This window comes from Amblyomma maculatum, chromosome 1, assembly GCF_055883805.1.
Source record: "Amblyomma maculatum isolate TAMU_Amacu chromosome 1, ASM5588380v1, whole genome shotgun sequence".
Classification (NCBI taxonomy): Eukaryota; Metazoa; Arthropoda; class Arachnida; order Ixodida; family Ixodidae; genus Amblyomma; species Amblyomma maculatum.
Window position 1 is genome coordinate 473667351 of NC_139344.1, and position 70271 is coordinate 473737621.

Here is a 70271-nt window from a genome sequence, read left to right on the forward strand (position 1 = left end):
AAATACGAGGTTTGCAACGCATGCGGGCGCCTAGGGCACCGCGAAGATGTCTGTCCAGATCCGAATAACGCTAAGTGCAGAGGATGCGGAGAAGAGCGCCCGGATCAGGGACACACCTGCGAAATAAAATGTCAGCTGTGCGGTAAAGACCATCCGCTTGGCGACAAGAAGTGCAGAGAACTCTACAGGACTCCCTACCAGACCAAAAAACATCAATGGGAGCAGAAAATTGCCGAACAGCAGCAGCAGCAGCACAACGAGCAGCACCAATATCCCAACACCACACCTGAGTGCGGCCGCAGAGGACGCTCGAAATTCAGAAGAGACCACCGTGACCAACGCGGATATTCTCAAGACAGGGACGGAGGCTTCCGGGCGCAGAGCGGGGACTTCCCGCAGTTGGAGGACGCCAACCGACGTCACCGTTCAAGCTCCCGCAGCAGCAGGGAGCGGTCCGGATCCAAGTCCAGGTCGGGGTCCAAATCCAGAGTCACGGCTAACTCCAGGGACTCAAGGAACCCGTCGGCCACCCAAAAGCGAAGCCCGAGCGGGGACAGTAAAACCGTGAGTTTCAGCAGTGGGGTTCCCCAGGCTAAAGATGAGGAAAACAAAGAAAAAGATAAAGAAATAGAAAAGTTAAGAAAGGAAGTTGAGGAACTGAGGGAGATAAATTAAGAAACTCACCCAGGAGCATTACCAATTCAAATCACAGCCAAATTCCGGGGCTCCCCCGCCTCCACAGGCTCTCCCCGCAAAACAAGTAGCCAAACCGACACCTCCACCTGCGACGTCAAAGGTGCTAACACCACCCGCGGCGTCAGACACGGAGGAGGACGCAATGATCCCTGAACAGTGCAGGCCACCTCCCCCGCAGAAACGAAGAGGCGGGGAAACGGATCCGCTGGCGGCAATAGAGCGTAGACTAGACGCCAAATACGGGGCGAGACTCGAGCGGCTCGAGACAGGCATGACCAATATCATAGGCGCCCTAAACCGAATTCAGGAACAATCTAAACCAACAAACGCGGCTCTTGCTGCTATGGCAGAAAGGCAAACAGTGAGAGAAGGGATACTTGACCAATTCCAACATGGGCAAAACGCAACCAAAGATTAATTCGACGGTATGGCAGTGGAACTGCCGAGGATTCCCGCGCAAGCGAGCGTTAGTGCAACAACATCTCGAGCAAATAGTTGAAAAACCTCTAGCCGTAGCCCTACAGGAAACTGGCAAAGGAGTAATTAAATTATCAGGATATCAAGCGTTTGCTAGTGGCCGGGGAGAAAAATCCCGTGTCACTACATTAAAAGGAACGTAGCAGTGATCGAACATGAAATTAGTTCTCGCGACATTGAGGCGGTTTTCGTTGAAATCATCACGGGCAGGAAGAAGGAACCCAGTATTTTCGTCCTAAACATATATAGCTCTCCTCAGCAGCGCAAAGTTAGGTTCGACATTATTTCGCAAAGCAATGAAGGCAGCCGGAGCTAACGCCCTGCTAATTGTAGGAGACTTCAACGCCTGCCACCAAGAGTGGGGATATAATAGGCAAGATCCGAAGGGCAGGCAGTTATGGGAAGATTTTCACGAATTAAACCTCACCCTGCAGACAGACTCTGGCTGCCCGACGAGGGTGGGAAACAGTGTGAGCAAAGACACAACCCCAGACTTAACATTCACCAAAAACATAGAGGAGCTTAGGTGGAAGAACACAGAGCTCAACTTTGGAAGCGATCATTACGTCCTCGAAATAACGCTTAAACGGGGAGTCAAAGACGAGAAAATATCATCAGCGCAATCGAATGGGAGAAATTCAGATAAATTAGGGAATCTGCAAACATGGACGAAAATATTGAAAATATCGACGATTGGGCAGAAACCCTCATGCACCACGTTAAATCCGCTACCATTATCCTAGAGGGGGACGATGCACCGAAAACAGTCGACAGGAAACTCCTACACATGTGGGAAGCAAAAAAAGGTATGGAAAGACGCCTCCGGTGTCAGAGATGGAACCGAAACCTAAGGCGAAAAATAGCCAGGCACAATAAGAAAATTGAGGATTATGCAATTAAACTCTGCGAGCAAAACTGGTGTAACAGGTGCGATGAAATGGAGGGCAGCATGAGCCTTTCAAAGACGTGGAGCCTGCTACGATATCTTCTTAATCCCGACAGTTCGAAAACACAGTCAAACACAACAATAGCAAAGGCAAGACACGCGTTCGAGGGGACTGACGCGGAACTAATAACTAAACTCGTAGACACATATGTCGGCGATGCAACATCCCTCCCTCTTAGGCAACACGCGGGCCCACCGAAGGAGGCCCTCGACGCGCCCATCTCAGAAGCGGAAGTTAGAGCCGAAATCCTTAGCTTAAAGACGCGATCAGCTCCCGGCCCCGATGGAATAACAAATAAAATGCTACGAAACCTAGACGACGCTTCCATAACGGCACTCACCAACTACATGCAAGAAGTATGGAGTAGCGGTCGTCTTCCCCAGCAGTGGAAAACTGCAAACGTTGTGCTAATTCCAAAACCTGGCAAGCCCCCGAAATTCGAAAACCTCAGACCTATTTTCTAACCTCATGCATTGGAAAGCTTATGGAACGCGTAATCCAAACAAGGCTAACTAATTTCATGGAGAAAAACGACCTGTGGCCGCATGAGATGGTCGGGTTCCGACCGGGCCTGTGCACACAGGATGTAATGCTCCGATTACAACATGACATAATTGACTCGAAATCCAGAGACGCGAAGGTAATTCTAGCACTAGATCTAACAAAAGCATTTGACAACGTAAAACACCAGGCAATTCTCGCGGGACTAAAGGAATTAGGAGTCGGCGAGAGAACATATAATTACGTAATGGATTTCCTGACAAACAGGACGTTGAAACTAAAGTTTCAGGACCTAGAATCCCCCACTGTCCACCTGGGAAGTAAAGGAACTCCGCAAGGCTCGGTGCTCTCCCCCTTCCTTTTTAACGTGGTGATGAGAGGCCTTCCTGCCGCTCTTAAAGTCATAAAAGACCTGAAGTTCAGCATTTACGCGGACGACATTAATCTCTAGATGAACAACGGCAGCGATGGCAGCATAGAGGAACGCCTACAGGCGGCGGCGGACACCATTGTGTCCTACGCGGCCGAAAGGGGTCTTTCGTGCTCTCCGCAAAAATCCGAACTTTTCATATATAATCCAAAATCAATGAGGTGCAAGGGCGACTTTAACGTAGAAATAAAGGTCGACGGCAAAACCGTACCAAGAGTCCAGCAAATCAGAATCCTCGGACTTTTTATTCAAGAGGACGGGTATAATGACGGAACGATAAAAAAAACTCACTACCTACGCGACGCAAGTAACAGGAATATTTAGGAGGATTGCATTCAAAGGCAGAGGCCTCAAAGAGAGAAGCCTCTTGAGACTGATGCAGGCGTACATAATAAGTCGAATATGCTATGCCACACCGTTCCTCAACATCAGGACCAATGAAAAAGATAAGATAGACGCACTCATCAGGCGTTGCGTCAAGAGGGCGCTGGGTCTACCCATCTCCTCTTCTACGGAACGCCTGATAGAAATGGGAGTGCATAATAGCTGGACGGAACTTGCTGAAGCGGTGAGAATCGCCCAACATGAAAGATTAAGTAGGTCGAGCACGGGTCGAACCATCTTAGAATAGGTGGGTCGAAAAATAGATAGGGGCACAGCCGACAAGGTTGCCCTACCACCACAATGTCGCGAGAACATCATTGTCCGTCCTCTCCCCGGCAACATGCACCCAGAATACCACAAGGAGAGACGGGAGAAGAGAGCAGAAGCACTGGTTAAAAGTGCAAAAGAATTCAGAGTAAAAGAAGTTGCCTACGTAGACGCTGCAAGCGGACTATCAGGGGCGGCAGTCGCCGCGGTAGTCGATGGTAGCGGCGCACCAGTCGTATCCGCCACCATCCGAAGTAGAAACATAGATACGGCTGAAGAGGTCGCAATAGCGCTCGCTTGCGTCGGAACGAAGGCTAGATTGATCTTTAGCGACAGTAAAACTGCTCTCTGGAATATCGGAAAAGGCAGGGTCTCACAAGAAGCCGCCCGAATTCTAAAAGCTGCAACTAAAATTGATCGCAAAATCACCCTAATTTGGGTCCCAGCACATACGTCCGTCCCCGGCAACGAGGAGGCCCATGATTTAGCCCGAGATCTCTACTTCCGGGCAAACGCGGAGCCGCCCGACTGCCAGGCGATGGACGAACGTTTGCAAACCTATAAAGAAATAATCGAAAATTATAGATTAGGAAGACGTCTGATGCCGCCACCGGATCCTAGCTTAAATAATAAAGAGGCCATAGCCTGGCGGCGATTACAAGCCGGAAATTTCCCGAACCCTGTCTGGTTGTTTCACACCCAGATAGAGGAGAGAAAAAACGATAAATGTAAAGCCTGCGAAGGGAGGGGGACCCTCGACCATATAATTTGGGAATGCCCTAAGTCTCCGGGCGCTAGGGACAACATTAAAAGTAGAGAAGCCTGGGTAACCCTGCTGCGAAGCGACGTCCCCGCTGACCAGCAGAAAGCCGTCCGCCTGGCGGCTGAGGCCGCGAATAACCAATGTATATTCGCCAGTCCTTAGTCGCGGAGGTTCCAGCCCCCGTTCCTCAGGCCTGCGTGCCAGGAGCGGGGAGTAGGGGGCCTTCTAAATCGGTGGAAATTAAAGTTTTAATCAATCAATCAATCAATCTTGTCTATGGGGGTATTCACGTGACGTCCTATCTGACGTCAGTATGCAGCTGATGCCATCTTTGCGTCCCCTTCTGACTAGTATGGTCGGCGGCTTAGGTTAGCTGGTGTGCATCCGTTTGCTGTGCTACTCTACCTTATACCAGCACCACTTTAATCAAAACTCATTCGGCATCATGACTGACAGTTCGAATTATCTGTAGTCTGCGTGATGCCGACAGAGACCTGTAAAAAAAAACTTCGGCACCGTCTTGTTAGCAGTCGATGTGCGCCACTGCACAGTAAGCGTCGACCGGCGACCGCGCATAAATATGTGCGACATTCACGAGTTCCTTGCGCTATACGGAAGAGCTTCGTCACAAGAAACCAACAGAAAGGCTACACACCACTCGAAGAACACAATTACGTTACGGCTGGTTAAAGAGCCGCAATTCAAGCAGACGAACTCGCGCGCCGTACTATGCTTATCCCAGCTAAACCGCTGAGTCCTAGCTGAAATTTAACACAGAAAGAGCAGTTTGTAGTCAGTAGTTTTTGTACGGAACTTTTTGGTGTCATCATCATCATCAGCCTGATTATACCCACTGCAGGGCAAAGGCCTCTCCCATATTTCTCCACTTAACCCGGTTCTGTGCTAGCTGCATCCACTTGACCCCTGCGAACTTCTTAAAGGGACACTAAAGACAGCCAAAGATGGTATGAAAATCTAATGAACTACATTTGGTGACACTGTCGCCGCATATCCAGCAGCAAAAAATCGAATAATTGCTGAGATATTGCGATAAGTAGTTGAGGTTTTTTTCTTGTTCCCGCCGGTCGAATTCAAACTGTGGCCTCCAACTACGTAGTTGGCGTTGAGTGACGCACGCTATGACGTAAGCGGAGACTCCGCGATAGCTAGCGAGCCGGCGCGGCCCGTGGCGTCGCATCCCTCAAGGGCCAACTTGGCAACAGCGTACTCGCAATGATGGCCTCAGCCGAAATATATAACACGAGCTCCTTAACGCTACCGCGTTAAAACGATGAAGAGAGTAATTTACCGAGCGATGGGCACATAAAGGAAGAAAAAAAAAAACATAGAGCGCTTGTAATGCACAATACTTTACATGTTTCTCAAGCTCTTGCGCTCCTTCTTGCACTGTGTATAAACAAATTGAGCCCTCGGTCATCGCAACGCTTCCTGACATGTTTACATACAAATAAGATTTAGTTACCAGCAAAATAGTGTCCTCGCTGCTGCGCTTGTCAGTTTTGAAGCTTCGTCGCACTTTTTTCCTTCAAGGTTTGTGCTACAGCTCCGTGTTCAGCGAAAATTACCTCCACGGTAGCAGAACAGGACCGAAGTGCCGGCGCCACTACATTTGCCAGCGCTGTGAAATTCCACATGTTAAAATGGATCCAGTGCACAATATAGTGCGCATAGGCATCCAGAACATTAGTTGCAAGACGTGAGAGCAGGCAGCATGCGCCGATGATGAAGAAGTAATTTTTAAACCGGCAGCAGAAACACTTTATTGTAAATGGGGCCCGCGTGCAAGAGGAAGAGAAGAAGAAGCTCGTTGTGGCGCCCTTTGCTCCTTGACGATCGGCTAAGTATTGGGTTGCTAGTCCCGGTTTTGTCTTTCTCCTGTGCTTCTTTTGTTCTCTGTTGACTAACGCACGCGGTGACATTGTCAATTTAAGGTAATGTCGACGCAGTCCCCCGGCCAAGGGCGCTCCCCTTGGTCGGCTTCCCTCCTGACCGATGATCTGCCCTTGGAAGCTTTTCAGAGCTCCGGTGTCCGTAACATCCCTGTGGCACTCGTACCTAAGGATGGGGGCACCATTAAAATGAACAACCCAGGAGCTGTTCGAGCTGCCCTGCAGGAAATCACTTCCTTCTACGAAGGAATAGCCGAGGTGCGCCAATTTGGTCGCGGCGGGATTCTTTGCCGTTCGCAAGAACTATCATGCATAAAGGACCTGCTAAAATGCTCCTCTTTCGCCTCTCATCAGGTAAGCAGTTTTATCCCTTCACACCTGGCTTGCACAAGAGGTTTAGTCCGAGGTGTAGATTCCTCATTAAGTCCACAAGAAACCCTTGACCTTCTTTCCGCGGCAGGCGTTGTTGCGGTCTATCGCTGTAGCCGGGAGCTAAATAATGTTCGTGTGCCGACAGAATCGGTTATTGCTACATTTGCAGGCACAGTCTGTCCATCGGAGATTAAAGCGTGGCCTTTAATATTCAGAGTTGATCACCTACCATCAAAGCCTCTGCAGTGCAACAACTGTTGGCGTTATGGCCATACTGCAGGCGGTTGCAAATCCACTTTGCGGTGTTGCAAATGCGGTGAAGCACATAAAACACACTTATGCTCAGATCAAATTCTCAAATGTTGTCTTTGCGGCGAACTTCACTCAGCAAATTCTTTGGAATGTCCCTCTAGAGCGCATGAAATGAAAATTCTGGAGATTATTGACCGTAAACGTTGCTCGAGGCGTGAGGCAATTCAGGAAATTAAAGACAGAGCTCATGGGTATGCAGGTGTGTCGGCCCGTTCAGGAGCTCCATTAGATTCCACGATGTCTAAAACCATAATAACTGCTATGGAAGCAACCATGACCAAAATGGTGGATAGGATTGTGACAATAGTCACAGAATGCATATCCAATGTTCTAGCAGCTAATAATACTCAGACTGTGCAACCTGCTATGGTTTCTTCTACGGCACCTGGACATTCACTATCAGTGCAGCACTCATTAGCTGCAATGTCTTGTTCGCAAAATGAGTCTCTTTCCGCATTACCTATGCTTAATTCCAACAAGTCGGACGAGGCTCACGATGCAGATATGGATGAGACAGATACGCGAATTCTAAAACGCAGTGGATCCCCGTTGTCAAACCCGTCATCACCTCGCCCACAAGCAAAATCAAAAAAGCAACAGCTAGGATCTAAACCAAAGGAAAACATTTTGGGGCAGGCTGTTGCTGCTGCCCGGATTACATAAACATAGGAAAGTTAAAAGTTCTTCAGTGGAATTGTAGATCTCTTCTTTCAGCTACTACAGATTTAGTTTATCTTTCTTTAAAACATAATCCAGAAATAATTGTTTTACAAGAAACTTGGCTTACAACTGAAAAACATTTTCACTTACAAAATTATCTATCATTTCGACAAGATCGCCAGTCAAGAGGTGGTGGGTTACTAATTCTAGTTTCTTCAAAATTTTGTCATAGGGCTAAGATTTCCTTTCAATATTCTAGTTTAGATTCAGAATTATTGGCTCTAGATTTTGAAATTCCAGGGTTCAGTCCGTTTACATTAGCGAATATTTATTTCCCTCATGGTGTTCACGACACCAGATCTCTAGACCACCTACTAGTTAATTGTCAAAATTCGGTTATTTTGGCTGGAGATTTTAATTCGCACCATGTATCGTGGGGTTACAAGACGGATCCCTGCGGCAAGCGTCTGTGGGATTGGCTTTCAGACAATAACCTTCACTGCATGAATTCTGGCTTACCAACTTTTGTACGTGCTCACAGTCAATCTGTGATAGATTTAACTTTTTCAAACACTAGTGTTTCTATACTAAATTGGTCGACAATTGATGGTGGCACCTCTAGCGACCATATACCTATTGTTTTTGAGGTTAACTGCCGCTTAACTCTGCCGACATCTCAGTTGAGATCATACGTAAATTATAACCAGTTTCACTCATTTTTGATTTCGTCTCTTGAGTCTGTGGTTGAGTCTACGGAAGAGTTAAAATCGCAAACATTATGCCAGGCTATTGCATCCTGTCGTAAGAAGTGTGAATTTTTAGTACGTACATCTAAAGGCAATGCATCACCAAAATGGTGGAATGCAGATTGTTCGCGCGATTATAGAAGAAGAAAGGCTGCATGGAAGAAGCTCCTTCACAACCAGTGCCCCAAAAATTGGCATGATTATAAATTTTTTGCAGCTGCATTTAAACGCACAGTCGCACAAGCGAAAGATAATTATGATAATGAGTATTTCAATTACCTTTCACAATCTAATAACAGACGTGCACTTTTCAGGTTTTTAAAATCGCGGAAAAAGATTCCTGTCTCAGAAAATTTACCCTCATGTGTTTCGACTCCTCAAGAAGCTCTTAGAACAGTAGAAAACATCGCTAAAGGTTTAGAAAAGCGTTTTTTGTCAACACTTCCCAAATACCCTACGTTAGTAGGCCCAGTATATACGGTTAAGGATGTTCCTAAAATTACTTTTTCTCAGCTTTCTTCGATTATAATGACGTTGCCAACTGCTGCGCCTGGCCCTGACGGAGTAACGTCAAAAATGTTAAAAATCCTCTTTGAAGTGTCTCCAAATTCCTTGTTAGAATTGGTAAATTATTCAATTATTCATTCTTGGATACCTGGTGACTGGAAACTAGCCAAAGTGATTCCTTTACGGAAACACAATGGCGGTGGCTATACTTTGGAAAATATCAGACCAATATCTTTAACATCAAACTTGGTAAAATTAATTGAAAAGGTCGTACTCAAACGTGTTACCGAGTTTGTCGAACAAAAACATATTCTTAGTCCCTGTCAAATCGGATTTCGAGCAAAATTTTCAATATGGAATGCACATACCGACCTTGAGAGTCGAATTCTTCTTGCGCGGCGCAAAAAAATGCATGCTGCATTGGTGACTCTAGATATAGAGAAGGCTTATGATAGTGTAGAGCCCCGAATTTTATTGCACAGATTAGAATCGCTATGCTTTCCACAATACTTAATTGATTGGATATCTACATTCCTACAAAACAGACAATTTTACTGTTCATTGAATGGAGTTCATTCTAGCAAATATCAACAAACCAGAGGTGTCCCTCAAGGGGCAGTTCTCTCGCCCGTGCTCTTTAACATTTTAATGAGTTCAATTCCCACTCATCAGGAGATCCGCACGTATGTCTATGCGGATGACATCGCATTCTTTACGGCTGCACCTGACATTCAATCCCTCAACAGGCGCCTGCAATCGTACCTAAGCTTCCTTCAAAATTGGTTAGATGACTTAAAATTTAAATTAAATGTTAAAAAGTGCGCGTTCCTTGTTTTCCAAATTCAGGATCCGGTAACTCTTGCTCTAACATTTAAGCAGGAAATGATTCCTCAAGTTGTCTTTGAAATATCTAGGGGTGATTTACGATGACCATCTGGCATGGAGGGATCACATTGAACATGTTGCAGCGAAGGGGGCACGTGCTGTGGGTATGTTGCGCAGGTTAAGCAGTCCAAGGTCTGGGATGCGGCGAGACGCACTATTAATGATTTATGTTATGTATGTCCGCCCAATTATAGAATTTGGATCTGTGTTATTTTCTGGTTCACCTGCTTACAAAATTCGTCCGCTTGTTCTTTTAGAGCGGGAAGCGCTTAGATTATGCCTTGGGCTCCCCAAATTCGTGGCTAATAATGTACTATACCTTGAAGCCCGAATACCACCGTTAATAACTAGATTACAATTCTTGACTGTCCAGACGTATCTGAAAATATATGAATCACAATTCCACCGCTCCATATCAATTTTTTGTTGCGAGCCAGACTCCTTTTTTGGAGTCGTATGGCCTCGGTTTCATACCCCGCAGGTAATTCTAGTGCAAAATCTGTTACAACCTTTGCACGTAGTCCTTTCTAACATCTTTCCAACAAAAGTAAGTGCATCGTCGGTTCAAATTATCTTTGATGACATTTTCCCAAATAATGCGAAACACTTAGCACCTCACATTTTAAATGGATTATTAGAAGATCATTTACAAAGTCTTCCAGTTAGCATAACAATAGCAACGGATGCTTCTCAATTTAATGAAAAAGCCGGCGTTGGAATATACTGTCCGCTTTTAGACTGGGCTTTTTCAGTCCGTCTTCCGGATTTTACTCCAATTTTCCAGGCGGAGTTGCTGGCGGTGGTGCTTGCTCTGCGCAAACTAGACACAACATACTCAACAGTGGCTGTAATTACAGACTCTTATTCTTTGTGCTTGTCGCTTTCTTCGAATATGGATTCGCAAATTTTAAACACCTTTCTTTCATTGCTCCCCTCACATTTGAGGCTCATACATATAGTGTGGGTACCAGGACACAGCAATGTGACAGCCAATGAGATTGCAGACAGACTAGCCAAAGATTCTCTGAACGGCCCTGTATTGCCCATCCTCCCGGCAACAGCGTACATAACAGCAGCAAGATTTCGGCGGCGTGCCTTATTAAGCACGCAGTCTGGATCTATTTTATCCTCGGATGACTACCTGCACCTCAAGTATTCGTGGAATAGGAAATCATGTCAATCAAGGCAGACTGAGGTCTCTCTAACAAGGCTACGCTGTCGTATTCCGCCCCTAAATTTCTATATGCACAGGTCTGGTTTGGCGCTTTCTCCTGTCTGCGCATTCTGCGGGGAACCGGAAACAATAGACCATTTCTTGATATTTTGCCGCCGTTTTACCATGATGAGAAAACGGTACTTAGAGAAGCCGTTACAACAGCTGGGTCTTAATTTGAGCAGCCAAATTTTATTATCGTTCGGTGCCACCATGCTTGGGTACAGCCACAGGTATGTTTTCAACGCCATTCAAAACTTCTTAATAGAAACAAAACGTCTACCTGACTAATATGCTTTGAAGTTTTATTCTGTACATATAAATCTTACTATTCTCTTACTGCGTGCGTTAGTATTTACTATTATATATTTTGGTTTATCATATCTACATTTCCTTTTCTATTCCCTAGCATTTATTATTTTTTTTTTCCGATGTAGTTATACATCTCAAAATCTAATATCTCTGCACCCCAATTCTTGGCCGATCCCCCTATGTGGGTATGTGCCATCACATTAGAGGAGAACAACAACAACAACATAAAAATTAAAAATATTTCCAAGGTTCTTGTGGCGCGGCGTAGCCAGCGGTTAGCGCCGAACATTACGGAGCAAGCAGTAGCGAGTTCTAATCTTACCGCTTCTGGACATATTTTTTTTTTTTTTACAAATTGAATTTTTTTTAACCTTTTGTAATGTATTTCTGGTGCTTCGTTATTTTTAGTTTTTACTTTTTACCCGAGGCCCTTTTTTTTGCCGGGCGACGAGCGCAATATGCAAGTATGCCCCTTTTGTTTACGACGCCTGCAAATAGCACGTTGAAGGTCTTGTTTACGCAGTATATGTTGGTCAGATGTGCCATGATTTAGTGAACAATTCAATGATAATGCGTTTTTCCTTCGGTACTTAGCATATGTATGCTTTTCGTGGCGTACGTAGCTGCAGTCAAGCGTTCAGGTCGCAGTCGAAGCGGCAACGGCGGCGATATGTTGGCGCAGAAGTGTGAACGAAGGAGTGTGTCGGCGGTGGCGGATTTCGCTCGCTCGTGCCTCCGAATGCTCAAATTGGAACCATCAAGGCGCATCTGCTGCTCCAAGCTCGTAATTCAGGCGCTGCAGGTTCAAACAATCCGAGTGCGCACGAAATGCCCGAGCCGAAACATAACCAAAACTGTTATTCTTCTTTACTACCTTATAACAGCTCTGTTTTCAGTAAGAGTGGGAACTGGCATTCTATCGATGCAAACCCACTTCCTTTCTCTCTTTAGTGTCCCTTTAATTTCATCCGCCCACCTAACTTTCTGCCGCCCCCTGCTATGCTTTCCTTCCCTTGGAATCCAGTTTGTTACCCACCTGTTATTTTTGGTGTACTTGCCTCATTCGATCAGAAATCGGATGTTTTTATCGTCTGTGGCGGTAACGAAGCAAACGAAACTGCTGCAACAGCAATGGCCCCAGTGGTGCCCCTTCGTTGCGTTGCAGACTCGAAATGACTTTTTGCAGCAGAACTCTTCAATACCGTGCTGTTTTTTGCCAAACTAAGTTTGGCTTATTATTTCTAAATTTTATAAAGCTCTTTAAACATGCTAAAGTATATTTTTGTATTTGCCTTGCAACGTTTACGTTGTCTTTTCGCCGTCGTTTACATATGATAAAAGCGTGTTATCATGTTTGAGGAAAAAACGTAGTACCGCATTCAAGCATACAACGTAATTCGCATTTGTCAGCCTCCGGGATCCCTAGCGCGTCACGTGATTTGTAGTTGCGAGCCTCAGCCGTTTGGCTGTGGTGGCGATACCTGTATTTCTGTTATTCTTCTTTACTACCTTATAACAGCTCTGTTTTCAGTAAGAGTGGGAACTGGCATTCTATCGATGCAAACCCACTTCCTTTCTCTCTTTAGTGTCCCTTTAATTTCATCCGCCCACCTAACTTTCTGCCGCCCCCTGCTATGCTTTCCTTCCCTTGGAATCCAGTTTGTTACCCACCTGTTATTTTTGGTGTACTTGCCTCATTCGATCAGAAATCGGATGTTTTTATCGTCTGTGGCGGTAACGAAGCAAACGAAACTGCTGCAACAGCAATGGCCCCAGTGGTGCCCCTTCGTTGCGTTGCAGACTCGAAATGACTTTTTGCAGCAGAACTCTTCAATACCGTGCTGTTTTTTGCCAAACTAAGTTTGGCTTATTATTTCTAAATTTTATAAAGCTCTTTAAACATGCTGCAAAACAACTCTGCCCGCTTACGTTCTTTCAGCGAATATTGCTTCGCAGACGACACAGACGATGCGACTATACGACTTCTGATCAAATGAGTCGGGTACGCCAAACAGTTTGTCGAGCCCTCCGAAGGCTTGGATTGTCACAAAACACAAGGTGTTCACGGCGCACTGCCTGGCTGGACACGATGATGCATGTTGTCATGTTGGTGTGCTGCTCTTTTAGCTGAAATATGGCTTGCGAGTGCGGGAAGGGCAGCCATGCCCAGATCATGGCAACAGCTCGCTGCCAGAGAACATCCGAAAGGTTTCAGCACAGCAAATTTTCGACATATATTTCGCATTTTTCGTGATACTACTTGCGCGGTTGAGCCGTGCCAGCCATACGTGAAGTCGCATCTCGGCGAGTTCTTTCGTTCGGGCGGAGTCGTTCATCTGTACTTTCGGAACGTTAAAATGCCGAGGTCGTTCGCGCAGCTCTTCAGCTTGCATTGCTTGCACTGTGCATGGTTACAATTGTTTACGATAACTCAATGAACCATAGCTGCAGATGCGAGTACTCGTGGAACCGCACGGCAGTACTTGATGTTCCCCCTGTTCATTCGGTGGACACAAAAATGGCTGACTGCGCCTCAGTTACCCATAATGCACCACTTGCATGAAGCGATGCATACTGGGTAATCCGCCATGATGTCGCTGTCAGCAGACGGTGGTACGGTGGCTAACGACGGGCAGCGCAGCCAGGCTGAATTGACAGTGCCTTGTCATTTTCGACGTTCCGCTGAGCAAACACAGCTGTTCGTGTGCTCCCCTACGTGCGTCGAAGACGCCGGCAGATTCCTGAGGAACGTACGCGTCGATGTGTCCGAAAAATCAGGCGTGCTATGAAGAAATACAAAGCAGTGAGGCGCGGACCTGTTCAAGCTACGCGCGGAAGGCTGCTTGCACTATGCATCGGACCTGGTCGCCCGTCGACACTGCCGACATTCACCATTTCTAGTTCTGGTGAGTAGCTTGATACTTGCCTGGATTGGTGTCGATCTTGCGCGTGTCGGCCTGTGCCAGCCATTCGCGTCGGCGTCGCTAGAGGAATCATTTGCCTTCTCACCCTCGTGCAGAAATTTGAAATCGTGAAGAACCCGCAGTCGGCCTGTCCGATCGCGCCAGCATCGTCTGCGCGCACTACGCGACCATGCAAGCGAGGCTGTGTGACAGTGCCGTGCTGCGTCGTCTGCTCCCAATGACATCATGGCGGATTACCCAGCACGCATCGCTTCATGCAAGCTATATAAATTCTGTATTTGTCAATGCTCGATGTCACGCGATGCACCTTTATCAGTTTCTTTGGTCTGTCTCTAAAATTCTAGCCACTCGCGTGTGTTCCTGCAATGTTCCGGGTTGTGCTAGTAACTGTTTGCGATGTTATCTAGATGGTTCTAAACCGCCCTTAAAGTAAGCATTAACATGTTCGACAGGCATTCTTTGTTCGACGACCGCCGAGCACGACTGTATCGCTTAGTCCTTTTGCGGGCGCAAGTCAGCCCAATAAAGTTTCCTCTGTGCACTCGCTGACTCATTTGTGTCGACCTTGTCACCATGTGACAATATTTCAAAATTGATGTTATGATCCCTTCAAGCAGTGTGGCATGGGCCTTCCAGCTTCTCTGCAAGCCAGAACTTTTTGAAGGGCAAGGATCACGAGGGACACTCCTCAGGGCAAGGTTACATGGTTTTGTGAGCAATAAATCAATCTGTCCATAAAAAGTACTATTTCATGACTAGCCAGAACGTGAACCATAAGTAATCCTTTATTGGAAAAGTGCACGTGCACATATGTGCACACACAGACAAGTGCACGTTTGAAAAAAGCAAACAGAATAGATTGTACAGTATCCTGTTTGGAGATTTTTACATGCCAGAAGCACCGTGATAAGCCACCCCAACAAACTCAGGTAGCAAGACCTTATTTACACAGTCCTCTGGTTGATATCCATAAGCAAGTGAAACTTGAAGCAATGCCTCAAACCTGTAAGAAAGAACACAGCCTGATCTAGAAAGCTCAAGGGAGAACAACACATAGGACTTATACCCTTGTTACATGGGCAGAGTTACGCGGTTACCGAACTTAACGGTGGTTGTTTTATATTGCGGTTCACCGTTGTTACACTACTTCAGATTCCTCGGTTATGGCAGCTCACGCCCCCTTGGGTGGCAAATACGAACTTACGCAACAATTTGGGGGGAACGAAACTCCGTACGCAAATATGTGCGTTATTTAGAAGATATTTGCTATAAAACATTATTTCGGTGAAAAGTATGTTTTGTCACGAAATTATTGCTTGGAAATTTCGTAATGCGAGCTGCTTCTGGTCTGCGCAAAGATGGACAGCACGCAAGCAGTCTTTCAACACTGCTCTTAACAGTGCTCCATTACAATCCAATCCAATCCAAAGTGCTGTCGTGCTGTCATGCCCGCAGTATGCAGCATTGTAGCAGGTGCTGAGTTGTGCAGTTGTGTGGTTTTCAACCTTTCATTGCCTCTCGAATGAATTCTGCTCAGAGGTTCTCATCCACTTTGAGTGTAGCAGTGACCGACTCAGTTAGTGCTTCATGTGCGGCGATGGCTCTAAGCAAGCAGTCGAAGACAGTGACGATGATGGAGCGTTCTGGGCTTCTTTCATAGCACAGCAGGTATTGCTGCAACAGCGTCGAATCCAAGAGCGTAACATATTCAGTGAAGCTCACGAGTTGAACACCGTGCAAAGAGCAGAAGGACAGTGCAAACACCTTATGGTGATTGTTGCACGTCTGTGTTCGCGTGACAGGCGCCTGTGGTCATACCCGCGAGGTCCATCGAGGTGGGAGACAACGCAGACTCACTTTTCGGATGAAGATTTCAAGAGGAACTTCAGAATGAGTCGAACAGCCTTCCGTTATGTTGCGAGTGCCTGCGAGTGTATGAGACACATTGATACTGAGATGCGCAAAGCCATTCCTCTGGAAAAAAGGATAGCCATCGCGATATACCGCTTGGCATCAACTGCGAAAGATGCCAAGATGCGGTGGCCAACCTCTTCGGCGTCAGTCGTTCCTCCGTGAACATAATGTTCCAACACTTATGCGAAGTTGTTCGCATCTTTGAGCAGCGTTTCGTGAGCTTCCCAACACGTCACATATTAGCAGAACATATGAGGCAGTTTGCAGCGCTTATTGGGTTCCCCCAAGGTGTGGGAGCTCTCGATGGTTGTCATATAGCATGTGCCCACCCAAAGAGCATGTGACTACTACAGTATAAAGGTTGGCACAGTACAATACCATTAGCTGCGGTGGACCACTGCTATAACTTCATGTATGTAAATGTGGGTTCTCCCGGGAGAAACCATGACGCTGATGTCTTCCAAGTCTAAACTGGTGAATATTTTGTCAAGCGATTTGTTTAAGCTTGAAACCAAAACATTCAATGGAGTGACAGTTGGCCCTGTACTACTTGCTGACCAAACGTTCCCCCTTCAAAAAAAAATGTGAAGCCGTTTCACTACCCGGTGCTGCAAGTTCCCCTTTGCAAAATTGTAACTATCATTTGTCTAGTGCAAAGCGAGTAGTTGAAAAGATTTGGCCGCCTAAAACCACGATTCAGGATTTTACACAAAGGCTTGGAAAACGACATTTTTAATGTGAAGCGCATTACACGTGCTTGCTGTGCCCCGCAGAATATCTACGAACTGAGCGATCGATGTGATACTGTCTGGATTGACACTGCACGCACTGTGGATGCAAGCAGGCCTCAACCACAGTGCACAAGTAACTGCTCTGAACCAGGTGGCACAGAAGTACAAAATGCTTTAGCAGCTTTTCTTGCTGGCAACTAAGAATAGCACAAGGATTTCCTCTGCCTTCCTTGGTGTGCTTACCTCAATGGATACTTTGGAACCCATGGTGCTGTGCTCTCAAATTCCTGATCTATGACGCTTGGAATAGGTGAACCAACTGGAAGTACAGTGTACTAAGTTCTCAATTGAACATTGACACATGCTGTTGACATCTTTTCTGCTGCGGCAGTGACTCACGCCGTGTATAAAGAACAGATGCAGAGCTGTGCAATACTTGTTTGTGTGGCTACGTTTGCATTCTTTCTGTGTAGTGCATGCTTGAACATTGCTCATATTAATACAATACTTTGTGTCTCTCTGTTAAAAGAACCTGGAAGGCAAAGCACAGTTTTGTAGTAATCAAAAGCAGCACTGACATAAAAGCAGTTTTCACATTTGCATTAAAGGTTTTTCTTACCAAGGCATTGCCTTTCAGTGATGACTAGAAATTAAGTAATAGAAGTGCTGCTCCAATTGTGCCAAACACTGCATGTTCAAGGCAAACTCTCCCCAAGAAAGTATAAATGGTTTGTGTGCCACTTGTTCTTGCTGAGCGGCACGGTCAGAGTAAATCTGCAGTTGCACTGAAGCGAGAGCTCGTTAATGTTGTCAAGTGTTCGTACAAGCATTTACAAGCATGTTGAGCCGCGGAAGCCGAACCATTAGCCAAGAAGACAAAGCTTCGTAATGATGTCAGCATTCAAAATTTTCCAAGATTTCAGTCTGCAAACTAAAATGACCAAAAAGATGCTTCTTGATGCCACACTAAATAAATGCCAAGCAAGTTTTTTAGCTGTTATATTAAAACAGCGCTAGAAACACTGACAGATAGAAATGCAAGCACAAGCAATGTCCAACCAACTCGCCCAACAAGCCACTTTGTTTTTCAGCTCCTTTAGTCCTTGTTTGTAAGCGCCTCCAGATGCTTTCTTGGATCTTATTTAGTGTCCTATTTTGGTTGAGCTCACACCCCTGAGACTCAGCTAGGTGTAATCCAACTGGCCGAACACACCGCCCAAGTCCAAGGACTTCAGGCCATTGTGTAGGTGGATAGGTTGACGCCTATACTGTGTCTGTTGGAGATTGTTTTACCACCACCATCTAGACCACGCCAGTTTCGGAAAGAGCTATAGGTAGTCGACATTGTGGAGCCCCTGCACTTCTGCGTCTCTTATAACCGGAGTTTTTATAGGACATTGAGCACTTTAAAAGCAAACCAAATGTGAAGATACGAGACTAGTAGGATATTTGATGTACACTTTTCATCAGTCAGATAGGCTTGGGGGGGAGGGGGGTTAATTATGTGTTAGTGCAAGCAAAGTATGACATTTCTCAATATGCTTCGAAGGTTGCATTTCTTTCCTTTTTTACTTTCATGAATAATATATAAAATTGGTACACATGACCTGCTTCTAGATATTCTTTAAAAGTATTAAGTGGTAAGGCAACTTGTTTCAGTGCCTCCTTAAAAATGGCAACTTGTTTGCCTGAGGCCCCCGTCTAAGATCAAATGATGCTTCCGTCACAAACAGCTGATACTCATCTCCGGTTGTTAAAAGAAATACTGCAATTCTACTTCCACCTTTTATTTGGCTTCACAAATTGATGCTGCATTAGCTGCAGCAGCGTGCATTTCAAGTGGTGTTTTTTGAAGAAAAATGCTGCTACATTAGTTGCAGCATAGAGGCCTGCATTTTATTGGATTCTTTTTGTAGTTTTAAGCCTTCTTTCAGCAGCTTCCTTGTTTTTTTGGCCACTTTTTCAACAGTTGCAGCCTCACATTTATGTAAATTTAGCAGCTGCTGCATAATGCAGGTGCCGGGCCGTTTTCTGGAAGCAGTACTGTGAGCTGCAACACCACCAGGTGCTTTTGTTGCACTGCTTGTGTTGAAGGAAGTGCTGGCTGAAAAGCTAGAGTTTGTGCTGCTGTTGCTACTTGATAGAAGAGGGCTGCTGCAGCTGCTCATTCCTCCCACATTGTCTCTGTTGGCCTCCATGGGAGTGTCATATTCCCAAGTGAGCAGCAGTTCCGCCCCTTCATTACAGTCTTTGACTACCTCAACCTGCACATTTGAAACCTTCTCTGTCACTTATACATACATATGCAAGCACTTTCAATAAGATAAATATGAATGGTCTAGCAATGTAATGCACTGAGGGTGGCTGCCACTTGGTTCTCAACATTACTGTTTCTTCAAACGTTGGCCATTAAGTTATCACCAATAAATACTGTGGTCGAATACCACACGCATAGACTGTTTGGTAAACAGCATTCTCGTTTAGCACAACTCAAGCCGACCCCATAAAAAGGAAGTGAAGCTATCAGCAATAAATACAGAGGTCCAATACCATACGCATAGACTGTTTGGTGTACAGCATTCTTGTTTGGTAGTACATGAGCAGACCCCACAAAAAAGAAGTGATGCAATGTATATAGTCTTGCAATATATGCTGAATATCCCAACACAATTTGATTAGAGCAGTAAAATACACTACAGATAAATTTATTAATGAAAAATACCTGGAAACTTTCTTCAACCAACTCGTCATTTGTTGGCAAGGTTCCCAAGAATTCATGTAGGCTCCAATAATGCTCCCACTCTATCCCTTTTGATCCTGTGGTGGTGCCTTGCCGCCTAAGCTGCCTAAGGAAAAAAAGAGCTGTCACTGTAGACACAACCTGCAGAACAGCCGATCGGTGCAATGTTTACAAAATATGTGAAAGCTTGTTTAGAGTACCATGCAAGGCAATATGTAGAAACGGAAGCAAAATATGATGCTATGTGATCAGAATATAAGCTGTCTATATTGGCAGTGACACCCAGCATTGTATGCATTTTAATGGCTCAACTGGGTGCTTATGGCACTCGACTAACCAATGCAGTACCTCGGTTTAATACCGGCCCAAGCAGCCGCGTTCCCATGAATACAAAACGCAGAATGCGCCAGTGTGTTGTGCGATGTCAGTGCATGCTAAAACACCGAACGTGTTAAGGTAATCAGGAGCCTTTCACAGCACTTTTCCTTGCAACTCACACGTTGTTTCGGGATTTTCAACTCCCCTTTTCACATTTAATTCGCTTTGATTGCATGCGATACCTGCCTGGATAACAACAGGGTACAGTTTGGCATAACTATTCAGCATTGTTAATATTTAAAAAAATGGCTTTGAGCAACCACCAAAATGTGTGAAAGATATACTGTACTTACCGATACTTTTTATTCAAATTGTCCACCTTCAGGCGAACTTGCTTCACCGTGAACGGCTGTACACCTGACGGAAGCAGGGCGTTCAGCTCTGCCGTGATCATGGAGTATATCTTCGCATTCCGTGTCGTCCCTCGAAGGTGGCGCAGACCAGCACGTGCGTTTCTCACATGCGGACGCCAACACGGGCCCGGACGCTGCCGATACGCTGCCTCCGTCCACAGACGCCGCCATCTTCTCGGTTAATGACGTAAACTGAGGTTGCCAAGCTCAATTCACAATAACCGCGGTTTGGTCCGCCGAGTAACATGCACTAACCATGGTTTCACGTAACTGCGGTTAACTCTGCCCGTGTAACAAGGGTGTTACAAAACAGTCCGGTCACAGTAATGTGCCAGTGGAGATGCTGCAAGGGCAACACACATACTATGAAGCTACTTCATAGGTGGTGTTCAGCCAACTTGCGTGGGAATGAGTGTCAAGAGAAGAAGGCCAGTGATAACTCCCATAGCTTCTCTACTGAATGTTTCGAAGTGGTCCTAATGTTGTAGAGTAATATGTTGCAACTGAGCACAGTAAACAAGCCAAGGCTGTAACACAAGGCGTACTAACGTATGGGCTTTGCACACCTTTGTTTTCTGGGCAATGCGGTAAAATGGACACAATATACTAGCGGCCTTCTGCTGCGCAGAATAAACCCATGGCACTGCAAACCCAGAGTCATCTAACACCTATACTCCATTTCATACATCAGGTACAACGCAGCAAAAGCTTCGCAAGTAGTTCGCAAGAAAAAAAAAAAGGAGGCACATCACTATGTGCTCGTTTTCTGGCCGAGTGGTTCCTGCGGAAACAGGCTCTATTCCATGCATACACGTTTGCAATAACTTGCTTCGCATGCCTAGACATCTTTGCAGTGCGAATCTTATAGAAACAATGTCCACCAAAGAACCATTTTCTCAAAAAGAGATGCTCAGCGCGGAGGGCACAGCCAGTGCCATCTAGTGGCACAGCTGGCAAGGTTGCGGGGCAGCGAAAACGCGACACGAACGAAAACGACATAAAAACATTTAAATTCATTGAATCTGTTCCTTTCTCCCTAACAAAGATGCTCTTTATGAAGTTGATAGGAAATGTAAGATGTATTAAGCTTGCAGACAAAATAACTTATTTCCTCTCGTAAAGAGCAGGCACTATTTTCCATCGCAGATGCGGAAAGCGCGAACAAGAGCTGTAGCTTTGGCAGTGTTGCACTTGATGTATGAAACGGAGTATAGCACCCGCACACGAGGTAGCAGTGACGGGTTGGCCATCCAATGACAGCTGTAGCAGTGTTCAGAAGTGCAAGATGCCGGGCTAGTTGGTACTGCACAATGATAAGATATCCAGGGAAATCGCAGAAATGTTCGAAATCCACAGCGCAAAGGAGCAATGTGAGTGCACCCTCCCTGTGCTTGTTGCAAAAAGAATTGGAATTTCTCAGAGGCAGGGTAAATATTTAATCTTTTTCATGAATGCCCCTCTCCGCTACGTTTGTTAATCACCTTGTGCCACGATTTTAGTCCCGTGTTTTTTTTACAGTTATATTTTAATGCTTTTACTTGCCTTTTTGGCTATGTATATAATCTGTTTTTACCAGTTTTACTTTCCGTCCCGGCCTCTTACACCGTGGTTTTTATCGCTTCTAGTCTTTTCGGCCTTTCATATCGTTTTTACTCTTGGACGTTACTACACTGTTTCGGCGATTGTGCAGGATCGCATTTGGCCACACCCACCTCTTTGTACTTTATATATGTGTCCTGCTTCGGAATAAAATTTCAGTTGTTAGTCAGCGCTTGTGTTCGTTTTCTTTCCTTCGTGTTTCGTCCCGTTCCTTGCGCTGTTTTATTTCATTTCATTTTGTATCAGTGTATGCAAAAAGCAGCTTCTACACCTTTGGCTTGTGTTTTTCATTGAAAGTGCCGGTCCTTTGTTCTTTGCAGAGATGTTGTGTGGAGTTCTTGACGGCTAAGATCAACGTAAAACAGCCAGTGGTAGTCTTTTTTCGATGGAGGCAAAATAGAAGGCGCCCACATACTCCGTGATGTCACTGAAACGCTGTCCTTGTCTCTTCTCCAAGGATCGCCTGGTGCTTGCACTCACCAGTTACATTGGAAAAATTATGAACCAACTAGCCCCGACTGAAGTTTTATTAAAAAAAAACCTGGTGGTCAAAACTATCCCAAGCCCTTCACTACAGCATCCTTTGTAGCCTCAGTTGCTTTGGGCCATCAAAACCTACAAACCAAACCATTACATCATCAGCATAGAGATAAAATATATCTGGAATGCCATTCCAAAGAAAGAAGCATCATGTTAAAAAATATTGGCATAGCATGGATCATTGAAGGTACACCCCTCTTTGCGCTGAAGTGGCAAATATGTTCTTGACCAGTGGGCATGGTTTAGATTGGTTCATGAGGTTTAAACATCCAAAAGTATAACTCTCGCTACATGAGATGCTATAGGGGAGAGCTCTGAAAATTTCGACCACCTGGGGTTCTAACGTACGACATCGTAAAGCACACAGGCACCCACCCTGCTTTTCAAAAACTTCTATCGAAAAGCGGCTGCCGCAGCTGGGATTTGGTCCCGCATCTTTGGGTATAGTCGAGTGCCCTAACCACTGTGCCACCGCACACCAATGGGCATAATGAAACCACCTTCCAAGTGCAAACTGTGTACTCAAGTTGGGAGATGAAGCCCATGTGCAATGGCCAGGATCCCCGATTGGCTGACGTTGTCATAGGCCTTGTGTGGATGTCCATTGTTAGAAGTGTGTGGATTCTGTGGAATGTGCCTGCTAGTAGCACCATACTTGAAAAGTGGTCCAATTCATCTTTAGTACTCCAGTGAGGGCGAAAGCATATATTGCCAGGTTGCAGAATTTCATTCGGCCTCTGGCTTGTGGCGTGAGTGATGAAATATGCAATCCTTGTTGTGCCTCTTAGTCTGCATATCCAATGCGTGCCCGCTCGCACACTGTGAGCTGAAGGGCTGTCAAGGGGACGCAGATCCACTCCTCTCATTCTCTCACCCAAATGAGGTTTCCTGCACCCCTTTTCCTTGCCCCTTTTCCTTTTGCACACAAAGTCTGGATGGATGGCAAAATCACATTTTGGAAAAGTAAACATACAAAAACTGCACAGGAGTACCACATGGCCCAATGCCTTAGCTAACAGAGGTGTGCTGACAGTGATAAACCAGTAATAATGCCGGTGCTGCCAGTTTAGTCCTCGAACCATGCTCGGGAACAAGTGCACATATGGCTAATAAAGCGTCATGACCACAACAACTCTCAAGGTGGCAATGCTGTACAGAACGGCAATTTACACCCTGGCGTACCAATTTTATAGGGCCCAGAACAATTTTAGAAGCTGCTGCTTGCAACACCTTGTCCAGCTAGATGAGCCCACTGCTGCATATGCACATTTTCTGCACAGCTTCCAAATGTGCAGGTGTCAGAAAGGAAACTCACAGTCAAAAATATTCCTGGGAACTGCAAACAGAAGTGTGCAAATTCAAAGAGAGGAGCGAGAAGTACAAATGCATGGCCCTCGCCCATCCTAAAAACATAACTGCTGCATGATGATAAGGCTCTCCCCATTTCCTGTGCCTATACTTTCCAATATCCACTCCAAGAATGGCAAGTGGCATTTTGTGCATAAGTTCAGCACAAAATGCCTCGGTTAGATAGAACACTAGGCACAGTATGTGGCATCGCAAAAGTAGTTTGTTTTTTGCAGAGTGATCATGTGTTCACGTGCTTTATGGGATACACAGACTCGAGAATGGGTGGCAGAGTCGGGCAGCAACAAAGCATTCCTGTTAAGCCCGAATTCAGCTTTCAAGTTAATAACCAGCTATATTTTTAGGCTTGGCATATCTGAAATTTTTAAGCCGTTACAATGGGACAGCACGTCTCTCTCAACATGCTCTCCACAGCTTTAGAGCGCTGGATGTGCGATGCAGTCTTGCACCAGTGTGGCTGAGCATTGCACTTCTTAACAGGAACCAAGTCCGTTGCCACAGGCCTGCAGAGGAACGTAGCTCGCGCCTTCTTACGGTGACTGCCCACCTTGGCTGGAAAGGGCGGGACTCCGCCCCAGCTAGTGTCAGACATCAGTCTGTACGCCCTGGGTGTGGGACTGCAGCTGCTCGCTGGACGTCTCATCGTCAGGGAGAAAGACAAACAAGCAGAGGTATACCGCAAGACCAGAATAAGGCTTATCTCTCAATTCTGGCTACATTGGATGGCTACTATGTGAGATGGCAAAAGTCATGAAATGCTGCGAATGAATGAAGTTAACAAACAAGGCCAAATATTATATAAATGCGGCATCTCAGTATGTGAGACTATTGAAACAACATGATAGCACAGTTATAACAAGAGGGTAAGACATTTAAATGGAAGAAAATTGCAGTGTTTGCCATAAGCAAAATGGAGAACTCCCACCATGCCTGGTTACAGTGCCCTGTTGTCTATGCCCTTTTCAACAAGCTATGCCATTTAAAAAAAGAAAGTGCTTGCAAAGTTTATAAAAACTGAACTCTGTGTAGATAGCATAGAACTGCGGCCTGTCATCAGCTCTAAGAGTAAGGTCACCATGCCTCTGGTGACGCACCAAAGGCAACGTGGCATGGGGGCTGGCTATTTTAGTACTCTGCGCCATGAAAAAGTGTGTTACAACAGAGCATCAGTTGAAGGTCTGCACGAAGTAATGAGCACTTTGTCTTGGCTCATTCGCAGGATGGCAAGCGTGGCACGCGAGACAGCTGCCCAGACCTGGCTCAGTGCTGTGCACAAACAGGTGTGCATTTTCTGCAAGAGAGCTTCCCTGCAACAATGCTTCCCCACAGCTCATTCTCGTCAAGCAGCCAAAACACACACTAAACTGGTCTCCTGTGCCGACAGTTTGAGTCCACATACAGACTGCACATGGCTACCGAGGATGTGGTGTAAAAAACAAAGGATACATGGACTGGCTCAGGTGCTGCAACTGTAAAAGACAACGGAAGTACTGTTCACACAAGGCCCTGCTCTTGGCACTGACTCTTGCAATAATAGCTCACGGGATTGCATTTCTCAACCCGGGCCATTAAGATAGAATTGTCTCAGACATGCATAAATACAAAGAAAGAACAGAGCTCCTACTTACTGCATCTTTTTTTTTTTTCAACGCGAGCATGAATATTCTGACCACACATAAATACAGGAGGCCGTTTTGTTGTTGTTTTGAAAAGTGTTATTTTCACTTCCATCGATCAACAAAAACACTGGAGGTGAATGCCAGTTTGGCAGCAAGCGTGCCACTGCATTCCCACTGCCACATCAAAACGCTAACCAGCACCAAGCAGGGCTTCTAAACGCGTGGCTCTGCAGAGACAGACGGCAGCCAGTACTGACAGTAACAGAAAGCTAGCTAGTTTACACAACACTGTATCTCGATGTGAAAAATTAATGGAGACACGCACTCGGTTACTGTACAAAGCATGCTTGCTTCTGAACTGGCAAGTTGCCACGACTTTCAGTCTGCAATGTTAAACTGCTGCTTGTGCAGAAGTAGTCATTTGCACTGCAAAAACTGGAAGATTCAGCAGTTACGTGTACAACTATTTTACCTTGAGTAAAAAAGTAAAAAAGATGGAATAAAACCTTCAACGCTGCATTTTTCATATACGCACTGGGACATTTCGCAGACATTGTTTGCAGAGATTTGCCATGGTGTAAAGCAAACGTATGCCCATGGACACGTGAAAACTAGCCTGTAACCTAATATGCAACTTACAGCTACAGCACCGTGGCTATCGAGAATCATGACACCGAAAAACCACCTCTGGCATGTCCAACGTGCTGATTTACTGACGCATTATACCCCGGTCACATGGCACTTCTCCAAGGTCTTTATGCCAAAGGAGATTTATTGCTCTAAAGGAGCAGAACCAAAAAGGAGCAGCAGTGCCCTACATGGCAAGTGCAAAGGAGATAGACAAATCAGGTAATCTACGTGAGCGACTTCTGTTGACTGGCAAAGTCATCTTAAATATATAAAACAGTTCAACTAAAGCGTGGCAATACAAAATAAATGGTACATTAACGAGCAAACACTGCCAAATGAAAAATTTGTGCATAACAAAAAAGCAACAAACAAAAAACACTGCACAAGGAGCAAAGCAAAGCATGTGTATGTCAAAGTGGCTGCTGAAAACATTCGAAGTCTTCTTAACACTATAGATTATTTTTAAAGTTCACTGGAACAAAAATTAGCCCGTGCATTGAATTAAGCTTAAATTTCATATTCAAAATTATATCTGCTTCAATATATATATATATATATTTTTTTAGCTCACTCGCTGGCACTCATGTTTGGGCTGCACCAGTTTACACAGCATAAAGGCCGTTGATGACCACCTTTCCCGCTACGGGCCTTTTTCGCAGTCTCAAGGCTTTGCCATGTAGCTGCATATAAACCGCCTTTGGAGCAAGGAACCTTAACCCCCAAGGCCTAACTAGTGCCCTTGTGATGGGTATTACTGACTACTGACCATTCACATAATGAACATGAGCAACCTCACCAGACACCGCACATGATCATGATGTGAGACGTTCTAACAGCTAATAGAATGTCCAAGAATAGTGAATGCATGTTTGCATAGCGACTAACATTTTAGGTAAACTGCGCCATTTGTCACATTGTTCAATGTTCGCAAATGCAGATGTGATGAGAACCTCCGTGATAGCGGTGCCACCTAGCTTTCAGAAAGAACCCTTTTAGCAATAAACCGTTAGGCCGAGGAACTGCCAGATCACAAAAGGAAATGAACAGCCAGTCAAACTGTAATCCAACCAATTTGTTACAGGCATGATAAGACAAAGTGAAAGTCATGCCCCTAGTTTATATGCGCAGATGTGCAGTAACACCGGTGAGTTCACTCCAAAGAGAGAGGCTCCAGTTCAGACCACACCTACTTGCTGACTCTTTTACTGTGCGATGGGACCTTCTTATGCTGTGTCATTGCAAGGTTTCTTCAGCATTTTTTGCTGCATCCAACCTCTTGCATTTTCACCAAATGGGTGAGAGCAAAAAAAGACACTTTAAAAATGATACAAACACTGAATATACAGGCCCTGTTTGGTGCCAGCCCACAGACACGCTGTGCTATATGCATTTGTGCCGCCTCCTACATTTATTTCCGTGAAGACATTGGCAAGCATTCTCTTCAGCTGTAGCATGGCTATCACTGAGTATGCTAATCTGTTGACCTGGCTGACCTCGAGCTATATTCACTGTTGCTCCCACTGTCCCAGTGCCTTTCAATAAAACCCAGTCTTGATTCTCTGTGATGAAATGCTAAATATTTAGCTTTTATATTCGGCACAGCCAATCAAGCCTAAATGTGCTAAAAAATACAAATAAGAAAATAGACATTCACTGACACCACTATGTCTAATGCCTAGAGTGGCTGCTCACCTCAAGCAACTGCGAGATTAGTTTGCATTAACAAACTTTCAAAACTGCGGTTTCAATCATTGCTCAGAAGAAAACAAAAGTCTTTATTTACTAAGCTACTGGTTAGAAACACAGTTGGAGTTCCTCTTCTGTACCGCTACAGATCTAAATGGTCTTCCCATTTTTACATTTACAACCTATAACTGTTCAACAATCAGTCATGCAAATGTTATTTTTTTCTATATATATTCGGGGTGTGTGAACATTCTAAACTTGAAATACGAATCGAACATGTCTGTTATTCCAATCGCATTAAAGAAACTGACATTCAGAATATGTCAAGCGTTCGAAAATCATCGACTACACCTAAAATTTTATAATGCACCGCAGTTTCACCACTATGCTTGGACAGTGCGGTGAAGCATCCTCAAACTGTAATGGGGCATTTTTGGAAAAAAAGAGCTTTTGGGAAGACGGCCTTCTCGACAGTGAGTGCAAAGTGAAGCCCTGGATGAAACCACTGCTCTCACTTCGGTTTTATCTCAAACAACCATCATACAGTGTTAATCAGAAAAAATTACAGTGCTGCAAATAGTTTTTCAGGCTTATTTGACAATTCAAGCTTTTGACTAATCGACACATATTTTGGTTCCTTGAAGGTCAAATTAATGAGAGGTTACTTTATTGAGCTACGATATGACAGCTGCATAAAGGAGGCTAAAACAACCTTCTTTGCTGCTTCCACGCTGCTAGCCGTAAGCAAGGGCGCGGCGACAGAGAGCGAAAGCAGGGATCGAGTCATGTGTCTACCTTTTAGAGAGGCGACAGCATGCGCCCCTGAACTTGAAGCGTCGTAGCAGACACGACAACAGAATAAAAATAAAAGCCTGCAAACCTGCAGCAGCTGATATCAAGACAACCCTTGAACCTGTAATCACACGTGCAGGCCACATGATGGCTTAGTACGATACAGCAGCGCACGAAACGACCGTGCCCCCCAGCAAAGAAGGTGCCGGGGATGGGCGCGGTCACTCCATACTCTTCAATATATATGTACCAAAACAGCATGGGCCGATAAAACAAACTTGTAGAAATATTTGACATATCGCGCAGCCAGTCCAAGCACACCAGCTTCACGCTCAGGCGCGAAGTTTTGAATGCATGATAGAGAACGTCAGTGACACTGTGAGCAGAGGAGAGAGGGGGGCAAAGCGCAAAAACGTACTGGTACGTTCATGACAGCGAAAGGGTTAAACGGCTCTTGGGACACTTCCACTGCAGGACGAGCACGACTCAAGTGCCACACAAACAGCGGTGCAACGAGGCTCTGAGGCATGTTTCAGTCATCTGTTTTTCTTGTAGTTTAAGTATTTTTTACGTTCAAGCAGAACAGTTTCATAGAGAATTGAAGCAGCAGCTGCGAAAAATGTAAAAAACCATGCATGCATGCAAAACATTTGCCCGCTCTGCATGCCCATGGTGCTTCTCCCTCCTATCCGCCAAAAACTGCTGAGCAGACCAAGGGCCACTGCAGGGCATTTGGGACATTCGGTGCATGTGCTGACAATTTTGACAGCCACAAAGCCTGTTACATGTAGTAGAAACAGAAAATGAAACGAGGCAGACAACAATGTACCTTTTCTTTCACGTGCACAGTCTGCCTACAATGTTTCCCGGCTGGTATTTGCAGTGCCTTGAGAAAAGTGGTCATGTTTCTACTATGAACTGAGCTGTGCAAAACATCCATCACATGCATAAGCAGTACTTATTCTACTTCATCATTTCAGTATCGCAAGAGCCTTTCTGTTTAAAGTGGTTGAGGAGCAGGCAGACTCACATTCTCAATAAGCTTGGTCAGGTTGTCCTTTGCCAACTGCCGTCCTTCCTCAGACTCCGGGCTTGATTACACAGAGGAAAGAAAAGACCATTCAAGCATCATTCTGCAGCCTGTGACCAAGGCAGAAAACAAGCGAAAAACAGTGGGCCATTCAGTGGATATACTCCGGCACATTTAACAAAATCCCCATTCTCCAGAAAATGCATGGCTCTGGCAGAGAGTAGTTGGCAGGCTGTGCAGTGACTGATTGGTTGTCAGGTTGTGTGATGCCATGACACGGCTCCAGTGGCAGGCACAGCAAACTCGGGAGATGGGAAGGATTCCTGGATCCCAAGTTAGACATGCTGTGCATAAGTTATGCAAGCAGTTCAGACAGCGAGGTTCGAGTGGGAATTTATACCTATGTGACAAAATATGGTACTTTTTGAATGTATACTAATGAGTATATGTGGGATAATTAAGGCACAAACTAAACAATTACTGATTAAGAAAGCAACGATCTGCTAGGAAAACCATTAACAACGTCACATCATACCCTTAAAGGCAGAGCTTAAGTGTCCTTCCAACATTCTTTTTTCTTTTTTTCCCTCAACTAGAAAAAAAAAATTCAAGTGCACAAAAGAAATCTTTTTACTGCTTTGACACCTGCGCCAGGTCACTGGCAAACACCTCTACACCTAGGCAATGCAACAGCCATCTTCAATTCTTCAGTGCAATATTTACAAAATACTTCCAGCATATTCAGAGGCTAGCAAAGATAATTAACACCTATAAATCCTCCTTACGGCTGCAAAACACTGCCTCTGTTCCACATCAACATGTAGTCAAGAATTCGACGAAAGTTCGTCTGTTCTTTTTACTCTACAACTTGAACATGTCATGCCAGCTGGCATGCACTATGCTTCACTTGTGACCAGAGAACAGGTGTGCAGCCATTGTGCAGAGGCAGTGATGGAACAACATGCTCATCACGGAGGGGTTCAGCTACAATGATTCTTCTTGCAGTCAATATGACATGCAATGGAGATCACTTACACAACTCACCTGGCCACAATTATTACATTACACACTATGCTCACTCAATGGAAGCATACAGTCCTGCTTCAGGGTCCCTAATAGTAGTCCCATATTGTGCGCATACCAAAATTGTCCAGTGGTTGCCCCCAAACTTGAAAATTATATTTCTAGAAAAGCACCATCACTGTTGAGTGTCCCAACTTCCTCATAGGTGCTAGTAAGCATAACAAACAACCTTATCTTCATCATCAGCCAGACTATACCAACCGCAGAGCGAAGGCTTCTCCCATGTTCTTCTAATTAAACCGATCCTGTGCTAGCTGCATTCACTTGACCTCTGTGAACTTCTTAACCTCATCCGCCCCCCTAATTTTCTGCCACCCGCTAATAACGCTTTCCTTGCTTTGGAATCCAATTTGTTACCGTAAGCGACCATCGATCATACTCTTTTCGCACTACATGCCCTGCCGATGTCCATTTCTTCGTCTTGGTTTCCTTAAGTGTATCGGTAGTTGGCTTAATTTGTAATAGTTGAGACGGCAACCAGGGCCCAGCACGAGTGCCACCAAAGAGATTTATACGGCGCGTGCCAAATAAACTTTGCTTTTCCCCCTCCATGCTCGTTGTGTGATGCTGACTTGACGATACATGGTGTCAGAAGTGACAAAGACGCCACTGACATGGAAGGACTGAAAGCCCTGGAGCCGCTCGTTATTAGGAAACGTTTCCGAGAACTGGAGATGTTTTAAGCAGCACCTGGAAACCTTAATGATGGCGACAGAACCGACAGTGGCCAGAAGCGATGCACAGAAGACGGCATTGTTCTTGCACGTGGCCGGTGAACAAGCCATCAGCGTATACAACACGTTCAGACTTGAAGGCCAGCCTACCTTCGAAACGGTGCTGAGCAGGTTCCATGACTACTGTTTGCCGAAGAGGTTGGTTGGTTGGTTTGTGGGGTTTAACATCCCAAAGCAACTCAGGCTATGAGAGACGCTGTAGTGGAGGACTCCGGAAATTTCGACCACCTGGGGTTCTTTAACGTGCACTGACATCGCACAGTACACGGGCGCCTTGCTTTTCGCCTGTTTGCCGAAGAGAAATGAGACCTATGAGCGTTCAATCTTGTGAAAAACCAGTTGCCTCCCCCTTCAACACGACCGATCGCCACCACCCCAACGAGCTTCGTGGCAGCACTGGCTGGAAGAAGAGGTAAATATCTCCCCTTGGGAGAAGGAGACCCAGCGATGGGTGTGCCACCAAGACGTCTACGGGAATTTCTGCAAGCTTCTGTATCCAGCCGGCAACGCGAGCGGTCGTCTCCCGCCGCCTCTCCCGGCAAACGGCGGAGAATAGCTGGCACAGAGTATGCGGCCCACACGGGAGAACTCGTTGTGCAGGACCACCCATCTTTTGGTTCCCAACAGCGAGGTTACTGGTAAATACCATATACTCTCACCACCTCCCGCAGCAGATGCCGTGGTATGGCTTTGTCCGATGAATGCGCTGCACACGGAAGATCCCGGCTGCCATATTCACGGCGCGTACAAATGTTTGCCGCCGAAGGCGCACCCTTATTCCTCAGCCGATGAGTCAGAAGTCTTTCTTACGTAGCCTTGCCTTTCCAAGAAAAACCTTGTTGATGTATAGCTAGCCGGCATGCTCTGTATTATTGGCAAGTGCAATAAATAGCATTCAAGTATTAACGAAGTGTCGTGGCCGTCCTTGTCCCTTTGTTCATCCCGCGGGTCGCTAACGAGAACACTGCACCCGCAGAGTGGCGGCGGGGTGGAATACCGTCTCCCTCATACCCTCACAATTTTTCGCATGCAAGAATAGGCTGAGGGTGAGTCGTTCGAGCAGTTTTACCGGAATCTGCTGCTGAAAGCCCAAACATGAGAATTCGGCAGTCTGGCTGATTCTATGACTCGAGATTATATCGTATATGGGACTGCAAATAAGAGACTCCAACAAAGGCTGTTGTGCGAACAGGACTTAACCCTAGAGAAAGCGGTCAACATGAGTACGAGAGACGAGTTATCAACCAAGCAGAGTAAGCTGTGGAACGAACAAGAGCAAACGATTCACTCTGTGAACCAAGGGTCCAGGAAACAGAGGACGCAGCCAAGAGCGGTGACCAGACAACGCTGCAACAAGTGTGCCTATGTTCACAAGAGACCAGTTTGCCCTGCAGCAGGTAGAGTGCTGCAAATGCAAAAAAAAAAGGTCATTTTGCAGCGTGTTGCACACGATCAACCATCCACTAAGTTCATGAGGAGAAAACAACTGAGGAAGAATTTGAGATTCTGGAGGTAGGCAGCCACAGCGCAGAAGCCAAGTCTGAGTGGCTCGCAGCAGCGAAGGTGGGAGGTATCGATGTTGAGTTAAATATTGATACGGGGGCACAAGCAAGCCTTTTGCCATCGTCGTGTTGGAAACAAATGGGGCATAAAGTGCCGCTTCGGAAGAGCTCGACAATTTGGCCAGCTACAGTGAAGGGGTAAAGCGCACATTGGCAAAACGCAGTTGTCAGTAGCCTGCAATGGAATGGAGCAGATTATCGAGTTCTTCATCGTCAAGAAATCCCGTACTCCGATCCTGGGTCTTAATGCCTGTGAGCTCTTTGGATTTCTCAACTGCGTTTCTGCAGTCACCTGCGACGACGTGGTGTCGGAGTATCCAGAGGTATTCCGCGGCCTAGGATGTGTCCAACGTATCATATGGTCCTGAAGGATGGAGCCGCCCCTACAGTACAAGCAGCTTATCGGGTGCCACAGGCACTGCTACAACCGCTAGAGCAGGAATTGTAGTGCTTGTATGAGGCCAACATAATCAAGAAGGTGCAGCAGCCAACAGACTGGGTGTGTCCCTTGGTCATTGCTTTTAAGAATGGTCAACTTCGGATTTGCCTGAACCCCAGGGCTATAAATAAGTGGATGAAATGAGAGCATTATCAGCTGCCTAAACATGAGGATATTGAGGCTGAGCTAGCCACTGCTCAATGGCTCTCTACTCTAGATGCCGACTCAGGTTTCCATCAGATCCCATTGGAGCCGGAAACTGCAAGAATATGTACTTTTGCCACCCCTTTCGGAAGGTACCAGTACCTGCGACTACCGTTCGGCATTGCCTCGGCCCCAGAGATATTTCAGAAGACAATGTGTCAGATCCTAAAGGGACTCCCTGGGGTCTATGTTGACGTTCTTGTGTGGGCCAGGACACGAGAAGAGCACGACAAAAAGTTGCAGGCAGTGCTGGAGAGGGCCAAAGCAAGGGCCACTTTCAACCTGAGCAAGTGTGAGCTAGGCCAAAAGCAATTAGAGTTCCTGGGCGATCAGCAGCAAAGGCATTTCTCCATCACTGGCTCAGAGCACTGATGACTTTCCTCCACCGGCTACTAAGACTGATGTGCAGAAAAGATTAGGTTTTATTAACTATTTCTGAAATATTTGCCTAACCTATCTGCTGCTACAACCCTAATGCAGGATGTCATTAAGGAAGACGCAATCTTTGAGTGGACTAATGCACATCAGGCTGAGTGGGAGGCGCTAAAAGCTCGCTTGTGCTCAAGTCCTGTGCTTGCACTGTTTGACTCAGCAAAACCTGTGAAGGCGTCAAGTGATGCCTCCCAGTATGGGCTTGGGCAGCACTTTTACAACAGCATCCTGAAGGGTGGCAGCCGATTGCCTATGCCTCCAGAGTTCTCTCTGGAGCTGAAACGCGATACTTGCAAATTGAAAAAGAGGCTTTAGCAGTCACATTATTTCCCCATTTTGTTTATGCTTGATATGTTCAAGCAGGAACTGATCACAAGCCTCTCATTGCAACTGAGCGGAAAAGTGTGGGGGATATGCCACCCTGTTTGCAGCGTTTTTCTTAAGACTGATGAGATATGACTTTCGTCAACAGAATGTCCCTGGAAAGCAGTTGGTGGTGCCGGATTTACTATTTAAGAGCCCTAACCATGAGCAAGGCCGGCAGTGCCGAGCTGGTGGACATAGAGGTACATGCAGTTGAGATCCAGCCCTCCCTTGTCAGCGACGCCACCAGATCACAGCTGGTTCGTGAAACTGCTGAGGACCCTGAACTGGCAAAAGTGACATGTTGCCTCCAAGAAGATCTTCCATTGCCTGGCCCTTACAAGCCATTTGATGGTGAGCTGACAGAGGTCGCTGGTGTACTGTTGAAAGGAACAAAAGTGGTCATTCCCCGTACTATGCGAAAAAGAATGCTAGATAGAATCCGTGATGGTCACCTCGGCATTAACAAATGCAAGGCCAGGGCTAGATGACCAGCAGCCAAAGGAACCCCTGCTCATGCGAGAAGTGCCACACCTGCCTTGGGCAAGGGTGGGAGTTGATCTATTTGAGTATGATGGCAATTCCTAAGTGATAGCATACGATGCATTCTCTAATTTTCCTGAAGCGGAGTGACTTTGAGATACCACTGCACAAACTCTCATAGCAGCTTTGGGTAGCATGTTTGCCAGGCACGGCATGCCCCTGGAAGTCAGCAGTGACAACGACCTACAATTAACATCAAAGGAATTACGATAATTTGCTGAAAATTATGACTTGCAACATGTAACCTCAAGCCCCTATTTTCCCAACTCTAATGGCCTAGCAGAGAAAGGAGTGCAATTTGTGAAATGCATTCTCAAGAAAACATCTGATTCTAATGAAGATTTTTGGCTTGGCTTGTTGAGTTAAAGGGGTCATGCAATGCCTAAAATGAGGTAAAGTAAATCGGTCGAGAGATAGGTACTCCCCCACAAGTCAATTCACCGCAAAAATTTTTCAGCTAGCTTCATTAACACCGGAGATATCGGCAATTAAAAATGATGTTCCTCCTCTCTCCCCTCAACTCAACACTCGGAGACACCAGAAAAAACGAAGAAAACAGCTCGGGAACTCCACCCCGCCCAAGAAGCGTCAACGTTCAGTTCTAAAACTTCTGGTTGCCACACCTGTTTTCCCGAACGTTGCCCATGCATTCCCGTCCGTCTGCGTTTGCATAGCTTTCAACCTTGTCTGGTGTCTTCCTTGGCAGCCGGATTCTTGTTTCTTGGCCTCTCGGAATTGTGTGCGACAGCAGCCCGAACGATTCGAGTCATTCGCGAGCGCATATCTGCAGTTGGGCAGGCTGCTGTCCACACACACCGGCGGCCGCCGCGGAGGAGCCCTTTCCTTCATATCCCTGTCCCATTCAGCGCAAATTAGCGTGCACTCCTGCCGAGAACGACTTTCTACAAGACCCCTTTCTTCTCTCGTGCTGCCAGGGTCAGTCTCCGGTGTCAATAACTTTGGTACAGTCTTCTGCGGTTTAACCAACAGCGGCCAGTGACTCCTCACGGAATTGACGGGATAGTATCGACTCCGCATGGGTGCTGGCAGATGATCGAGCGTGCGAGTTGCCCGCGTGAAAACATGCCGCCATCGTTTCGAGTCAGGAGCACTGTTCGGCGAGAGGCATCTCTTGTGCATAACCATAGCCTCCTAGGCTATGGCATAACGAATGAAATGTATACGCATATCACCGACGAGAGCACGGACTGATGATCGCTACAGTGTTTGGATATCGGATGACAGGTGAGCATGAATTATTCGTCCGCGAATTTTAAAAGTTGAGATTAATAAAAAGGGTATTGTAGTTTGTTTGTTTTTTAAGTCCTTTGCACATCGTTTAGGAAGTGCAAACATGCACACGCGTTTTATCTCGTGTACGCATCGTGCTAGCCAAAATCGACGACGCAAACCATCACCAAAGCAGCTTGCCACATGCAGTTCGGTAGCGCAGGTTGTCACCGATTTCCGCAGCTACACCAGCTACACGCAAGAATCGTGCACAGGAGCATGCAGGCAATTCCAGAACGCCGTCCGCCTTGGCTTCGATGCAAAAGAAACAAGGCCTAGTGACGATCAGGGAGCAGCGCACAATCGAAGTGCCGTCAGCCGCAGCGCCCACGGACATTGGAATCTCTGGCAACCTGGCGGTGTCCGGTACTGCACTTAAGCGGTGCGAATTCGTTTACTTTCAGGATGCAGCTGAGGGCAGACCTTTCTTGACGCACGTTTCATTTAATAATCCACACACCGTACAAATGGTCGATGCTGCAAAATGAGACGGGACTACACCGGACTACATCAGGAGTCGGTACAGGAAAGTTTATGCTGCCTATTTAATCGGTATGGTGTTGAATCGGACCAGCTCGTCTCTTTTCACATTCCTGCACCGACGCGCACTTTCCGCCGGACGCACATCGTTTAGGCATGCGAGCAGCTATACACTAGAGACGCAGCGAAACGGGTGATTCCAAAACGCCGTCCGCTGTGACTTCGATGCAAAAGAAACAAGGCCTAGCGACGAGCAGGAAGCAGCGCACGGCCGGAGTGTGTCGGCCGCAGCGCCCGCCCGCAGACGGCGGCTCTGCACTAATCGGCAGCATCCAGTACTGCATTTAAGCGATGCCAATTTATGTATTTCGCGATGAAGCTGAGGACAGACCTTTTTTGATGCCCATTCTATTTAATTACCAACACGCCGCACAAATGGTCAATGCTGCAAAAATGAGACGGGACACGGGACTACAGTACGCTGCTGCGCCGTCGGTTGGTACATGAATGTTGATGCTGCCTGTTTAATCAGTACGGTGTTGAATCGAACCAGCTGGTGCTCTTTTCACACTCCTGCACTGAAGTGCACTTTCAGTCGAACGCCACCAGCTTTTCGGTTAACATCGCGAACCGAAGCGCCAAGCTCGTGTTCACGCATGCAGTGCATGCATGCAGCACTCAAGCAGATGACTTTCGCAGCTACCGGAAGTGTGTCCGTGACATAGTGGCCATTACGGCTGCAGCCAATGGCAGCCTGTCGTGACCTGTCACTCTTGGAACTTGTGACAAAGGTAATCACGGTAGAATAGTTCCAAATCTCACCGCCACACGAGAACCGAGCAGCCTGCGAACTTCAAAAAACGCAGTTTTTAAAAATTAATAATAAATCACTGCCTTTGTTGCAAGAAGTTTTACTTTAGGGGAACGCTCAGAAGCATTCGTTCTACACATTCAGAACGTTTATCAGTGACCTTTTTAGCCATTTCCTACCCCCTTTAAAGGTCTGCATCCTTGGAAGACGGCCAATGTCCACATAAGCTGCTCATGAGATGGCGCCTTAGGTCCAGACTCCCAGACTTCGCACTGTATATCAGAGCTGTGCACGGGCTCGGGCCGGCCCAAAGGCCCGTACCCGGCCACTCGAAAGCCCTTTCGCTCAGGCCGGGCCTGGGCCAAGGTATATTTGTCTCGGGCGGGCCGGGCACCCTGATCACGAACAACTGCAACATTTGTGAATTGCAAGTACGGCCATAGTGCGATAAGCGTCTAGAATGCACAGCAATTTCCCGCATCGTCCCCATGCGAATTCAGAGTTCTTCCCCGGCATCGACTCGCCTTCCTTCTTGCCGCGAACGGATTTTTGATAGGTGTCAGTGACCAAGCTGTCAGTAACTTGTGGGCTATTTAGTTTCGTGTTTTGCATCTCCACTTTGGTAACACCGGCGCTGATGTTTAGGTGTCCGCTTCAAAATTAGCGCTATGCTGTTGCCTATCTCACATCTCTATTGTGACATATTCCTGCCTCGGCAAGGACTCGTTTGAAGCGCGACATAGCTCAAAGCATCTGCGGTGCAAGAGTTTCTTCTTGTTTATCTTGCTGCAAAAATTTCATGTGAAAGGCCCACAATGAGGCAGGCGAGTTCACTGAGTACTTGGCCACAAAATCAACCCCTTGTTTAGGTTTAGAGCTGGCGCATTTTTGGAAAACCAAACAGGCTGCTTACCGAAAACTTGCTTTCCTACCGAAGAACATGCTAGTCTTTCCAGCCACAAGTTGTAACACCGAAAGAAACTTCAGCGCTACCAGGATCATTACCCAAGAGCACCGCAAATGCCTAAATTCAATGGATAACTGGTTGTTTTTGCGCAATAAGTTAATTATGCCTACGTCCTGTACCCCTATATATTCAGCATATTTGTCATTTCAAACGCGAGAACTCAACATTTTAAGCTTGTGGATAAACCTATCAACCTGAAATTATTTTTCTTGTTCACTGCTTCAACTGCAATCATAGCTTGACGGGCCGGGTCGGGCTTGGGCCTTAAATTTAAGCACTGGGCCGGGCCAGGCTCAGTTTCTACTTGAGTCGGGCCGGGTCATGTAGGGTAGGGCTAGGATATGTAGCGTCAGGCCCGGGTCGGGCTCGGGCTAAAAATGTCGGCCCGTGCAAACCTTTGCCGTATATCCCTGCCCAGCCAGTCAAACACAAGCAGAACTGCCGCAGAGGAAGGCATCTGCGGCCACTGCAAACTGCTGACATGGTGCGACTGAGGGAGCATGGAAGATGGCACAGGAGGGGCCGGGTGAAAGAAGTGGCTCCACGATCATCGCTGGTCATAACCGAAGACGGGCCCAAGCTACGATGCAACAAGGTGCACCTCCTCCAGATAAGAGGTACCTTTGTAGAGAGAGATGGCACTGAGGAGTCTGGCCTCGGTGCATCTGAACCAGAACCTGCGGCGGATGCCAAAGTTTCTCATCCTGTTGGGCATCAGGCCACCTCGCCTGTTATGCGATCTTCTCTAGCGACTACTCCAGCAAGACAGCAGAGTGGTAGAGAATGTGTAACCAGGAGGTCCACGAGAACCGTTTGACCTAGGGCGCACCTGACTTATGATGAACATTTTCATCAGTTAACTAAGTAGCTATTTTTGTGTTCTTTGTGTTGAGAGTAGCCTTAAAAGAAGGATGATGTATTGGTAGTTCGTTTACTTCGTAGTAGCCGTAGTACTTCGTAGACGGCCACCAGGGTGCGACATGAGCGTCACTAAAGAGATGTATATGGCGAGTGCCAAATAAACTTTGCTTTTCACCCTCCACGCTCATTGTGTCTGGCTGACCTGACTATACAACTAGATTGTCATTAACTCGAGTTAATCCTCTGGCCCACTCTGCATGCTTCCTATCTCTTAAAGGGGCACAGTGACGTGCGTAAGGCCGTTAATTCCAGCCAACCTCTAAGTTCTTTGCACCGTGCTGATGTCAGTGAAAAAAGAATTACAAAAATAGGCGCACGGAAACAAGAGTTATTCGGTTTATAAAATTCTAAATACAAGAGAAAAAAAACAGTGCGTCTGAGCTGGTGCGAGAGGGAGCCCCTCTCTCATTTCGCTCGCCCAGCGCTCAATTTGGGTGGAACCTATGAGAAACTCAGCTTTCTGCTAACATATCGAAAGCTATCCACCGTAGTTGCCTGTCCAACCCAACCCGCAGCCGCACTTTTTGACAGCGTCGTAGAAGCAAAGTCACAGTGTCGTTACCGCGGTAACGACGCTGCGAAGCTTAGCTGTGAGGACCGGCTTCTTCGTCTGCTCAAAGCTAGCCTAGCCCACCAAACGCTGCTCCCAACCATCTTTGCCATCTAAGTGTATGTAGTGCCCACATAGCGTTCAATGCTAACAATAAATGTTTTCCAATCTAAATGCGGGGATGTCAACAAGGTGGACCGGACGGTCAGCAAATGTGCGTCGCCGTTTTGGTGTTCCGCCAGCGTCCATCGCTGCTACTGTCATGGATCACTCGAGCGGTACTTGTGTGAAAGTTCGAGAATGAGTGCGAAAGGCAAAGACTGGGAAATGCCGTACACGAGCTAAGGCAAAGCCTACCCTGTACCTGTATACAGGGTAGGGAAGCGAGCGTGCTTCATGAGCGATTTCGACACAACTAGTGCCATCTATGGAGCGTCGGCAGAAACGATCAACCACATGATTTTGGTCTGTCCAGCAATTTTGCCAACCTCCAAGATCCGAACGTTGTCAGCTGCCTTGGGATTTGAGAAGCCTGTAAGAGTTACCTTTGTGCTCGTGACCGTAGAGCCTGGACAACGAATGGCAGACATCTTTCTTTCTTTTTTCTTTTTTTTTTTTAATTTTTGGCTTCGCCGCGCCAGAAGGCAGCGGCGACCCGCTACGAAGGGCAAAGCCACCATATCATCATCACAACCAGCAGACGCTCCATCGCGCTTGTTGACAACACCGCATTTACTAGAGTTTACAGTCCCCATCTTTACAAGCACTCCATGAACACACGTGGAGTTAAAACACCTTTTATTTGTTTTCTGCAGAGTAATATGAAGAACATTCGAATGCAAAATCTAAAGTGTGTGCCCAACCAATCAGCGAAACATCGCCCAAGCAAGAAGGAAACGTCATACCTGTTAACGAACTCCGCCGTCGTGTGTCACTCACATCAGTGCCAAAACGCTGATTATTGAAGTGGATTAAAATATTAGGCACTACGATTTCGCCATTATGATTGGGCTTTGGGGCCTCAAGAAGGTGTAAAGAACTATAGAGGCCGGCTGGAATTAGTGGTCAGGCAAACGCTGCGGCGCCCCTTTAATGTTACACCTGCCCCTTTTCATTCCATAGCCCTCTGCATTGCTTTCAACTTAAGCAGAGCCCTTTTCATTAACCTCCATGTTTCAGCCCCATAGGTAAGTACAGGTAAGATGCAACTATTATATACTTTCCTCTTGAGCAGTACCAGTAAGCTGCTAGTCATAATGTGCGAGTACCTTCCAAATGTGCTACATCCCAATCTTATTCTCCTAGTTATTTCCTTTTCATGGTCCGGAGCTGCAGTTACTACCTGTCCAAAGTAAACATATTCGCCTACCACTTCCAGTGCTTCGTTACCTATTGTAAACTGCTGTTCCTTCTCGAGGCTGTTGAACATTACCTTAGTCTTCTGCATATTGATTTTCAAGCCTACCTTCCTGCTTTTCCTGTTAGGCAATCAATCATTCTTTGCAGTTCATTCCCTCGGCTTAAGCATGTAAATTTGGACAGGTGTCATGTGATGACTTCAATGTCCTCAAAAGAAATGGCGGAATTTGTCAACAGACTCCTTATGGCAGGTGCGTGGCATGCTTGAAAGTTCTCTCCTTACTAGCTGTGATAGACGCCGCGCCAATGCACGCCCGGCTCATCGGGGTTAAGTGAAAGGTGATGACATTCAGTCTAAAATGTTCAGACAAAAAAAAAAGATGTCCCATATCCCAAGATCATCGACCTGGTGCAGATGCTGAGTGGGCCAAAAGATGCCGATGGCCAGCAAGGTTAAGCTGAGACTTGCCTTGCATAACAAGTCTGTGAAAAACTAATGGCGAGGAGCAGAACGGCAATTCATTGCCCTACGACTCAACCAGCGGCAATGGGGCAGGAAACCTGAGCGAGTCCTAAGGCTGGAACAATAGCGCGACATTTATGGCACAGTGAGTGGTTGCAGTAGTGTGCGGTTTGACTTTGAGGCAACAAAAAGGGAAGCGAGGTGACCAAGTAAGACCCCCAAATGAGGCTGAAAAAAAGTCTGTTGAAACAGCAGTGGGTCAAGGGAGCCGCTAGGCTTATGTAGTTTTGTCCAGGCTGCTGTCACCTGTCTATCTCTTATGCCCAAGACTCCGGACCTCCGGCCTTCTTGAGACCCCTGAATTGTCTTTAGCTTTCACGATAAAGACGACACTGCCCTTCCTGTACGCAACCTCCATAAAGTCAAGCACTTGAGTGACTTTCTACGGCCACAACCGACCTAAGATGGTGAGCAGACCATCCTTCCTTCAGGCGGCCACAGCTTACGAATAAATGCATCTTTCTAAACAGTCAGTTGTGGTGCTGATTGGTCTGCTGCTCATCCCGGCATGATCACTAGTTGATCACCAGGTACTAAATTGTGACCCTGCGCTACAGCTGTCCCAATCCAAGGGTCAGCATTCATCCACACTTGCACGCCTTACTGCCCTCATAACCCTGCAAGTAACATCTGACAGCACTCATTCATCAGGGCCCCGCTCACCCGCACAGTTCCTGCTGGGCATTGAGCTCAAAGTGCAGTCGGGCCAGTCGCTCCTGCTGTTCACGCACATGCTCCATCTTCTCAAAGGTGCAGTCCTTGCCTGCGCATACAGGAACCACATGAGGCAAACATTATTTACAACTTGCCACACTCAACTCGTTTTTCAGAATAAGCTAATAAACGTTTTCAATCTTCGTGATTATCCTTTCTTGTGTGAACCTATAAAATAGAGAAGCTAAATCGCATAAGCAATATATCACACTTCGCCCACATGGTGGTATTTCAAAGCACATATCCATGCTGTTAGAATCCCCACTGGATATTACTACCCATGAGGACAAAGTATGGACGCCAATGGTTGCATTTCCACTTCTATTACTGCTTAATAAACTAACTGATGCAAATACATATATATAGAACATTGAATACGCTAATCTCCTTGACATATTTCTTTGCAAAGCTTCCCTTTCGTAGTATGTATTCATTATGCAGGCCATGTGTAAAACTGATTTTTGTAGAATAAGTGTTCTACAAGCGTGGTTTGGTTGCTATTATTGTTTTCATGTGTTTTTTATAAGCGAACTGTTTTTCGTGCATACATGCATGTCAGCTTTAAGCATCAACTTCTTGTACTTCTTTTTATTTGCTATTGTGATAGAAGTGTCTCACATGTCACTACTCACTTGCTGTAAAGGGGGCTGGAACATTGTGAAGCTTTCTATGCTTTTATTCCCCTCCCCCCCCCTTTTCCATCAACATATGACGATGGAAATAAAACATTATTATTATCATTACAGTAACTAATTAGAGCTCCAAAGTGTGAAGCCCAAGTGTAACCACTTGGGTTTCATTACTATGCCAATTAAAACCCGAGTGCCAAATGCTCTCACGTCCCACTTCCATAATATTGAAGCTACTAGAGCTAGCAGACTCGTGCTCAGCACACCAGGCTACAGTCAAAACACGATTTAATCCTTTCACTGTCACAAATGTACCACTACGTTTTCGCACTCCCCCCCACAGTGTCACCGACGTACTGGTAAGTTCTCTATCGTGCCTTTAAAACTTCGCGCCTGAGCGCGAAGCTGGCGCACTTGGACAGGCTGCGCCATCTGTCAAATCTTTCTACAAGTTCGTATTTTCGACCCGCATTGTGTTGGCACGTATATACTGAAGAGTATGGAGCGACCGTGCCCATCCCCGCCACCTCCTTTACTGGGGGGCGCGGTCGCCCTGTGCGCACTACTCTATCGCACTAAGCGATCATGAGGCGCGCGCGTTTCGTAGCGCAGGTGTGCGGTTACGGGTTCAAGGGTTGTTCTGCCATTTGTCGCAGGTTTGCAGGTTTTTATTTTTATTCTGTTGGCGCATCTCCTACGACGCACGCGTCACTTTCAGGGGCTCGCGCCGTTGCCTCTGCTATAGGTCGACACATGACTCGATCGCTGCTTTTGCTCTCTCTTGCCGCGCTCTTGCTTGCGGCTAGCAGCAGCAAAGGAGGTTGTTTTAGCCTCTTTCCATTTCCCTCTGTCATCCTGATTTCACAACGTGCCAATTGTCTCCGTTGTGCAGATCACCGAAAGTGCGCCCTCCGTGCCCTCCGTGCACACGGCGATTACTTTCGGATGGCTGACAATGCGGAGCCTTCGACTGCGGACTGAAGCGATGGCTCTTTAGATTATAATACGAGTCAAGCTCGGATTCGGTTTCTCAAGAAGTATCAAGCAGTTTTTTTCTTATATTGTTGACGGTCAGTGAGAGTATCAGTGACCGTGGTCGGACATTTCTGTCGACGATTGTAGCCGAAGTTTTTGAAGCCTCAGCCACACATCAAAAATTGAGCTCCCGCCATCACCTGCAGACCAATGGGTTGACTGAGCAGTTCCACCTCATGCTTTCTCACATGCTGTCTATGTACGTCGACCACGACCACCAAAACTGGGATGTAATACTTCATTTTGTTATGTTCGCCTACAATACGGCTGTACAGCGGACCACAGGTTACACCCCTTTTTTTTGCTAGTTTATGGCCGTTCTCCTGTTACCCTTCTTGATGCCACTTTCCTTTCTACACATGCCAGTTCCTCATCCTTTCTTCCTGACCAGTTCATTTCCCAAGTGGCCAGATCTCGCCGGCTTGCTTGCATCAACACTGAAGGTAGCCAGGAAGACCGCGAGTGCCGCTATGATGCAACCCACCGCCGTTCCGTCCTGGTGACGAGGCGTTACTTTGAACACCATTACGCACTCCTAGCCTTTGTGACAAGTTTCAGCATCGTTACATTGGTCGTTACTCAGTTCTTGCAAAAATCTCCCTGGTCAACTATCGCGTCTCCCCTGTTTACCCTCCTCCAAACAGTCGTTACTGTAGCACTGAAGTTGTCCACGTTTCACGTATGAAGCCTTTTATTCGGCGCAATGCTGCGGACTAATTGCGGCCAGGCTGGCCGCTTCAACTGCGTGGCCGAAATAGTGTGAGCACTGTGTGGCACTTCATCTTTCACACAGGTGAACATGCTGCTTCATCTTCATCCTGCTCTCTCTTGTAGATACCCATCGTCATCGCGGAGAGTGGTTCTCTACAGAGTGCGACCAGGGCTTCAGGTCTCCAATAAAACCTGATCCACCAAGACCGACCTTCGCGTTACCTTAGAATATTATCCACATTTATTTAATTTATAATCAGGCTGATTATGATGATGATGTTAATTAACAACACCTACAAAACACTGAAATTCACATAGTACAGGCCAGCCGTGAATCTCGCTCTCCACCTGCGTGCACGTAACACTCCCGAGCATGCCTCTGCCAGCAAATTACTACCGCACGAGTTATCACACCACAGCTCCTTTCGGATGGTGTCCTTCTCCGCCCGGTACAGGTCCACTGACACTTTTTCCTCGGAAGTCTTCTTCCATTCCTCCGTCTCGACCAGCTGTACCTGAATCCGGATCTTCTGCTGTGCTGCTCAGTCCAGCTCCGACGCTTTTGTGGCCAACGATACTGTCGGGAGCCGGTACCTCTGCCGTAGAGTTCGTGTCTGGTGCGTCCATCTCGTCGTTCAGCTGGCGAAAATTATGTGTATGAGTGTCTGACGGGCCACGTTAGACTCGGAGAGACGGAACAGGCAGTTCTCGAATGCCGCCTTCGCCACTGCTTCCCGGGCTGTGAATGACGACCATCCAATGTCGCCCTGGATGGCTTCGATACGGACGTGTTTGGGTGTCCCGAGTGCCATTGGGCCGGCCTCCCTCTGGCGCCTCTCCAAGAATCCTCTCGTACCCGCCGAGAGACAGAGCACTGCATTGGCGTAGGTCAGGCCCGGGACCGCCACCATCTTCCAGAGTGCCCTTGTGACTTCGCAACGGTTACAGGTCCACAAGGCCCGTTGACCTAACATGCCTCTCGTGCAAGCGGCCTTTGCCCTGAGGAACCTCTCATGTGCCGTTAAATAATCTGCTCCCGCACTCAATCTGCCAAGGTACTTGGTCACGTTGGTTTGTGACACTGTGTTGCCCTGGAGATCCCACACACGATCTGGTTGATGGTTGTGAGGCCTCCACACCATAGCCACACACTTGGTTGAGCTAAAGTGCAGACCAAGCCATCTCATTTCCACGCCACATATGTCCAGCAACCGCTGCAACTCCTCGGGGGATCTTGCCAACAGTACGAAATCGTCGGCGTATACTAAAGCTGGGATCTGGTGAACTACCTGCGCTGCTTCCTTGCTGTGCTCCAAGGTGTAACCACATCCCGACTCTGCTAGCCTCTGTGTCACCCCATTCACATACAGCATGAACAGCTGTGGGGAGAGCGGGCATCCTTGCCGCAGGCCTTGATGCACCCCGTGGGCGCCGTCACCACATTGTTCCACTCCACCACTGCTGATGGTGCTGCATAAATGGCCTAGAGGAGTTTGATATCTTGTGCCACCAGCCCCATTTCCTGAAGCATGATCCACGGGAGGTCCCATTTTACACAGTCATACGCCTTTGCTATGTCCAAAAATGCCACATAAAGGGGCGAACTGCACCTCGTAGCCATTTCTATACACTGTGTAAGGACGAATAGATTGTCCACAATCTGGCGACCGATGGGGAAACTCATTTGCAGCTCGCCCAGGACTCCTTGTTTCTCTGTCCACCTCTGGAGCCTGGCCTTGATGACCTGCACTGCCACCCTGTACAGTAATGGGGTGACAACGATGGGTCTGTAGTTAGCCAAATCCCTCCTGTTCCCCACATCCTTGCACAGCGGTTTCACCTTCACGATCTTCCAGTCATATGAAATGTCTACTTCTGTTAGCACCAGTGCCAGCAGCTCCCACAGGCGAGCCTGGACCAGAGGTCCCAAAGCCCTCACCATGTTCATGGGCATCCCGCCACATCCTGGGGCTGTTCCCGCATCTACCCTCTTCATGGCTCGCTCCTTCTCCTTATCAGTTGGGGCCTGGCGAAGCCCAGCCTCTTCTGTGTCTGCCAGTGTGCCCTTGAACAGAGGACCCTGATCGTGCTCAGTGGGAGCTGTCATGCCCTGTGCCTGTAGGGGGATCTGCAGCCATTCCTCCAACAAAGGAATGCTGTTGTCACCGCACAGTTCCTCTGCAACCGGGGCTCTCCGCAGTATCAGCTGGGTAATGTTCTTTCGGCCCCTTTGGACATGCTACCAAAACCATTGAGGAGCCTGCTGACCAGCCTCTTTAAACATGCGCATGAACTTGGCATTGATCCTGCGTATCTTCTGTTGGACCAGTTGCGCAGCTACCTGCTTCTAGTCCCAATATGACTCCCAAGCCTGTGCCACATCTTTCATCTCCCCATCCTTGATTATCTGCCTGTGGAGCCTGCATGCCTCCTGTCTGCGTATAATAGCTGCTGCCACTTCCGCATCCCACCATGGCTTTGCACAGTGCTTTCTTCTTTTACCTGGGTACTTTCTGAGCATCCCCATGCACTCTTCTACGAATTCAGCGTAAGAGTCCATGAGATGCAATCTATTCTCCAGGTTGTCCGCCAGCTCCTGCAGTTCTTGATCACTGGGCCGTCTTGCGCTGCTCTGTTGCATAGTCCTTCGCTTCTTGCCCCGGCCAAAGACCAATCGCAACTGATTGTGGTCACTGGCAAGGTTCCCTGTGCCATCCTCCTCAATGATCATCTTTTCTAATTTAGTATACAGGCCCTCTATCATGCGACAGTAGTCTATACACTACTACCGGTCCCGTACTGCCCATGTCACCGTCCTCTCACACTTCTGTGAGAGGTTCACTATGATAAGGTGACCCTGTCGTGCCAGCTCCTGCAAGAGCCGCCGACTTGCATCTGTGCGACCATCCAGATCATCCAAGCGAACATTAAAGACACCCATCAAAAGCCCCTCGTGGTTCTGAGCGAAGAATTTCACATCTGCAGCCAAGCAACTACACATTTCAGTGTTCTTTGCTGTTTAGCCACCAGTCCACAGATACACAATCGCGAGTGCCACAGGTTGTCCCAAAATATATCCTGTCATCCACATGTGTTCGCTACAGTGCAGTCGCACTCACACCCATTGTTGAGTCACGCCCCACAAACACCCAATTCCTCCTTCTTGTCTTTCGTGCCTGGCTCGGTTGCAGCCCTCCCACACAAATCGTGGGCCATGCAGGGGGGTTGCTTCTTCCCTGAGGTGAGTCTCTACCACTGCAAATGCTGCTATGTCCAGTTGGTGCATTTGTTCCTGGAGCTCTCCCCACTTCTGCTCTTTGCGACCCCACTGCATGCTCAGGAAGCACACGGTCACCGGAGATTGATGGGTCCCACATGACCCCTTGCTTGGGTCTCGCGACTCGCAGTGTTGCCGGCGACGACCCGTGTCGCCCTTGCCCGCGGAATATTCTGCTCGCTGCTGAAAACCCACCATCTGCATGATTGCCTGACCCAGAGCTTTTTTTTTTTTTAATTTGAACATACTGCAGCCTCGATGAGGCTATGGCAGGAGTGGGCAAACAAAGAAAAGTGTATCAAGAAAATGCAAACATATAAAACACAGAAAAAAAAAAATAAAAATGGCACTAGGAAGCAATAACGTGTATCAAGAAAAGACAAACGTATAAAACCAAAAGAATAAAATAAAAAATGGCACTACGAAGCAATGGCTGTCAAAAATTCTTCAATTGGTAGCGAGCGGACGTTTCCAGGCAGCGAATTCCAGAGTTCAATGGTCAGAGGAAAGACGCTGTGTTTGAATGTCCCAGTGCGGGAAAAGAAAGGGATGAGATTCAGGCTATGGGAACTTCTAGTTATGGAAGGCTGGCTAATGTTCAAATAATTATTTAGTGATGGAAGGCGCTGAGAGTGAACTAGTATGTGCAAAAACTTCAAACATTCTATTTGACGGCGAGATGATAGGGCTGCGAGACCTAAATCTGAATAATGAGAAGAAGGGGAAAAATCTCGGCCGTAGTTGTGGAAGATGAAGCGTACCGATTTTTTCTGAACTGATTCTAATTTTTTGATATCGGATTTCGTATAAGGGTTCCATACTATACAGCCGCAATCAAGAATGGGGTGGATAAGTGTTTTATATGTGAGCAGTTTGGTATCTTTTGGGGCTTTACGCAGTGTACGATGGAGGTATCCGTGACATTTAAAAGCTTTGTTACATATGATGTCAATGTGTTTGGACCATGAGATGTCATGAGAGAAATGAAGGCTGAGGTATTTATATTCCGTGACTCGTTCTAAATCCTGAACGTGAAAACTGCACATGAAATGTGAAGGAGATGGGCGTCTAGAAAATGACATGAAAACGGTTTTAGAGAAATTAATATTCATTTGCCATTCCTTGCACCATCTACAAAAATTTGCAAATGAGTCTAAGTATTTTATGGTCAAGTGGTGTATTAACGTCGTGATATAAAATGCAGTCATCAGCGTAAAGACGAATTTTTACAGACACACAACATGGAAGGTCGTTAATATATAATAAGAAAAGAAGCGGGCCTAAAACGGAACCTTGCGGAACACCGGATGAAACACTAACAGGAGTAGAAATAGACGAGTTAAAGTGCACAGACTGGGAACGCTGATTTAAGAAACTGGATATCCAACCAACCAGGGAAGGGTTTTTTAGAACAGAGTTAAGTTTGTGTAGGAGTTTAGGGTGTGGGACAGTGTCGAAAGCTTTGGATAAATCAACAAAAATGCTGTCGACCTGTCTACCTAGATCTAATGACTGAGAAATGTCGTGCGCAAATTCAATTAGTTGGGTAGTGGTGCTCAGGCCTTGACGGAAACCATGCTGGTAAATGTTAGGACATTGTGGGTTTCAAGAAATTCAATATGTTTGAAAATAACATGTTCGAGTAACTTGCATGAATGGGCTGTTAAGGAGATAGATCTGTAGTTCTGCAGTAGTTGAGTACTACTGGATTTGTACAATGGAATTACCTTGGCAAGCTTCCAGGAGTGGGGAACAGTGCTGGTGGATAATTATTTACGGAAGATTGTGGTAAGATATCGGCTTGCCCAAAGTGAGTAGCGCACAAAGAAGGAGTTAGGTATGTCATCTGGGCCACAGCTCTTTTTAGTATCTAATTGGAGGATCATATTGAGAACACCTGTACCAGAGATGACGACACCTTTGATGGGAGGGTAAGAGTCACAGCTAAAAGAAGGAACGACAGAGTTATCCCAGTGTGAATACAGAATGAAAATAGGAATTAAATGCAGAAGCAATTGTCAGTGAATCTGAAACAGAAAAGCCCTTAACTATAAAACTGTTGCAAGTATTGTTACTGGGTAGTATCGATTTCCAGGATTTGTGAGGGTTCGTTTTCATTAATTTTGGCAATGTAACAGAGCATTAAAAATCCTTGGCAGACTTTAAACTGACGCGTAGTTCCTCCTTGGCATCATTGAACTCTGCAATTTTGACAGGATTGCCATTTCTTTTCGACTTATGCAATCTTGCAACACGACACAATAAATGCAGTAAGTTTCTTGCTAGCCATGGTAAATCTTTATTTTTCTTTTTTGTTTTCAGCGGAACAAAGCGATTAATACATGCTTTAACAATATGTTCAAAAAGCCCCACAACAGCATCAACATCACTGGTCAGAGATAATTCCCCAAACATTTCAAAGGATTCACTTAATGTGTCAATTACTCCACCATCATTGGCGTGGCTGAAGTCACGAAAACTGCTGTACTCGAACCGAGATCTAGGAGCAGTGCAGCTGATTGAGAATAATACAGCCTTACGGTCCGATATGCAGTCAATAATACAGCACTGAAAACCATTCTCGAATAGATTAGAGCTGAGAAAAACTAGATCTAGGACTGCAGCTTGCCTGGTGTTCGCATGAACAATTTGTTTGAGGCCAAGTGATAAGGAAAGGTGTAGCAATTTTCTTGACAAAGAGACATCATGGCCGGTATTGCTAAGAGAAGGCCAGTGAATACCTGGCACATTAAAATCTCCCATAAGTATTATATTTGTTGGATTCAAATCGTGCAAAAGTTTACTTAGAAGAAATAATTATCATCAGAGCCAGGAGGCCGATAAAACACTCCAATAAATATGAATGTGTTTTCCAAATAAATTTTACACAAAAGTAATTCGATTTCATATGGAAATTCAAGGACAGAAAACTTCAAGTGTGACTGTATATAGAGGGCGACACCACCGCCTCTACCATTCGGTCTGTCAGCTCTCAGCAACGTGAATCCGCTTAACGCAACTTCAGAGTCGTATATGTTACCATGTAACCAAGTTTCAGTGACACCAATAATGTGAGGGGAATAAGCGTTAAGGTCGGTAAATTTATAAAGCAGGCTTCTAGCATTTAAATTTAGCACACGGAAGTTATTGCTGTGATGAGGTAGTCAAGGCAATGTGGCTAGTGCATTAGTAGCATTACTTAGTGACGCATTACGAGATGCTTTCTCCAGTGTATTAGAAGAACTGTTCCAGTTATACCGAACTTTATCAATAAATACATGATCAAACCGTATTCGGACCGTGCAGCCATTTCTTCTGAAACTTTCAATCGCTTCCCAAAGCTTTTTGCGGATATTGCGGACACATATTGAAAAATCCTCCGATATACAGTAATCGGATTCCTTAAGCTTGTGGCCATTTTTTAACACTGAAGTTTTCTCCCGAAAGTCTAGAAGCTTCATAATCACGGGACGTGGACGGTCATGTGAAGGCCTTCCAAGACGATGGCACCTCTCTATTTGAGGGCAGCTCATGTTGAGTTCTTCCTCAAACCATTTTGCTATGTCAGAGGAGAGACGTTCATTATTTTCATCAGAGGATTCGGGCAGACCATGTAATAATAAGTTGTTCCTACGTGCACGGTTTTCCAACTCATCGTCTTTATTTGAAAGACAGTGAAGTTCGAAACTTAGACGTGCAAATTCACTGTTGAGACTGCCACTGTCGGTGGCGGGCTTTTGTGACGAGGACTCCAGAGCAGCCACGCATGATTCAATTGTCTCGAAACGTGCATTAATAGATTCATGAAAATATTTAATTTCTGCAATATCCTGAGCTAACTTTCGCTGTCCATTCAAAAGCTCAGCAAACATATCAGACACCGACGGTTGACCGGTAGCAGCTTCCGAATTAGAAGGGCTCACATTACTTTGAGAGCGAGTAACCATCCCTGATGGCGGAGAACCAGGATTACTTTCAACATCCCCGCACCTCAGAAGTCTACTAATACAAGCCGCAATTTGCGAGTACAGCAAAACATAAGTAAAGCACTTGCGAAAGTGGTGTGGGCAAGGGAACAGCAGTAGAAATCGATCATCGGAGCGAATACAAGGGGCATTCTGAAGATAGCATACCTACGTAAGAAACAGGCAGCAGCGAGTAAGCATGATGCTCGCACTGCTGCCACCTCGCCCACTGATGAAGGAACAGTCCGGCACGCAATTTATAGGCAGGTTCTCTGACGTCCCGTGACCGAGCTTGATGAGGTATGAATGACGTAGAGTGACGGCCACTTTGCACGGATTGCATACACGTGTGGTGACAGGCAGGTCAAGACTATGATCCGTAAGACAGATAGGACAATCCGTATAGTGGACAGCTTATTAATTCGTGAACATCGGCGATGGCGGCGAGTGCACACGAGCTGTGACGTAAGGAGCCATGAATGAAGCATAGTCGAAGTGGCAACAAAAGAGGAAGGCGATCTGCGTAAGAAACAGGCAGCGAGTAAGCATGATGCTTGCACTGCTGCCACCTTGCCCACTTCCATGATTGGTGCTGCTGGGTTCAGTTTCATCCATCTTTTGCGGAGGCGCAGTCCTAAGAAAGCACACAATCATTGCCCTAAGCGTTCCCCCAACTCTTCGGCCCCCTTGGCTCCATAGCTGAAGCCATGGAGTCGCCCATGAAACAGCCATGTGGGGTTAATAAACACGCAGTTGGATCGCAGTTCTGAACAGGCCTGCCGGACTCCTTCCTTCCAGGCTCTCCAAGCACTCTGTTTGCGATCCTGTTCATCTGGCCCCTCTGCGGTGTGACTTCACTCTCTCCTGCCATGCTGAGAAAGAACGCTTAACTTCTGGGTCACCTCCTCCCCCTTCATCTGCAATGTCTCTGAGGCCTGCATGGATGATCACTAAGGCCTCCGAGGCACTCCACACTTCTGCCTCTTTCTCAACCGCTTCAATTGTATCCATGAGCGTCGCTTCTCTCTGTGTGCGGAACTGCACCCCCTTATTCTATCCCGCCTCGCGGAGCACTATGCGTTTAATCTTGCCTGCATTTTCAACCCCAAACACAAAAGCATGGCGATCCTTCCACAGAGCACTGGTTTCGGCTGCCTGCAGCAGACTGCGATCCACTGGGGACGGAGTCTCCTCAGCTGCCCTCAATGCCTGCTGTTTCCTTCACTGTTTCTTGCTTATTTTCAGCTGCCAACCTTGGTCCCCTGTGGACTGGTCGATCTGTGCCTCTCCATCTGGTGCTTGGCTTTGCGCCTCACTCGACTCCGCACCTTCAGTGTTGACTGGCTTTTCTTTGGCCTCATTGGTGTCTGAAGCCTCCGCGCTAGTCTCTCTAAGACCTGGTGCCCGGTCGATCCTGAGTGCCGATGGCTGGCCTAGGACTTTACTCCTTAGAAAAGCCACTTCTTCCTGCAAGGCCTCTCGTTGCTGTTGCTCTGCCTGCAGCTCGTGCTCCAGGTTCTCCCGCTCTATCTTCCATGCTGCCATCTCCGCCTCGAGCCGGACGGTCAGATTGCTTATTGCCAGACTCCACTCCTCCGTGCCCTGAGCTACTCGCATGGTAGAATCCTCTCTGACCATGGTGCCTGCCTCCACCCAGGTATCCAGCGCAGCCAGTCGGACACAGATAGCACAGGTGAAGGGTTCCCCATCTGCTGCAGCGGCCAGGTCTTCCCCCCCCCCCCCCCCCCCCCAAAGGGATTTCGTCTAAAAAAACCCCCCTGCCACAGGACTCACACTTCACATCCGGGTTTTCCGCTTTCATTTTTCTGTTTTTGCCTCCTTTGCCCGTCATGTCTGCCGCCACAGATGACGTGTACTACACACTACTCTCTCTTAAAAAATAAAAAATAACACATTTCACAGCATTATCGCATCGGATCCGGATTGGAGAGGCGCGGGATGGTCGGGAATTGAGCTGCCCTCGAAAGTGCCACTACACTAGGCTAGGCCTAAGCGCCTTAGTCTCGCCTCACGATCTAACCTGCTGACAATCCGACGCGATAAGCCCTGTGTCTGCCCACGATTATGCGCTGCGCTTACCCCTTGTAGGCTGCCACTCTCCGGCGTGACCACCTACGAGCGCATCCTAAGCGGATGAATAAATCGAATCAAACAAAACAAACAAAACACGTCCATCGCCGGAGAGTGGCATCCTAAGCGGATGAATAAATCGAATCAAACAAACTAACAAAACACGTCCATCCATGTTGCTGCCAGGCCTGCACGTGTTGTTTACCTTGTTTTTGGTTGGAGCTTTGCATTTTCCATCATGGCAAACAAAACCTCCCAAACAGCTAGCCAGATCAAGTTTGATCAGTGTGAATGAACGACACTGCACAGGGACATGAAAGACAGGTAGACAAAGGCACGCTCTGATCTTTCTCTTAGTGCCTGTCCCTGTGGTTCCAGCCCACTGCCCTTAACGTGAAATGGCCTACAAACAGGTAATCTGCCTAGTAGGACAAAGCAGAACGAAAAACGCTGTCATTTTCCTCCTTCTCCATTACATTTTGCGTTGCAATCCTGACATAGAATGTGCAAGGCAACAAACAAGATACTCACCAAAGGCCTGCAGCTTTCCCGAGTGGAAGTCATGCAGCAGCTGCAGCAGGCCCTGCTCCATCTGGCGCACATCCGTGACGTCTGTGAGAAATGAGTGCTGCTCGCAGGGGGCCCCAGCACCGCGGACATCGCTTTCGGCAGGACCACCACCCCCCACTGACGGGCACAGGAAGGTGCACAGTGCCAGGCAGGCAGGTGGGTAGGAACAGAGGGTGCAGCAGCAGTCAGAGGAAGACACAACTTTCTCGCTTTCTGCCCCACAAGTACTGTGCGAGGCCCGCGCCTGGTGTAACTGAGGGGTGCCAACATGGCTCTCAATCATTGCGGGTGTTCTCCATCATGAGAAGAATGCAACACACAGGCTACGGAGGTCATAACAAATATTTTGATCAACTCAAATTAAATCAAAACATGGCAACCCTTTTTTTTGAAGCTCAATGAAACACACAGAATAAGAGTTCTTATTTCAGCATTCCATTCGCATTGAAAACCAACAGCACATTCTCCCATCACGACAGTTCTTGCAACATGCTAATACACATGCCGACAAAAAGTGATACACAAGTGAACACTGAGCTTTCCTCTGACCTAATCAAACTTGAAACAAAGTGCATGTGCCAGCACACTGCATGACGCACAAGCATATTGCGGCCAGTGCGCAAAAGCGTCAGAAGTTGCATGCACTGACATGGTGCATAGCGCATGGAAACATTATGGTTACTCAAAGCCAAATCATGGCAGCTTTTTGCATTGGTCAGCAAAGCTGATTTAAATGTCAAAAGCGCCTGCATGCACAAACCATTCGTGGACAACATCAAGACTTGGCTTGAAAGTTCTTCATGCCACATAGAGGCCAAGCAAGTTCGTGCCTGTAATTGCAATGACAACAAGAACAAATCCTCAAGCGACCTTGCAGAATGCTAAAAACGAGAGAGGACTTGGTTCAGTTGGCCAAATTTGCACAACATGGGCCAAGTGTTAACAGAAATCGAACCGCGCGAAGAGAGAATGCTGGAAGAACGACGGCGCGCCGAGCTAACAGCCCCAAACTACCGGCACAGCTGTGTTTGCTTTGCATGCTCGACTGAGATGGCGTGGACACACAACGTACAGCCTCACCATGATCTCGGAGCAATAACTCTCAGAATTTTCAGCGATCAATGCGTTCGTCTCCAAATTTGGCGCTGGCACTCAGCATCTGAGGGGACAATACGTAACTCCGCTCCCGTATACATACCTTTGCCGTTCCTGGGAGCGCGACGCGGGGTGGGCTTGAACTCCATCTTGGGCCGTAGCGATTTGGTCTCCTCGCCTGCGGACGTCTCGGACATGACCCGCGCCAGCGGAGACTTCGACGGCTGTCGCGACAGCTCGAACGCGCTCTCACCGCGGGGAAATGGATCGCCGCCGTTGCTCGAGCTGGCGGCTGCACTCGGCGGCGCTAGCAGGAAGCTATTGGCGGCCGAGCTCGGGTGGCTCAGAGGCGGCAAGTGTGCCGAGGACGCTGTAGTCGACGCCGCTGACGCAGCCGCGGCCGACGCAGCCGACGTCGTCGGTACTGCTGCAGGAGCCACCACTACTTCTGGAGTGGCTTCTTCCGACTCAGCAGGGGCCATGGCAGGGGCGACGGGGGTCGTCTCGCCGCCGCCGCCGCTATTACACGCCGCGGCAACGTCCGCAGTAGCGTTGCCGTCCATCGCCAGTCGGAGGTAGCCGGCCTTACTAGTGCTCTCTTTGAGGCGCAACATTAATGATGGGCTTTTCACTCTCCCCGCTACAGGAATGTCATTACACACGCGTAGAAAACGCGCACGCAGGAGGTGGAAAGGGGAAGCGAGCGCTTCCCGGCGAGAAAAACGAAAAAGCAACCAGCCTGACAGCACACGTCAGGTGAGATTGAGATGTACGGACATGTGTACGGATGAGAATGATTCAGCCGCACCAACGTCAAAACACCACACACTGCTTGTCAGAAGAGCAGGCAAAGCAGGCGCGGCAAGGGCAGCGTCGTAGAGAATGATATTGTTTTCTTTGGCCGCTAAGGGCAGCGTAAGCCCAGCTATTCATTGCCATGATCATCATCATTCGAAAGGAGTAGCAGTTACATGTTCGTTACTGCTGTCACTAACCAGTTTTATAATGTTTGATTATTAGTTTCGAACATTGAAATAGTTTATTTGGTTATTTTTGTGAATAAATTACTGATTGGCACTGTTAGTGGTATATGCCCAATGTGACTGCTGTCGCTCGTTCGCATGGCAGTAGCGCAGTAGGCATCATCCGTAAACATTCTCTGCACATGGCAACACACCTGGAGCACATGGCATGGAGCACATGGCAACACACCTAATGAAGGAGTCCAGGGAGATATGGGCTGGGCATCATTTGAGGTTAGAGAGGCAATTAGCAAACTAAAATATGATCAGAGACTAACCGAAATGGAGGAATCAAGGTGGGCAAGGAAAATGTACAAGCACCTCTTCATGAAAAGCCTGAATACGAAATGGACTAACAGAACCCGAAAGCTCAGATTTAAGTACCTAGAGTTTGGAGATACACCGCAGCAAAACAGCAGCATTGAAAAGCAGGTAAAGGAGGCAGAAAGGAAAATGTGGGAGGAAAGAATGCAAGGAAAATCAGCATTGGGTATGTATAGAACTCGAAAACAGGATATAGAGAAAGAAAGTTTATTCGACAACTCACGAGGGAGCTCATTGCTGTTTGAGGCTAGGACAGGGGCCCTCAGAACAAAAACGTACAGGAAAAAATTTCAGGAAGTAGATATATTATGCGCGGCGTGCGGAACTGAGGAGGAAACAACGGAACATGTTGTTCTAAGGTGCCAAAAACTTCGTCCTGCCCTTCCCGCGGAAAAAGCGGCAGATCTGGAGAGAGCGCTGGGATTTGCTGGGGAAGATGGACGAATGGATGAGGAACGCGTTCTGATAACAAAAGAGAGGTTAGAGGATTGGTGGAAAAAGTCAAGAGAATAAAGAGAGTAAAAAAAGGGAGGGGGGCAGATACGGGCGAATTAGAAGCTAAAAATGGGGAAGAGATAAATATATTTCTTTTAATTTTTTGGCTAGGCGGCGCAAGCTGCCGCCCGATTCAAAGGGCAGAGCCGCTATCATCCATCCATCATCCATCCATCTCTGTCTGCTGTGAGTAGAGCTGCATGGTGCGCGGCTGCGCGGCCAAAAAATTCGTGCTGGAAGCTTTTGCAGTTTGTGAATCTGACAACAGCAAGCTTGGCAGAATTCATCGCTCAAGCCAGCGCTGCTCAAGCTCAGAGAAGAGTACGACATGTCTTCCGACAAGGAGATGAATGGCGGCGATGGCAAGACAGCTTCTGCCGACAACAGCGCGGCGTTGGACATCTGTGCGGTTGTTTCCGAACAGGAGAAGCAACTGGCGACATCGGCAGCGGTCGAGTTTCAAGCTGGAAAGTACGCAGCATGCCTTGAAACTCTGGACAAGCTGCACGTGCTGAGGCCGACAGACGGCAAAGTGGCCCACAACCGCGCAGTGGCACGCTACTATGCTGCTGGAACAAAGTCATCGACTAGTATGGAGGAGTTTACTCGTGAACTTCATGAAGCATCGTCGCATTTGCACGTTAACTTCTCCAACCCAGACTCGCTGGACGACATCGATCAGTGCATCCCTTTCTTTAATTACGCGGTGGCCCTCTTCCACGCACACCAGTACCGTCGAGCTTTGGCAGTGCTGGACCGCTTATTTCAGTTCATCGAGCCCATGGACGAGGCGGTGGCGAAGAAAATGTGTTTCTTGCACATCGAGCTTTGCCTATGCCTTAGGCAGCCTGAGAAGGCGCTGGGTATTGTTGCGTACCTCGAGAACCTGCTTTTCGGTAGCAAAGGCCCCGCGCCGGCGGAGTCTTCGTCGGCGATTCCGCAGAAGTCTCCTGAAAAGGAGCCCTCGCCACCCAAGGGCGTGTCGGACGCCGACCGCGGCCGCCTGCAACTGTACAAGACGCGCTGCCTCATCATGATGCGCTCGGTTAAGGCCAGCAAGCGCGAGATCAAGGGCCTGGTCAGTTCGTCGGTAGGCGGCAGCAACCAGACCGTGTTCCTGCGCAGCCAGCTGGAGTTCCTGCGCTGCAACTACCGAAAGGCCGTCAAAGTGCTGTGCACGGCGCAGGTAGATTGTGACTCCCGCACCACGGCCATGTACCACAACAACATCGGCTGCGTGCACTTCTGCACGGGCAAGCCACATCTGGGCAGCTACAACTTCGAGAAGGCGCTCAAGCTATTCATTGAGAGCGGCGAGAGGAGCGTGCTCGACGGCCGCGTCTACTTTGAGCTGCTGTACAACCTTGGCCTGCAGAACCTGTACTGCGGAAAGTATGCGTCCGCCTTCGACCGGCTCGTGGAGGCGGTGCGCATGCAGCCGGCCAACGCGCGGCTCTGGCTGCGCATCGCCGAGTGCTGCGTCAACCGGCACAAGTCCGACAACTCAACTGACTTCCAGCTCAAGGACCGCAAGCGGTACATGGTGCGAGGAACAGCGGGCACAGGCCCGCACCGCAAGATCGTGCTGGCGCCCAGCATCGGCACCGATCGATACGTGCCCGTCGGCTCCGATCATTCGGCCGCCATGCCCGTGCCGACGCTCGAGTTCGCCGCGCTCTGTCTACGCAACGTACTGCAACTGCTGCCGCCCGAAAGGCCCACTGAGCCGGACGACGCCGAGCCCGTGCTGCCGGCTGACGACGCCGCGGTGCGCAACTCTGCGCTGACCCTGGCCGCCTATGTGGCACTCTGCCTGGGAGACCCGCTCGTGGCGCTGGACTACGCAGAGGAACTGCTTGCACAGCCCCGAGTCTCGGGTGTGCACAGCTTCCTGGCCCATCAGTACGCCGCCGAGGCGCTGCTGCTGCTGGACCGAGTTGGGGATGCTACCGACCACCTCAACCCGGACCAGATCAAAGACCTCTCGTATGGCTTCCCCGAAAACGATGATTCCTCATTAGGCAAAGAAGATACGGCCGGTAGTAAGGCGCTACCTTCTGAAGAGAATGGCAAGGCCTACAGGAAGCCATGGTATCCAGCCAGTCCTTCCATGGCTAGAGTGGTCAGCCTTTACAACTTGGCAGTGGCATACACACTTAGAGGTGGCCTGGGTAAAGCCACAGAGACTCTGAGGTTGGTCAGTGTGCCAAAGGGGCCCGACCCTGAGATTCCGGTGCAAGCTCTCATGCTGGCAATCTATGTTCAGCTTCAGCAAGGTCATGCGGACTTAGCAAAGAACATCATCAAACAACACCTTCCCCAGTACAAGTGACTCAGGTGCACTTAAAGAACTGTGAAGTCAAAAAAGTATCCTGCACATAAAACTTCTTTTCTCTGTCTTTATTTGTGAAATATTAAACTCTGTAGTGCAGTGCCCGGAAGGCTACGGCTGTGAGGTGATATACAATACAATACAATCTTTATTCTGCAAAAAAGTATACTGATTACAATAACAGGCCTGCTGTCATCTGATGTCATCTGATGAGAAGAGAGGAGTCGCTGGAGAAAGATTTGATGTTGGGAAAGGTTGAGGGTCGCCGGAGAAGGGGTAGGCAGCGAACGCGATGGTTAGATGGCATCCTCGAGGCACTGCAGTTGAAATTATGTGATGTTAGGAAGATAGTGAGAGACCGGAAAGCGTGGCGTGACATGGTCAATAGGGTCACGAATAGTCGGACACGACTGAACGACTGAACTGGACAAAGCCTCAGAGCGTTTGACTGGCAGTGCATGGCAGTCAGGTTACTGAAAACTGCACAAAGCTGGTAACAAAAAAGTATAACAAAAATTATTTAAACATTTGAAGTTCTGATTGCTCGCTTGATCTCATGTCTTGTGCTTGCATCTAAGGTGGACGCTGGTAGCTTGTTAAATATGTCAGGAACATAATACTGACACGTTCTTTTTCCATGCTTGGTGGATGTTTTAGGGATTATGCAAGGTTCTTTGGATCTTAAGCAGTGGGCTGGGGTATATCGTGTCTTATTATCATCGTTCCAAAAATGCTTGATAACAATAGTTTCGACCATCAAGGAGCGGAAGTTTGGTAAATTCATCAGCTTAAAAACATCTGTATCTTTGTTTACACACAAGTCATATGCCATTGTTGACAATAAGGAATTCAAAATTGAATTAATTCTAGAAGTCCATCTAACAGTACAATGACCGTAAACAGACAAATCATAGCGAAGCACACTAAGCTAAAGCTCGAACAATAATTTTTCACACGGAGATTGGCATGGGATATCATACATTGTACAATACACAGGAAACTGCGCGCATCTTTTACATAGGTGAGACAAATGCGAGTTGCACAAAGGGTGACTGTCAAAAAGTAACCCCAGGTACTTCATTGATGAATCATATGTAACTGGATGGTGAGTGTGTATCGCAGTCTGATGTGTGAAGGAACAACAATTGCAATAGGAGAATGTTTTTCAACGGGTTATAAAAACATACCAGACTTGTTTTATTTGAGCTGATGCGGATTGAGTTAGCAGCGAACCAGTCCATAGCTTTGATTGCCTTGTTTTGCAGGAAGCTGATTGCATCAGAGTAGCTACTTGAACAGGATATTGCCACACTGCTGGCCACAATATAATAGCCATATCGTCGGCGTATTGATGTGAATATCTACCTAATGCATCGCTTAGATCATTCACGTAGATGTTAAAAAGCAAGGTACTTAATATTGAGCCTTGGGGAACTCCTGATTCAATGGACGAAAAAATTTATTTCCAACTTTTACACATTGTCTCCTATCCTGGAGAAAGTTAGTTAGCAGACTCAGGAAAGGCCCGCGAAAACCTAGTTGAGACAGTTTCTGTAACAGAAAGGCGTGACAAGCAATGTCAAATGCCTTAAAGGCATCCAGAAAGAGGGCACATGCTACCCGATTACAATCTAATGAAGAATTTAACTAACAGTGTTTGAGGGTCTTTCTCCTGCACAAATCTGTATTGGTGCGGTGATATTGCACTATGTTTACCTAGAAAACATGTCGTCGTAAGCACCACATGTTTCTCTAATATTTGTGCTATACTCGAGATTATCAAAATAGGTCTGTAGTTTTCAACATTATTGCGTGCACCTTGCTTATGAAGAGAAATTATGATTGCAGTTTTCATTTCGACTGGAATCTCACCCGCAGCCAAAATACTGTTTAATAGCGATGGCAACCCATACTTAATTGCTTCGAAGTTTCTTTTTAGTTCACTAACACAGATCTTATCGAAACCAGGTGATTTGTTCATCTGAATGTTACAAACGATGGATTTCAACTCCTCAAGCGAGAGTAAAGGAAGATACGCTAAGTCCAGCAAACTATCAAATAAAGTACATGAAAATGGCTGTTGTGTTTTTAATGGCAGGAATACCTGAAAAAAATTGGTTAAATAAGTTTGCCACTGTTTGGTCATCTGCAAGAAAATGCAGTGATATACTGTGTTTAGCAGTTATGATATTGCCCTAAGATTATTGGTAAACGACCAAGTTTTCTTCATGCCAAATCTAGCTTCTTGAAATTTCTTTCTAAAATAAGTGTGTTTAGCAAGTCTAATCATTGCATTCACCTTGTTTCTCATGCACTTATATTTCAAACGCAGCTCATTAGTTTGGCGAGCGTTTAGCTACAGTCCACAATAGGTCTTTTTCTTTAATACCTGCTAGGATTTCGCTGGTCATCCACTTCTGCATCAAGTTACATTGCCGAATTTTGATAATGCGTGTAGCTGCAAGCCTAAATGTATCGAAGAGAGCTACAAACTCGCGGTATATATATTCCGGTACCACAGTACATAAAAAGCTATCCCAGTCATATTCTTTGGCGAGTTTATCAAAAATCATTAGATCAGTTTTACTGATTAGTTTGGTGGAATTGCTGGCCTCTGGTAAAGTGTTTAGAGCCTTTATGAGCGAACAACAGACGAAGTAGTGATAAGAAAGCTTAATCTGTACAATGGCAGATTTGACTTCCAGATTATGGGCTCGAATATTTGCACGAACAATGCAAGAAGAAACAAGACGCTGAGAAAGGAATTCCTCACGAGTTGCTGCATGAATGGTTTCAATACCCCATTTGGTCGGCATATCTAAATACTCTGCAACTATTACTACTGTTGGACGTAATGCGTCTATGTTAATGTCACCGGTAAGGTAGATACATTCATCAGTTCCCAGGCGAGACAACGTAGAATCAAGTTCAGCCAGAAAAAGGCACCTGTTGCCACATGGGGGCGATATACAGAAAGCAAGACCATTGAAAGACTGGGGTTAGATAGGCGCAGCGTGATAGGTTCAGCGTGGTCGAAAAGGAAGTTTAGTTCGAACACTGACAAAGTATTTTTTATGAAAGTGGCTACTCCCATACCCTTTCCCTGTGGACGAAAGATAGAAAAGGACTGATAGCCCGGTAGCGTAAATTGAGATAATAAATCGGAAGAAATGTTTATTTCAGTGAGAACAATGACGTCAAATAGAAATGGAACAGAGGAAAGAATTCATTATTAATATAAACAGCACGAACACGAAGACAAAGGACAAGAGTCAGCGCTTGTACTGTGGCTTTCTTTTAACTTGTCCTTTGTCTTCGTGTTCGCGCTGTTTATATGAATAATGAATAAGTACCAACTCGCCCAAAAAAGTATCTTGGTAAGAGGAAAGAATGGCTACTAAATGGTCCCAATGCTTGCGAATACTTGGAACGTTTACGTGAGGAACATTAAAGGCATCTTGAATGTGGAAATGAAAACACTGAGGAGCTTCTGGGAAGGCACCACAGACCTTGAAAGAGTTACCATCCATTTCTAAACAATTATTTCAATGTCCAATATTCTGTTAATACGAATGAGTGGAGCACCAACATTCTTTCCCGCAAAAACCTTGCCATTTCTCGTCCATATGTACTTAAAAGACATTTCCTTCCCTTTCTTACGTGCCATCCAGAACAGCTCATGGTTGACTTTCATGAGATTGTCATTGAAAAACAACCGTGGAAAATCTTCCTGCTCTAGTTCTTGCAAGTCTTCCTGTGCACGAAACCATTGTTCTTTCGCTTCGGCTGTGCGCATCTGGACAAGAATAGGGGGAGCAGCACTGTGTCTACTGGGAAGCCGGTGGATAGCAGTGAGTTGAGCCTCTTTAAAGTCAGCTATCTGAAGTTTTTCTGCAAGATCACAGAGAAAAGAGTGTAGGTTCTCATTGGGTTTGCTGGGAAGCCCATAAATCTCGAAATTCATTCTCCGGCTATACTCTTCCATTTCATTCATCTGTTCATTCATGTTGTCAATCAGGTTTGACTGGGTCTGGACGGTGGAAGAAAGTGAATCAACCTTGGAGCGCAATTCCATGACTTCAGTCTGATTGGTTGTGACACTCTCAAATACGAACTCATATTTGGAGGAGAGAAATTCTATTGAATTTGTACTTCCGTTACTGCGCTCTAAATTTTTTTAACTGTATCCTTAAATGTGAGAAGCTCTCCTACCTTTATGGTGAGCATTTCTACATTAGATACTAGTCATTCTAGTTTGTCTTTTGCGGCAACTAATTGCTGTGCAAATGATTCTTTTGATGGCTGTGTCATGTCTCCTTGTTTACTTTTCCTCAGTCGACATGCTTGACACAGCCAGGTTTCACGTTTAACAGTGTTCATTTTTGTGTAGTGGCTTCCCCAGCTACTGTAGAGCATTGTTTTCCGAGGTGGAATCCTTCCTGGCAGGCTGAACATGTTAAAAACTTTTCATCCGATGGTAACGGTTCAGATTATTCAGCGCAATCAGAAGGCATTTCAGTGCATTCAGCGGCAAAGAGTTACTAGGGAAAGGAATTAACACTGGGACACTCATCTGCCAAAAGGCACAGGGTGGGTAGCTGGGAGGCGGGTTTGCCGCTGACTGCAAAGAAGCCAAGTAAAGCTGTGCCTTAAGTAGGCATTGACAGGCGTTTGGAGTACAGGCTAGACGATGTGCTGATGTGCGGGCAGTGGCTTGCGATGCTTGCAGCTTGCTTGCACTGGTGCAGGCCGGCCGATCTTGCGCAGGTCAGGTTTGCCTCGGCTTGCGCTTACACACTCTGTGTCCCAAAACGTTCGATGACCGCGTCATGCAGTACCTGCCAAAAGGCACGGGATGGTTAGCTGAAAGGTGGGTTTGCCGCTGACTGCCACACCTTATGACACACCTTTTATTGAAAGAATTCTGGTTCTTCCACCTTTCACACAATTGTCGCATTCTACAAACACAGCACCAAGTTAGAAACGAAGGTGTTCTTACCAGCCCACCACTGATTGCCCTGACATAGGAATTTAGCTGGCATATTGTGCTTGCATATGAATATTAGTAACTCAGGGGACCAACTGTAACGGATGATTAATGACCTGGACAAGAGAAGCAGCAAGGTAGGCCTAAGGATTAATATGCAGAAGAGTAAGGTAATGTTGAACAGGTTAGGAAAAGAACAGCAGATTAAATTAGGGACCAAAGCGCTGGAAATGATTGGTGAATATGCCTACTTAAGACACGTAATAATCGCAGGTCCAGACCACGAAAGGGAAATAACTAGGAGGATAAATTAAAAAGAAGCCCATTTGGAAGGTACTCGCTCATTACGCCTAAAAGCGTACAGGTATCATTCAAGAGGAAAGTGCATGACAGTTTCATATTACTGATACACACCCCTAGGGCTGAGACATGGAGGCTAACGAAAAGGATTCTACTTAAGTTGAGGACAACGCAGAGGGCTATGGAACAGGAAAGGTAGGCATAATGTTAAGAATGCAGAATGGGTCGGAGAAATAACTCGAATTGCTGACATTCTAGTCGAAATCAAGACAAAGAAATGGGCATGGGCAGGAAAAATAGTGCGAAGACAGGATAACCGGTGGTCTCTAAGAGTCTAAATGGATGCCAAGGGAAGGAAAGCGTAGCAGTGGGTGGCAGAAAATTAGGTGGATGAGGGTATATAATTTCGCAGGGGTGAAGTAGACGCAGCTAGCACAGGACCAGGTTAATTAGAGGAAAATGGGAGAGGTCTTTGCCTTGCAGTGGGTATATTCTGGCTAATGATGATGATGATGATGAATATTTAAAAGCAACATTTGTGCTGCTGTTCCCTGCAAAACCAGACGCTTCGGATGCCACTGCTCTCCTCTAGAGTTCTGAATATCAATTCATACTTTGCATTCATGAATCACATTAATCGTGAGCGATTTTTTGCTATTCCAACAGCTTGTTAGGATATCTGTTATGGGACATTGTTGGTATAAAATCAATAGTATGAATGCACTATGTAAATGGATTTGGATAAGGTCAGTTTATCTTCAATGTCTATTCAATAAATGCTGGTGTGATAAAAGATGTGCCAACTCATTGTGGATAATCGCAACCTAGAGCTTTGAAGGAAGCTTTGTAGTATATTACTAATATACAGCCAATTTTAGAATAGACCCTTTCTCAAAAGTTTTTCGAGATATGCTAGAGTGTGTTCAGAAAAGGGCCGCAATATTTCTCAGGGGCGTCTAGGAATACAAGATAAGAGGTTCGAATCACGGAAACTTTGGGATGGAAGTTGCTGTCCGCATGCAGGAAAATACCGAGATTAAATATTGAGACAGCATCAGCAATCGACAAAGGCATGTATTTAAAACAGCCTCATTATTGCTCCCAGAGACGCGACAATTCCAAAAGGTTGGCCATACCAGAATTGCATCAACTGCAATTGTTTTTGCTCTTTCCGCCAACTATTGCCAAATGGAATTTGCTCCCAGTTGAGATGGTGTATGCATTCAATTTTCCATCTGCCATAGAGGACTTTACATGAATATTTTTACATAATACTTTTGGTGTACTGCTAAAGGCATGTGTGACATTTTTCTAATGAGATATTCCACGCTTTGTACTAAATGTGTAGTCATCCTTCTTAATTAAGAAAGAAGTTTATTGTGTTTTAGTTTTTTTAAATTGGTTCACAGGAAGGAAAGGGCGCAGTATCTGTCACACTTGTTATGTGGACACCTGAACCGCGCCGTAAGGGAAGGGATGAAAGTGGGAGTGAAAGTGAAAAGATGCAAAACTAATTTGCTGCCATCATTCGACTCTTTTCTTCTTGACCTTTTGGGATTTAATTAACCTCCCTACAATAATGGCTAATGGGGCCCTGTAGGTATTTGGCTGTAGTTTAGCTTCAGTTAAACCTAGCATGAATCGATAGGTGACGCATGTTTACCCATGGTAAAGCTCTGCAGCAGAAGGTTTTTTTTTTTGGTTATGGCATTGAAGAGACTGGTGATTCATAAAAAAGTTCATCTTGGTTTGAACGTGACGTATATCTACAGATTTGACTGCACAGTTTCTCGCTGTAAGACCAAGTCTACACGCTCACCACTGTGTGGAACTTGGTTAAGTCATGGCCGATTCCGGGTCCAATTACTCTGGCCCATGTCAATTGACATTTGACCTCTGACCTTGACCTCTGGTGGGAACATAGCTACCCAAAGTGGTTGTGGCTTAAGTTCCAACTTCACCTTGAAGCTGTTTGAAGGTCACCTTGGCTTTACCTCGAATACTGCAGCTACCGTTTCAACAATTAGTGGAGTCACTACAGGAGATGTGAAAGGCTGTATCTTGTAGGCACAGCTCTGTGTATACTAGCAGTACAAGTAAACTGTGTTTTGGGCTTTGTTGCCGTTGGGGTGCAGGAATTGACTGCAGTAAAAGCACTGTCAGATGACCTCAGAAAATGAGCACTAGATTTGTCAACACTTGTGTTGTTCCTTAAAGGACCATTCCTTGAAGTGTTGTGTATTGTTCTTATGCAAAAGTGTCATCTTCAGCATGCTTTCTTAGCTGAGCATATATTTTGATTTGGTTTGGTTCTGCGTTATAGCCAGTCTGAATAGGTCATCAAGTTTTTTGTCCCTGCTCAGCAGGGTTTGCTTTTTTTTTCTTTTTTGTGCAAATTATGGGTTGAATTCTCAATTCCATGCTGCTTTCTTGAAGCATCGTTCAATGCTTAAATTTTTGTTTAGGAAAGGCAGCTTATTTGTGCTGGGCATGTAAGGGGAGGAGCAAGGCCAGGTGTTTCAGTGATAACCTGCAGATGAAGTGTAGGAAACTGACATAAAGGGCTGTGGCATTCATATAGTGCATATAACAAATACCGCATTTCTGTGTCACATTATGTTTGAAAAATTAAAAAGAAATGTGATTGGAAAAGAAAGTGTTTATAACAAACGATGTGCAGGAGATTAATGGTGCTAAAACAAAGTTGTTGCTGTAGCACTGATCAAAGAATGTTTGCAATGATTAGTAAGTGTGAAAGCAAGCTTTATGAAAATCATTTTATGGCTATGCAAAGCATGCCGTGCACATATGTTACCTGGTGAATATCATAACTGGTCTTACTGGTTTATGGAACAATTTCCAGCTGCTACCTGTTGATTCCGATTGAGTTCCCATTGGTTCCAATGGGAACTCAGTAGAAACCAACTGGCAATTGTTTCATAAACCAGTAAGATCAGTTATGATTTTAACCATCTGGTTCATGTTCACATGTTGCTTGTATCTGCTAAATACAATTTGTCAGATGCATACCTATATCATGTTTCTGCTTCTGTCAACCAAGCATGGCCTACTATATGTCCATGCGATGCTGTCTGGCTACTTCATCTTTGCTCCAAGGGGTGGCCGCACAATGGCCGCTTTTCAATAGAGGTAAAAAGCAAGGAGCCTGTGTACTATGCAATGCCAATGCATGTTTGCCATTCTTAGTTATCTTTTGCAATTCTTTGTAAACCGTGTTTTCTTTTGTATAATATGCAATGGGGGGAGGGGTTTGTAACATCTATTTCTTGACATACTTTTGTTAATGCTGATTTTAATAAATATGATGCCACTGCTACGCTGCCAAGCCACTTGCATTCCTAGTTAATGGCCTTGTCGAGGCCTCTGCCAATGCCGATGACATTTGGTTAGTGCATTTTCACCTTCTAAAGTGAGTGCCGGCTGTAGTCCTTTCTGGTCGAAACTACCCAACAATGTTGTGTTTGTGGGCCGCCTGTTTTCTCTGTCAAGCTGTCGTCGATGACAGCTTTTACTGCAGGCTCTTGGTGTCATATATTTATGTGATGCAAATAAAGGTATCATTATTATCGTTAAGAACCCCAGGTGGCTGAAATTTCTGCAGCCTAGCTCCTACTACGGCGTCCTTCATAGCCTGAGCTGCTTTGGGACATTAAACTCTTTGCCAAACCTAGTTGTCATGAGACTTCATTTTTTGACCAATATGGTGCAGTCTTTCATGTTATGGGACCTAGCTGGCCAGATATTGTGTCTGTTGCGTTGTGACACCTCATGCGGAAGTCAGTCAGAACCATGCAGCTCCCACATGAAAAGGCATACCTACCTCTAAACATGAGGTCTATTTTATTAACCTGCACTATGTGGTTCATGTGGTACTCCACTTTTCCATTCATTTCATCAATACAACGTTATGGCGCCCACTGCACGGCACCGTTCGTTTCAAAAAGTGCAGATGTCATGCAGGTCGAGTTCACAAAGAGTTCAGCAAAACTGTGCACCACTTAAACACACAGCGCAACAGACAAAGGACAAGTGAGTAGACGAGAACAGCGCTGACTATCAACTGCTTGATTTATTGAAGCAATAAGTATACAGTGAAAACTAAATTTAACGAAACCTGCTTTAAGGAAGATATCGTAATTCCACCTCAGACACTGATAGGATCTAGCGCATTGACCAACTCGAAATAACGAAATCATTTCCATCATTTGTCCCAATTTAACTAACCTTTTTTTCTAAAAATGGAGATGGAAAGGGGCTATTTTTGGTCTATTTTGTAGAGAGTACCCCATAAATTATTGATTGCAAGCCAACAGTAATGGCACGGGGCACCAGTGTCCCTCTTTTTTTCAAACTGCAGCGCAAAAAGAGTTGTAGTGCTCAGTTGTATTCACCAGATGGTGCCAGCGGTAAAAAAGTCTCGTGTCGCATTCCAAGGGGTAGTGTTGCAGTTCGATGCTTTTTTTGTGGCGTGCTTCGTGTGGTTGTTTCCCATTGTGCTTCTGCGGATATTTTATGCCTTTGAGTGCATACTTCTCTCAAGCTCAGCTTGTTAGGCCTACAGTGCTACATAGCACTTCAGACCTACGAGGAATTGGTGTGGTCATTGCTCACAAAGCGCACAGAGGCAAAGATCACCGACTTCTTTACTGGAAAATAAATTTGTAGTCCTCTCAGGCTCTTCTTGATGAGTAACAATTTTTGTTTCTTGTCGTGCGCTAGTGGTGCCAGTCATTTTTGCTGGCTGCATTTCATTTAG

General features: G+C 46.5%; 3 protein-coding genes and 1 pseudogene across 3 annotated transcripts; 1 reads left to right on the top strand and 3 right to left on the bottom strand.

Annotated features, from left to right (window-relative positions):
* Positions 1-15839: 15839 nt before the first annotated feature.
* On the bottom strand, positions 15840-20659 carry LOC146209979 (uncharacterized). Its single transcript, XM_084581563.1, has 5 exons — positions 20363-20659; positions 19674-19797; positions 18933-19215; positions 16164-16231; positions 15840-16112 (listed from the first exon to the last, which is right to left on the bottom strand). Exons 1-5 carry the CDS (start codon positions 20461-20463, stop codon positions 15840-15842), a joined length of 849 nt encoding a protein of 282 aa, XP_084437689.1. The 5' UTR covers positions 20464-20659.
* Positions 20660-24243: 3584 nt separating this feature from the next.
* LOC146209980 (uncharacterized) lies at positions 24244-56820 on the bottom strand. The gene is made up of 6 exons (XM_084606008.1): positions 56138-56820; positions 54901-55056; positions 42611-42710; positions 29687-29747; positions 25376-25398; positions 24244-24559 (listed from the first exon to the last, which is right to left on the bottom strand). Exons 1-6 carry the CDS (start codon positions 56646-56648, stop codon positions 24514-24516), a joined length of 897 nt encoding a protein of 298 aa, XP_084462134.1. The 5' UTR covers positions 56649-56820; the 3' UTR covers positions 24244-24513.
* LOC146209981 (uncharacterized) lies at positions 51261-53289 on the bottom strand (annotated as a pseudogene).
* Positions 56821-58066: 1246 nt separating the features above from the next.
* Positions 58067-60521, top strand: LOC146209982 (CCR4-NOT transcription complex subunit 10-like). Its single transcript, XM_084605830.1, has one exon. The coding sequence runs from the start codon at positions 58204-58206 to the stop codon at positions 60205-60207; it is 2004 nt and encodes a 667-aa protein (XP_084461956.1). The 5' UTR covers positions 58067-58203; the 3' UTR covers positions 60208-60521.
* Positions 60522-70271: the final 9750 nt, after the last annotated feature.

Coding starts and splice junctions, on each gene's coding strand:
- LOC146209979 (XM_084581563.1), bottom strand. CDS start 20,463: ATGATCACGGCAGAGCTGAACGCCCTGCTTCCGTCAGGTGTACAGCCG. Junction 19,216..19,673: donor TGGTTGAAGAAAGTTTCCAG/GTATTTTTCATT, acceptor TCAAATGTGCAG/GTTGAGGTAGTCAAAGACTG. Junction 16,113..16,163: donor TTGAAATCTTCATCCGAAAA/GTGAGTCTGCGT, acceptor GTATGACCACAG/GCGCCTGTCACGCGAACACA.
- LOC146209980 (XM_084606008.1), bottom strand. CDS start 56,648: ATGTTGCGCCTCAAAGAGAGCACTAGTAAGGCCGGCTACCTCCGACTG. Junction 29,748..42,610: donor GCCCAGCAGGAACTGTGCGG/GTGAGCGGGGCC, acceptor TGTGTAATCAAG/CCCGGAGTCTGAGGAAGGAC. Junction 24,560..25,375: donor CAGCACCTGAGCCAGTCCAT/GTATCCTTTGTT, acceptor TGAGACGTCCAG/CGAGCAGCTGCAGTCCCACA.
- LOC146209982 (XM_084605830.1), top strand. CDS start 58,204: ATGTCTTCCGACAAGGAGATGAATGGCGGCGATGGCAAGACAGCTTCT.